The sequence below is a fragment of the Apus apus genome, chromosome 3, assembly GCF_020740795.1.
Source record: "Apus apus isolate bApuApu2 chromosome 3, bApuApu2.pri.cur, whole genome shotgun sequence".
Lineage (NCBI taxonomy): Eukaryota > Metazoa > Chordata > Aves > Apodiformes > Apodidae > Apus > Apus apus.
Window position 1 is genome coordinate 24,218,418 of NC_067284.1, and position 63,497 is coordinate 24,281,914.

A 63,497-nucleotide genomic window follows, 5' to 3' on the forward strand; every position below is an offset into this window, starting at 1 on the left:
TCTTTTATTCTTTTTAGCACACCTATAACCTATGGAGAAAACACACAACACAATAGCACACCTGCTGACTTAAAATCCATCTATGAACAGAGCATTTGCACAAGCTGTTATGTGGGAGTGATTACAATACCTGACTGTTAAAGGCATTTTTAGTAGCAGTGTTTTTGTAATCTACCTGACAATGTATAGGATGGTGAAGAAATTCACATGTTAAGGCATCTTAAGTAGGAGAAAGCAACTGGTTTCATTATGACCTTTCCCTTACACCCTGTGCTTCAGGAGGAGTTCTAAGATGCCAAATCCTACAGAAGTACAAAGGAATAAACAAGACCTACTTACAGCTACTGGGTGCAGTCAGTAGAAAAAGTCCCTCCATTTGTAAGCCATGCTTTCAAGGCCAAGTCAGACTTACAATTCATGCCAGTGAACTCATTTAGATGAATTTACTATGAAGAAGAATCTCAGTTCTAAAAGTAAACCCATTCATAGAGCAACCCCAGACTGGAGCGAGCCCCCTACCCTCTGAAAGGGCAGCTATGCACTACCAAATAGCTTTTTCACTTTGAACACAGATGGCCCATACTCAAGGTTCTGAGCTAGGCTTTTCCATGACAGGCTGAGAGCAGCAGAACAAAGTATAGCACAAGTTTTCCTCTCATCTCCAGGCCTAAATGGATTATTCTGCATGAGTTCTACAAGATGACCATAGCATTCAATTGAATACATTCTTGGTTTCCCTCCCTTCTGCCTGTTCCCAAAACACCACCTCCCTCACAAGGACTTAATGCCTTTAGATGATATCACACAATTACAGGTCTAGTTTTAATTATTATACCAAAAATATCTCAACTAGACAGAGCTCCTGAGTAATACATTATTTTTCACTAACTCACTTTCATGGCCTGCCCTGTTTACCCTGGCAGTATCTAAAAGCTGCTTTAAAAAAAGTATTAAATTTAAACATTGTCTTCTCCTACCTTCCCTTTAAAGGCTCATTCCCTAAGTCAAGTAAAAGTGGTAAAAAGCACATGGTGTCCTGAGTCAGGATTTTTCACAGTCCACTTCCAGCAGGTCAGAAGTGGAGCTCCAGGACTTCTTATAAACAGGATTCTGTTTCCAGAAGAGGAAAAACAAAAATCCAACCAAATAATGTTTTCATCAAAAGAAAAAATGTAAAAAGTCTCCCTACTTTAGTGAAACAAACACACAAAGTACCACAATATTTGTGCAAGAGACACCAAGACCTCTTTGCAATTGTAGCTATGCCTTGTGGCAATTTCCACAAGATGACTTTTAACCTTGAAAAAAATATACCCACATCTTCAGTGACTCCATAAAAAGCTCATGCAAATGTGTATAAAAACTGATAAAGATGGCTTCTATAAAAGTCCATATAAACCAATACGTCACTGGTGTGTGCTGGCATTATTTCAATTCAGTTTTCCTCATTCATAAATAAGAAAGCAGCAGTATGAAATAACTTCGATGTTTCCATTTTTATTGGAAATCATTTGCCCCTGCAATGTTTCATATTTTTTTTAACTAAGGCAAACTGAAAAGTGTTTACATTAACATCACTTTCATTAGCTAGAGCACAATATACAAACAGTCACATAAGCTTCAAAGATGCAGCCTCATTTTATCGCCGTCCAGCTCTACTCTTCAATGCTTTCAAAGTTTTCTTCATGATTGGTGCAACTTCTTCAATAAACATTAAAAAAAAAGAAACCAGTTAGGATTACATCTGTGAGTGCCTTAAAATGGTACTAGCATAATATTAAGCATTTATTTATAGACAGCAAGTTAAAGCAATTATCTTTACAGTCTTAGGAAAGTCCATTTACTTTTGATAGGCTTCTTCCCATCTTGAGTCATTGTGCTTGAGCTACAGCTTCCACTGTTGCTAGCAGGGATCAGATCTGATGATGTGTTATTTCTGTCTCTACTTCCTGGAACCCTTGTTCTTTTGAAACAAGGAAATAAGACAAATGTTAGCATTTGATATCAAATATATCAAACAACTATTTGCTCTGGCTCAATTTGGAAAAAAACTCACAATCACAAACATTTAAGACTTCTTATCTATTTAAAAATCATAGTATTATTCAGGTTAGAAGGGATCTCAGACAGCCATTTATTCAATTTCCATTCTTGCACAAATTCTCCATTGACTAGGTTTGAGGCAACTTATTTGTCTTTAGAATTAAACTATCAGAAATTGTGACAGATTAAAATGCTTAGCATAACATTCTGATTCACCATACCCTGTGCTCTAGCTTGCTTTTTGTCTTTATTATCCTCTCTGAACACAGCTGAACTACTAACTAGTTCTAACAGAAAATAAGGATAAATTTACACAAGCTCTTTTTTTCTTAAGCAGAAATGTCTAGCAAAAAGCACAATAATCAACCTAAATATTAGGTTGGAATCCTCAACCAACAGGAGAAGGACTGAGACAGAGTTAATGCCTACTGCTAAAGACAGTTAAAACAACACAACATTAAAGTGTCAGCATGATGTCACCAATCTGGGCAGCCTTGCATACCTCAGAGCCAGTCTCTGACTTCTGCTATCATATACTGCTCCATGCTGATCTGGAAACAGCAGCCTGCTAGAGATCTGCATTTCTGCCACAGGACCTTTAGCTTTTTAGCTTTTAGTTTAAGTTTCTTAAACAAAGATTTCAGCTGTACAATTTCTAGAACTTGCAAAACCAACAGGTTTTCAAAGGACATGGTCAAAGTAATTAACTTAAACTCATCGTGCCTAAGTACAATCTTGTTTCTCAACAAGACAAAGCAATGACTCTTACAGCTTCTTTCACACAACAGCAGTTCTTCCTAATTCATCATGCCTGGAAAAAACCACAAAAACACATGCAGGGCTTTGAGCTCATCATTCAGTTACTAGTCCAGAGATTGCTGAAGCAGAAAGAACATTTACACTTGAAGCACCTAAATTGGAAGGCCAGTCTATCACAACACAGATACAACTTCCAACAGGGCAATGGAAAACAAAAGACTAAATTAAAGTGCCTTAAGCTTGGTGAGGGACTCTTTATTGAAAACAGCAACACTATGGAAAGGAGCTTCCTCATTTTATCAGGTGAAGGTGCAGCTATAAAAACACCATATCTGGTGTAAAAGCTGATTTTAAGACATTCCTACATCCACGCTGTCATCCCTTCTCCACACCACCACCAACCTGAGCAGTAAATCAAGACTGCTTGACTAAGTAAAGCTCCTGAAATTCACAGAAAACTTTCCCATAGTTTTGTAGGTGTTCTTTTCCATCTCAATAAACCTGGGTCAATTCAGTTACCTAATTCACATGTGTAAAACTGAACAGTTACTCAGCACAAGTGCAGGCACTCCAACATCATAACAGAAGCAAATTAAAATCACCCTCCTGATATGTTCAGCTATACTGTTTGACTTGTGTCACATTTGCAACAGCCTAAGTTTTATTCTCCTTGTTTCCTGCTGTCACTTATCCACTCACATATTTGTCAACCTGCATAACTGTTCCTAATTCAGACTAATGAAAAATGTTCCACCTGCCACTCCCCCAAAGGGATTATTTTGAAAGAGCTAGCTGAAGAGCAGTTATGCCAACATGGGACCAGCCACAGGCAATGGAGCCAAGGGAATGCTCACCAGCAGCCACAGTAGCGTGAGTGACCACAGCTTAAGATACCTACGTGCAGACAGTATGAATACTCTCCACAGCTTTTATGGTCCAACTGCTGGCATATGGACTCACCAACTGAATCAAAAAGCTGATTTTTCTTTCAGACAAGAACAGATATTCTAACAGTAAAACCCAGCTGTCTGTCTCCACATAGTTGAGAGGGGAAGAAGAAATAGAAGCTGGTGCTATAGCTTGTTTATCTTTCCATTGCAGCCATCCTCTTGAATACAAGAGAGTTCATTAGGCTGGCAGGAACAGTAGCACAGACATCACATCTCAGCTTTGGCTCTCATGGATGCTGAACTACTCTGAACTAAGATGTCACCAAAAAAAAAAAATTGGCTTTGTGCTGTACAAAGGAAACATTTCAGGAATCCCAGTTTTCCATTTCTTCAGTGATTAGTGTTGGCTACTGCTACAGACTGACTCCAGACACTACTTTAAGCTGCCAAAGCAGAAATCCACCATCAAGACCATTAAAAGTTGCTGAGATTCACTCTGGTCAGCTATATTACTCCAGATAGCTGACTGGGATTTCATGAAAGCAGGAGAACACGTGAGGCTAGTAGGCAGATTTCTAAACACGAAACATCAACACTGAGATCTCCCCAGGATGTCAAGCAGCATTAGTGTAATCTGGAGAAAAACAAAATAATCCACTCACTTTCTAGCTGGGAGGGTGCATTCAACACTGGCACTTGGGAGAAATGTGCAAAGCATGCGTGGGCAAGGAGCATGCCAGACTTAAAAGGCAGATTAGCTGCTAGCCACTAGCTGCTTAAAAAAAAGGAAAGTAAATAGAGAGACTTATAACTTCAAAAACTGTTTTGCCAGGAAGCTTTTGTACTGACAAAGACCTCTAAACTCAAATCAAAAGCATAGTACAGAACACTTACTTGCACTTCTCTGTGGGATGAAGCTGGGTGACAGGTCCTGCTGTCCCATGGATTTCTTGCTGTCGGCGAGCGTTCCTGGGTGTTTTTGTTGCACTGGTAACGTAAGTCATTTTTACTTGCCTGCCTAATACAGAAGCAGGGAGCAGAAGATATGTGACTTTTTTGCTCTTTATGATATAAGTTCAGTTGATAACATGGTTGCATGGCAATTTCCAGGGTTAAATTGGGGAAAAAAAAAAACTTCAGAACAGCACAATCTGGTACCCAATTAGTTAGTAACTGAGCCATGCCAAATCACATATAGACTGCATACAGTATCTTTTCTTATTAACCTTGGTATTTGTAATTACATTTGTACTTTGTAGTGTTGCGTAGAATTCTCAGCCTAACCAGTGAGGCAAGATTCATCTACTGTGTGCTGCAAGTATTATGCATTAGTTTCCTGTATTAATGTGTGTATTTAATCTTTTTATCATCTTTTAATTTTAAAAGAACAGTGTTCTCTCTTGATGACTTCTCCTAGAGGTAGAGCATTAGTACTCAGGGCAAACTTATCACTAAACCCTACATATTAAGTGTCAAGAATAGCAGAAGAGACTGGGTTTTGTAAGTGGAAAAGCTAACCACAGATTTTACCTTTAGGTTTCTCAGACTGAGCTGAAAGGATATTTTTTGTGAGCACCTTCAGTTTTTCTTCTCTCTGATTAAACAGTCTCAAGTACATTTCACGCCAAGACTCATATTCTGGGAGGATCTCATTTTTAAAATCTCTCTGGCAGTGTTTCTTCCACAAGTGGTCAGACTCTTCTGTAAATGCCTAATTTGAACACAAGATATCTTAAATTAAGGATTTAAAAATAACATTTTCAGGAGCACCTGAACCATTGACAAAGCCCAATTTCCTAGCAGAAAAAAAGTGCAGAACAAATCCCACCACATATGGTGTCACAGGTATCCCCGAGATGGAGCATGGCAAAAACATAGAGAGATACTGACTTCAGTCTAGTGATGATATAGCTTCAAGTAGCAGAGGTTAATAAGCCATGCTTACAGGCTAGACTTGTGTTTCCAGCATAGGCTCAGGCTCTCAACTTCAGACCTGCAGAGAAATGGCCATTTTGCCACACACTGCGAACCTTGATGTCCAAATGCATCATGGAGCTAGAGTCTTAACAGTGTAGATAAATCTACCACACACACAGAACCCAGATACTTCCCAACTGGTATGCTTTGCAGCCTTAACAGTTTGTAACTTGAAAACAGTTGGTTCTATTATGACTTTTCCAACTGTTTTGGTGGTAAATACTGTGGTCTTTTTTTTAGAAATACAAATACATTTCTAGCCATACTGGCTTTCACATATTCATCAGTAATAATTCTCCCAAATGCTTTAAATCCCGACACTTTGAGAAATGGAGGCTTGATAATGACAGCTGAATCCAAGGTAGTAAGCATGCAAACAGAAAACCAGTGTAACCCATGAAGAATCAAAAGGGTGATTTTGTTAGGTGATTGTTAAGAGAGTCACCTATCAAAATGGGTGCAAGGAAGGCAGAAACAGATGCCTTGTGTCCTCCATGGTTCCCTGAATTTAACAAGGCAGAATTTACCGGATTACATTCCTCTATTCGAAACAATTGCTCTGGTGTGCAACGTGTTAGCACAGGTTCAAGAATTTCAAAGGGCACACCTCCTACTTCATGTAGCACTACAAAAGAGGACAACACTTTCACGATCTCGTTTATTTTACTCAGTGGGTAACACCACTCAAACAGTTTAAAAATAAAAATACAAGTTAATTTTAGCAAGCACTAACAGAACACATGTTGTGAAGTTAGGCTATGAAAATATTTATAAAACAGCATTTCCATGCTGACTGGCAGTTATATTTGAGGATGGAGAAAGAGCCTTTGAAGAGTTACTGCCCCATCTTTACCAACATGCATCACTCCCCTCTCTGCCTAAGCAAGGCAATAAACAATTTCTTGATCACTCATTCTAATTTATGCAAACAAACATCTTGGAGGGGGGGGGGGAAAAAAAAAAAAAAAAATCAGGCTTTTGGGATTCTGATTTATAGGACATTATATTTTACAGTAATAAAGGTAAGCTTTCAAAACTACATTTCAGCACAGCCATAAATCCATTTTTAAGTGCTTTTCAACCTTTTCACCATTTGTAGGGACAGGCAATATCTTTTAGTAGGCCAGTTGTCATGGAGAAAAAAATAAACCTGATACACTGCTACAAGTCTCTAAGTACTCACAATCAATATTATTTTGAAGCACACGGATGCACAGTTCATACAGTGTAAGCATCTTTGAAAGACAGACTGGTTTAGAGCCAGAGTAAACTTGCATTTTAGAGTTCAGTCTCCGTCCTGTGAATTGAACCACCTCATTAACTTGCTGGGACGCTTCTACAACAGGTGCTGGCAAAGCTGCAAACAAAGCATCAGGCAGGGTTTCCTTCACCTCCTGATATTTTCAAACACTTTAAACATTCAGCTTTGAAAGAAATAAAGCTGGTGAGACAGACATATATTCATTTTTCTTGAAATAGAAAATCACTGCATTACAGCTTGGACTCCTTACATGTACTGTGCGTTACCAAAGTCCACTCATCACCATCTAACATCAAGATGGCATGAACTTTGCAAGTGAGCTGCACCAACTCAAACCAGCCTTACATTATTTAGCTCAGGTCTACATGATCTGTGTTCACATCTAGATTGTTACCAGTCCACAGCACATTATTTATCTTTCCAAGTTATCCTAGAGAAGCCAGAAGCTGCAATAACAGTGATGTTTCAAGACCAGAGTGACATGAAACCACTGAAACCTCACAAGATCTTCTAGAGGTACCTACCTCTAAATATACTAACAAGTTCCTATGCTGAAGCTAGACCTAGTTTTTCCTGTATTTTTTAATCCAACTATTTCTTCTGACACTTTGCCTGTTATAAGGTACAGACAGGAGTAAATACAAATGGAGCTGGTAGAATTAGCACCTGATCTAAGTCTTCTCAACATCTGTGGTAACCTTCTTTATTTCTTTATTCAGCAAGCCATAAAAGGAAAGCCTTTATAACTCCCTTCAGCTTTAACATTAAATCAGATGAGAAAGTGAAGGTGAGGCATTTCCTTGCCATGGATAGATGAGTTAATATATTTTATTAGAAAAGAGGATAAAGAAATCTCTACGTAGAGCTGTAGAAACATGCACTATTTCACATTTGTCAGCCTTTCATACTACTTACCTTTAAAGTCTGCAGTATATGGGGGAGATGAGATTGAGATGCCTGTCAGAAATTTAGGCAGTGGAGTATTAAGAAGATCTTGGAGGGATGCCATCTTGGCCTGCATACAGTCAAGGAAACATTGTTTCAACATTACAAATTTGGGATTACTGAGGCTTAAAATACACTACAGGGGAAAAAAAATCCCTTAACCAAATACCAAAGTTAACTAGGATAACTAGAATTAATGCTTTTCTGCACTGAAATTCACTCACTATACTGCTTTTCAGCATACTCTTTCATAGTCTACTTTCCAAGACTACAACACAAAGGAACTTAGTGGGATATCTGCAATCAGTGCACTAATAAAGAAACGCAGCACCTGACAAAATGGCTGTGCTATACACAGAGAGCTGCTACAGTCATAAATCAGGCTGGTCAAGAATGGAAGAAAGGGACACCCTTTCAAAGGTAAGTACCTTTACTTTGTGGGCAAAAAGCAGATTAACTGATATGGATTAAAGACTATTGCCATATTGGAAATCATCCTAAGAATACAAGACAAGTAGATTGTAAATCACCAGCATGTAATAAACAATTTAATTTTTTTTGCCCCAATTATTGCAATTATTGGCAATTATAATGCAGCTGATGTGCTGGTGCCATGCAATCTGTTGCTTAAAATAAACACAGCTGAATTTCACTGAAAGTAAGCGTCCAAAGCTCCTATTCATCTGCAGTGTATATGCTATAATCACAACCTGCAGTAGTTTACCTTTTTGTTGGGAGTTTCCAACTGATCACCCTCACATTTATTTACATCTTTCTCTCCCTCTTTTGCATGAGAAGTCTTCTGTGGCAATGAGCTGTTCTTTTCACTGCACTTCTTTGGCTGTGCACCTGTAGAACAAGCCTTCCTCTTTCTTTTTTTGGTAATCTGATCATAATTAAGGTAAGATTCAAAAGACATAGTAGGGGGCTCGAATTCCTCCTCACTAGATATTTCAGCTGTTCTTTTTATGGCAAGTTTTTGTTTTGGTTTCTTTGCATGCCTAAGATTTCTCTGTTTGGAACCATCCTTACTGGGCTTTTTTTTTAGGGGTGATAACTCTTTATTGGCTACAGAGGAACAGTGCTTCTCTGAAACTTTCTTGCTGTCTCTAGAGGTTGTCTCCTTGCAGTCACTTTCTTTAGCTTGAGGGTTGGTACCCTGCGAAGCATGCTTAGAACTGCTGCTACATTCTTTATTATCACATTCTTTTTGAGACTCAGAATCTCTACTTTGGTGAGTCTTTTCACTACAAGTGCGCTTCTTATTCAACTTCTTAGAAACGGGAGTGCTATTGGAACTTCTGGAGGCCAGTACAGATGCTTTGGAATTCTCTGAAGGCTTACTCTCCTTGGGAACGGAAGATTTTGTCTCATCTTTTTCTTTTTCAATATTTTGTTTTCTTCCTCTGTGATCACTGCAACATTAAAAAAATAAATCACATCCCACGCCATATCTCATGCTAAGTTCTCGAACAATCAATCTTTTTTACCTCTGTTAGTAAAACTATAAGCATTAAAAATTACACCATGTGTTATTTTACAAAACCCAGAAGTGTGCTCTGCTCTTATTCTTCCATTATCAGTACAGAATCCCAGAGAAGCAGCTCTTTGGTTCAACATCACTAAATACTGCAACAAGAATTGACAGGAAGGTAAGTGGGAGTAGGGCGATAACCATCCATAGGAAAACATGCCTAACTACATGTTTTTAATGTGTTGGATACCACTTTTTTTTTTACACAGATTTCCCTGATTTATAATACAGACGTGGTACTTGAAGTAACTAGGAGACAGAATTTACAACATGCATTGTAGGTGATACAGACTACAACAGGCCAGCCTGTTATGCTTTTTTTTTTTTCATTTCTTCCATGAAATTTCTGCATTTGTCCTAACAATTATTTGTCATGCCAAACACCTTCCTAAGCTTTCAGCCTGTATTTTATGAAGTTAAATTACAGTATAATTAAGTGGGTTTTTTAAGTTAGTTCATACTTACCTTTTATTTTCTGGAGTAGTAAGTTTCTTCCACTGTTTTACCAGGGTTTTAGCTATCTTCCCAGCAGCGGCATGTTTCCTAAAACTGTTGACTGTTTTGCCTATGCCAGTTTCCTGTTGAAGACAGTGTAAGAAAGGTGGGCAGAATAACTCACGACTAAGATTCCAAATAAAACCTTCTCTAAAATTGCTGCAAACAGTATTAGCCTAGTAGTCCAAGAAGTCTTATGGCAGCTAAAGAAATAAATAGACTCTTTACACTGCAAATAGAACTGAAGGAAAGGTAGGTATTTATAATCAAATGAGGGGGGGAAAAAATGCAGTTTTAATTCATAAAACTAAGAGAAGTAATTTTCCTCCATTAAATGTATATATTTTAGGAATTTCAATTGGTTCAAATGCTTATGCCCACAAAATGCATACTGCAAAATTTCCTTTAGGCTTGTGCAGGTACATTTCAGCATGTTAGAGAATCCATATGATAGATCTATTGCAATCTAAAATGCATCTCAACAAGGAGTAGTATGGGATAGAGGGGTCAGAGGAACAGCATTCATATGACTCGACTCAGACTCAGTTTCAGCCACAGGAAGAAAATCAAACAAAAAACAAACCACCTTGACATTTAAAACCTGACATTTTCTGGTTTCGCCCAGGAAGTTATTTTCAAATACTTTTGTGCCTTCAAGTCTTGGTTTAGTGAGTGTTATGTTGTTTAAGCAGAACTATCTTGCAGACTTGGAATGTATATAGAACCACTGCTTTATATATATATATTTTTTTTAATCTTGTATTATCACTAAGCATCTCTGATTTATGAACTCACATTTCAGAGGCATACAAAACCTGGAATTCACCTCTTAATGCTCTAGTTAACTAGTGAAATGATACTACTAAGTTTGAGCAAAAGCTATACATGTGCCACTGACTTAGACAGGCCTTCCTTAAATTCAATTAAAGGATATTTAGCTTCTACATAATTCTATACCTACTGCTTTGATATGTCAGTGTATTGCAAATACATGCAAGAAAAATGGTGGGATTATTTCCTAAAGCTACTCATGTTCTTCAAATGCATTAAAAATATGCAGAGACCTCAGCTGTAAGACACCTCTTTCCTCTATTTGACTTGAAGGCTTCCATCAAAGCCTATCACATCATAAAACATGTAAGTTTGCTGGGATCATGTATTGTTTGAAGAAGCCCTTTGTTACTGCAATAAGAGATAATTTTGTTTTCCAATTAAAAAAATACATAAATATTGCTGTATTCCAGTGGAAATCTACCTGTGTTTAAGCCAGGCAAATGTCTTTTTGCCTGAATAGGCCAGGCAAATACCTTAATTAACATATTTTGCTCTTCAAAGAACTCTCTCACAAAAAAAACATATTTCTCTTCTTCCCAAAATACAGACATACCACTCATGATAACGAGAAGCTTCAAACACCAGTGTAAGAATTTCTTATATTAGATTTTATAGTATGCAGCTTGGATAAGGATACGAGTCTCAAGTATCCTTACTCTCTAACTTAAGATACCTGCTTTTTAAATGCATGAAACTAACCTTGAGTTGCTATTAAAAGACAGAAGATTTAGACAGCTGACCTCATGTATTATTGGTCACTTACCATTAGAACATCCAGTGATACGTCCAAATCCTGTAGTACCTTAAGCGTTTTTATAATCTGGAAGGAAATACTAGATTGATATTTGTGTTTTGGTTTTTTTAAACAAATATTCATAAATTCTATTCCGCTTTTCTCATCCTCACTCATGTTTAATCCAAAAAAATACTGAATAGTGTTAAGAAGAATACACAGTTACTCCAGGAAAGTGTAAGCACTCCTTTATTGCACATCAGGGCTGTGCTTAAAGTCTGTGCTGTGAACCAGCACAGTTCTGCCAGCCCCCCCCATTCCACTGACACCAGAAAATCCAGGAGGTATGGATTTACTACCACAGAAATTACATTAAAGATCAATAATACAGTAGTATAGGCTACACATATATCCCCACACTCCTCAGTCTGACCCTCACTTGTTACAGAGCCAATAGAAAAGCTGCATCATGCATAACAACCATGGAAAAAGCAGCAAGTCTCCCACCAGGTCTCTCAGTCAGCATGACCACTCCATCAGCCCAGGCCAAGAAAGGACAATGGAGCTGGCAGAAGCCCAGTTTGTAAAAGACAAAGTTTTGAAAACTTAACTGCAATTTGCACATTAACAAAAGGAGATCAACTTAGAATAGCTGTTTTGTTTCACTCTGACAAAGTGTACACTTGTTACAAAGCTCAACATGTCCATCAAAGCAGGAAAGAATTTTTCAAATACAAAATGCTCATCTTCCTATGAAAAGCATTTTAATAACACAGAAGTCTCATCTATAACCAGAATATAAATTTCTCTGGCAATATAATACAGTTTATTTCACAATGGATATATACAGCACCCCAGAGTCCTGCAGCTGACCACACACAAGCTATTTGCCTTATCTTTCACAAGCTTCCATTAAGCTATGTTATATAGATGATAGAATTAATGTGCAACTGAACTAACAGCATTTCATAGGGGTTTCACAAAGCCTGAAATACTTGTCAAGATTTTCAGATCATGGCCACCTCTAAATACAATGGCAGGAATCTGCAGGGATGCAAAACAGACTACCCAGAAACTTTTCAACTATAATATCAGCAACGTTAACTTAAATAACTGATTATAGTATATATTGTTTCTGAAATGGTGTTGCAGGAGGTGTAAGAGCTACTGAAATAAGTAAATAGCAAACTTGAAGAAACAGTTTACAGATTGTACTGGGGGGATATTTTTCTTTACTGTTGTTCTAAGTATCATTGTTCCTCTAATGCACTAGTAATGAAATCCCACACTTGACAATTAATTTCATTGTGTGCAGTGGGCTTTACCTACATGTCTGGCATGCAGTTCTTCCTGTAAATCGACCCTACAATAGTGTTTCTGAGACATGAAGAAGCGCAGGAGAAGCTTCACAGCCTGGGAGAACATGAGAAAAGGTGTAATGCAAAGACATACACCTAGGACCGGAGGTAACAAATCAACTCTCTCCCAAAAAGCTCAGCAAACTACAAAATTGCAGGATACCTATAAGAAAGCTTCTTGACCAGAATTTTGGAATAAGTACAAAAGCGACATGAAGCTCTGCTTACCTCCTGTTTCAGACTAAGACACTCCTTGAGCCAGCAAGTTGTGGAATATACACAATTAAGTTAAAAACAATTTTGCATCTAAGGAGAACTACCCTTTCTACTGAGAAGAACACAAGCTGAACATTTAACTTTTTCCAGATGCTTCACAGGTACAGACTACATATTCATGAGTGGAAGACTTTTTCTAAATAAACTCATTAGGGAAAAATTGCATTGCAAAGGTGCTTAAGTAGGGAAAAAAAAAAAAAAAAAAAATCACACAATTGCTGACAATATTAATCACAAGCATTAGAAACTATTATCAGTGTCAGGTTAATTTTTAATTTTAAAATATATCCCCATGCATTTAATTCATTTTACAATGAGAAAGTAACTAATTGCCAATAGCTTATACTGTGATATATGGGATGACTAGATACTCAAGCAGTGAAAACCAGTGGGAATAAATCCCATAGGGATTGATGTTTCCATCAAGGTACAAAGAGAATGGGGGGGATAGGTGTTTCTTCTTGACAGGTTTTGGACTGAGTTAATTCATAAAGCTGAGTTCATTTCAGAAGAACAGATTCAGGAAGCAGGCAATTACTATTCATCCAACTTCAAACCAACAGGCTAAAATTACAAAAGTACCTAGATGACAAGCATGTCCAAAAGCAGTCAACACATTCTAATGAAGGACAAAACTCCCTAAGTTTTCTAAGCCAAAGATCACATTGTTCATTTTGCTTTCTTGATATGTATACTGCATTTGGCAAAATAAGACAAACAAGAGCATTTCATTAAAAAGAAAATAGAAAGTATTGATCAAACACAGAGAAGCCTTTTAGGAGAAGCTATCTTGATCTCTCAAAAGCAAGGAACAGATCAGGCTGCAATGAGACTGGCAGCTACATACATAGAGGACTACCAAAGGAGAGATAACACCACTTGCCTTGTACCTGGGCCATGCAAGTAGCAGCCTCCAACCCACTGGTAGGAATTGCCCATTTCTGAGGCCTTGGCCTTTAGAACCAAAAACTTACAGACAGAACCAAGAAACAAGCAAATTCAATTTGTGGCAAACATCAATAACAGAGAAACTCTATTCGTCCTATTCACTAGAGGGTTCAGATTTCCCCAGCAAAGACTAGGAGTGGCTGTTAGCTTTTTAAAGCACAAACCCCAAGCTCCAAGATCAATCAGACTTCAGTGAAGGTCACAGAAATATATACTGTGAAGCATAAGACACAGTAAAGCCTGTCACTGGAACTAAAGCTTGTTAGAACCTCACAGAAAAACTCTATTGACTTTGAAAGAGACAGTAAATTTTATTTAAAAAATATGAAGAACAAAGCAAAACCAAAATCCACAACTGTTGGCCTAAACAAATTCTCTAGTTTTTGTGTAGTTCCATTTTCAGCTACTGAATCTAACCATCTCTTTCTGATAATAAAAGGAGCCTTCTTTCAAACTTCTTATACAACACAGAAATGTAAACACTAATCACTTTACCTTGGTTCTTTAGTTTCAGTACGTTATGCCAGTCAGAGCTGTAGCCATTCTCTGACAGTCTTATTATCTTTCCAGCTTGGCAGTGTTGTTTTTAAAAACAGTCCCCAGAACAGAACATAATATTCCTGTAATTGTCCCTCTAATACCATATAGCAGTAATAACATAACCCTGCTAAGCTACCCAAAGATAGCATTTATTCCATAAGCCACTGCATTGTACTGCAATTTCATGCTCAACTGGTAATACATCAGAGCTCCAAATCATTTTCTGAGTCAATGCTTTCCAAAATACAGTCTCCTATACTGAGTGACCTATATTCACAGCCCCTAGCTGTGACTTTCCACTGAGCCATGTTAAATGTGTGTTTCTCAAATGAATGTAGCCAAGCTCACGATCAAAGACTCTAGAATAGAGTCTCTCTTCATTTTCCACAAATGAAGTAGAATCCTGGTATTTGCAGCATTTCCCTACAATGCTTTATGTCTTCTGAAATAAGAAAGATTTGAGTAGCTTCATGTCAAGAACAGATGTATCATCACCCCCACCCCAAAAAAAACCACAATACAAACCCACAAAACCAAATTCTTCTCTGATGAGGTCTGGCTCTTATTTTTGGTGAGTGCAACTCAAATCCTCTTTATGTATTGCATCAGGTCCATAACCGTAATCTGCATCATACAGAAGCAAGTCAAATGCCTTACAGGACTTGCATATATTTATGACAGTGTCAGCTAAAAATATGTTATATGCAACATCACACAGCTGCTCAACACATTCCTCTGTGTTCAATGTCAATGAAGACCATGTTATTTACCTTTATTAAAAAACAGTACAGTACTTTTTTTCCTGTCCTGCTGAATTTCCTTAGCACATTGAGCATCATTCAATACCTAGATCATTAGGTTAATTCTCTTGTCAGTTCTCTGAAAACTCACTGGAATAGCTATCAAATCTTGCATATTAAGAAGCTTTTGACAATCAATGTTCTGCATCTTTCCCCGTTACTATCAGATTTAAAAGTATTTAGCAATTATTAAAAGTTCCAACATTATTCCCAAGTATGGAACAGCAATATTTGATGACACCAACACTTACCTACATACACATCTATAATACTAATTTATTATTCTTTCCACATATATCTAAAACTTTCCTCTTTGCCCTTAACATGATAATCACAGATTTTCTATTACAAGATTCATCTTTTATTCGCAGTGCATTTCACAACTGCCAATTTACCACTACCAGTTTCTCATTTTCCCTACCACTTCTTAGTCCCTGTTATCCATAAATATTTCAATTTCACTGGACACAGTTTTACCAGGGACAACAGAAGTGCTGCAGCACCACCATTAGTCCCATTTTATGCAGCACCTGCTAGCAGACATGTCATATAAAAACTGTGGGTCTCCCTTAAAAGGATCAAATCTGCCTAGTCTAGTCAAATCTTCCACTTGAGCTGACGTGTTTTGAAACTTACTGCTTTGGAATCACTTAAAAATTAATTACTCTAGAATGGTTTCTTTATTTCCTCTTTCAGTTCAGAACTGCTTATCAACCCCCAGTATTAAAAAAAATAATAGATCATAATATCCAATCTCTTCTGTAGCACAAGAAGAAATTTTAGGTTAACTGAACTGCAAATTCAAACACCTGAAGAAGCACCTGCCCAGATCTTTGCATTTTGGACAGATACAGCCTACTGCACTAGCACTGAGGGAGATAAAGCATTACTGGCCAAGAAAACAGGTATCTCTTATATATGCATACACACACACAATTTGAAAACACACAGTAGATGATTAATAACTAAGCTTTTAAAGTTCATCAAATACAAAATAGAATGCAGATTACATTTTACTGCCACATGGCCTCCAAATCCTTCCACAAACTTGAATCAAGTTTTAATGTCTTAGAAATTTATCATGGCAAATGCGTTCTATACTTTCAACCTGAATTCAGGCCTCAAAAACACACCCTCTTCACTCAAATGTGATTTATTACTTCGTAACACAGCAAGCCAAATTTGGTGCATGTTGCTTTCCTGCCATTTCCTTCAGAGCGCAGGCCGGGAAGGTGCCCGTGTTTATCTCCTCATCTGCCGCAGCAGCTCGAGTGTCCAGCGCAGCTTCCACAGGCTGCTCTGATCCATCTCTCCGCTGTTGCTTGCTCGCTTCGAGTACTCCTTATCTAGTCCTTGCAGCTACTGAGCAGTCCCACTATCCTACAGAGGTGGTTTAATTTCTTCCAGAGCTAAAAGCAGCTTTTTTCTTGCACCAGGAATAACACCGACACAAGGTGCAACAGCTCCCACCCCCTCTTGCTGCCTGCGATTAGAACAAAGCTGAAACACCTATTTCACCAAGAGCTCTTACGAACAGAGGAACCAGCACCTCGGCTGCTTTGTTTTGACCCTCTGGCAGGCTGACAATCCTCACACAACCAGGGCTACCTGCTGGACGCAACGACAGGCCAGCCAGCTGGGCCGCCCTTCCCCGCACCTGCCTGCAGGCGGGTCCCGCGCCTCCCACGGAAAGCGCAGCCCCTTCCCCCAGCCACAGACCCACGCGTGCCCTGACCGCTGCCCAGCCTCGCTTCAACCCCCACCCCCCTCATGGCAAGGAAGAGAAACACAGCGGAGACCCCGGCTCGGAGCCCCACGCACCGGCTCCCCGCGCTCGGGGCAGCCTCGGGGCAGCCCCGCCGCGCCCCGCCGCGCCCCGCCGCGCCCGCGCAGCCGCCGAGGCTACCTCGGCCGGGCTCTCCGCGCAGCCCAGCTGCTCCTTCAGCCGCAGCAGCCGCCGCACGGCGCCCCGGCCCGCCATGGCGCCGGAGCCGCTTGCCCGGGCCGCTGCCTGCCGCCCGCCCATTTGTAGCAGCGCCTGCCGCGCCATTGGCGGCGCCGGGCAGCCCGGCCTGGCCGGGCCCTGCCTCGGGGCTCGGCGGCCGAACCGCTCCCGTCTCCGCCGGGCTGGCAGTTTTCTCAGACCTGCCCCTCGCCGGGCCCCCCGAGCCCCGCTCACCCGGGCTGAGCGCGGCCCCCGGCCGGGCGTTCCCCGGGGTTGGTGGGCTGGTCGGTGCGGGCCGGGGCCCTGCAGGGCCCGGCTGAGTGGTGGCTCAGGCCTGGGCCCGAGCGCTGCCCTCCCAGCCCACAAGGCAGGAGCAGACAAAGCTGAAAGAAAGTAGATGTAGGTTAGCTATTAAGAAGAAATTACTTCCTGTGAAGATGGTGAGACACTGGAATAGGTTGCCCAGGGAAGCTGTGGCTGTCTCCTCCGTGGAAGCGTTGGATGGGGCCTAGAGCAGCCTGGCCTAGTGGGGGGTGTCCCTGCCCGTATCGGGGTGTTAGAACTAGATGATCCTTAAGGTCCCTTCCAACCGAAACCGTTCTATGATTCTACCTGAGCCCATGGAGATGAGTTGGGGGCAGCAGCAGCCTGCCCCAGGAAACACCATGGCACCTACACTTGGCCAGCCAGGTCGGTCCCTCCGCTGTGCCAGCCGCAGGAGAAGGCCGAAGAGGCCTCTGCCCCTGGGGTACGCCCAGGGGTAGGGGGAGCACTGTTGGCATCAGAGTCGTTTGCACTGGCTCATGCAAACTTGGTTGTTTGCCTGCAGGTAATTGTAAGGTCTTTGGCATTTTTATTGTCCGTGTGTGGCTGTAAGGCTGCTTCGTGGCGGTTAAGCACAGCAGCACACATAGGGGTGGCAAGGCCAAGCCCACGCGGATCTGACTGGTGCTCACAGGCACCCTACTGCAGTCCTAACCTGCAGGTGAAGGCAGCACTCCAGCTGAAGAGGACATGCTTTCCTTTCTATCCTGCATAGTTTACAACCTGATGGTTAATGCTTTTGTTTGTTTGTTTGTGGGGGTTTTTTGCCTTTTTTTTTTTTTTTTAGCACTTTTGGCCCCTGCAACTTTCAGTGTGACTTCTCTGTGATTTACCTAATTTCAGAAAAAACTGTAGGGCAGGGAATCGGTCTTCAGTGTTGTATGTCACCATTTGACTCAGGTTTGACAATGCTCTTGATCCCCTCTCCCTCCCACCCAGGTAGGGAAGGAGAGAGAGAAAAAGAGAGAGACTTTGTTGGATTGAAAGCTAAACTACACAGCTTTAATTAAACACTAATGATATAAGAAAATACATACAATTATATGCAAATGTGTTCAGGTATATGCAAAAGCCTCTCGCCTCCCCCCATCCCCAGCAACTCCCACAGCGTCTCCTGAGCTGTGAACAGTCCCAAAAAATCCTGGAGCTGCTGGAGAGAGCACAGAGTGATGAGGGTCAGGAGAGCTCGAGCCTGGAGGTCGTTGGTAATGGATGGACGGAGTCCTCCCCGGACACCGGCCATGGATAAAAGAGAAGGGAAGAAGAAGCAGGAAGGAAGTTGTCTTCTGTGATCTGCGACCTTCCTCTGAGCTTACATAGATACATGGAATGGAATATCTCTGGCCAATTTTGCTGTCTGTCTAACTCAGCCTCCTACGGGGGGGTCATAGATCTCCCTGTAGTGTCTGAGCTGGCAGAGTAAAGATGTGACCTCAAAGACCCAGCAGTTAGAAAAACATTCCAGCTGTTATCAGTCTCAGTTGGAACACTCTGCGCTAGTTAAAAGAAAGCTTACTGAAGGAAAAAAAAATTAATAAAAGGAAAATTGGCTTCATCCTGGCTCAAACCAGAGCAACCCCATAGCTAAAACAGGATCTCTTCCATGACACTTGCTGGGACTGAGGATGTACTTAGAAGACTCCAAGCTGAACAAGTTTCCCCCTAAAAATATACACGGGTTTACAGTATTTTCTTGGAAGTTAATGTAGGTATATTTGAAAGAGATACATAGAGCACCTTTCACTCTTTAAATAGTGTTTGGGGGAAGTGTTAAAAAGAGTGCATCCAGTCTGAATTACAGGGGAATTTTAAGTAGGCAGAAGTTTGGTATTTGCACGTTAGAGTAACTACTTTTGCAAAATAGATCTTACTATAGCTGGGCACAGCAGATAGCAAATTTATCAGTAGAGAAACCAAAATAGCTGGTAAGGCAATACAGTAGGTAGAGTGCTCAGGTTGGATATGGAAAAAACCAAATCTAGGTCAGTGTTGCAGATTGGCTCCCCAGTTCCCATGCTCCTCTTTCATTTCATAGAAATACTTAACTCATGTACACAGTGTGTGGAGACTTCAACAACCCTGCCTTAAAATTGTTTATCCATAACTTTTTACTCATCCTTTATTTTTCTAATTATTATTTTTCTAATAATATGAAATTATTTATGCAAGGTAGCATTTATGCAGAAGAAATCTTGGAAGAGATTCAGCCCACACCAGCATTATCGTTAAAGTCAACTTCTAATAGGAAAGTTGATGCTCAGATTGTCATACAGATTATGCAATTGAAGCTGGGTTTCCTATATGTTGTTTGAAAGCCTTAATTGTCCAGTTACCAGATTTTTTGGGGTGAGGAAAGTCTCCTTGCTGCACTTCTGCCCAATTATTCTGAATGATCATGATTTCATGCCAGTGAAGAACACATATAAAATCTCAGAAACTCCTAGAACACGAAAAATGTTTCTAGCCTACATCTAACTGCAGCATTTCTCATATTGCCTGTTGTAACTTTGGCAGAGGAAAGAATTCCTCTATCTGGTTTACGTGGTCCTTCAAAATTGCCATCCGGTGTTGATTGTTGCAGGATTTTGTTTGCTTGGCATTGATGGAGTACTCATGTTACGAAGAAATGGGGTTGCTACACAAAAAAAATAGAGCTCCAGAAATTGCTCTGTCACTTCATGCTTGAGAGCTGTGTTGTGCCATAGACTGCTCCAAGGCTTGCGAACTGTTGCCTCTTCCTTAGGGTCCTCTCCATGGTCCTCTCTATGCCCTACTGCTAGTGCTTGGTGAGTTTCTGAGGAAAGAGTGAAACCAGAAACAGAAGTAGGCTTTGTATGAGCTAAGGAGAAGAGCTAGGTGGGAGTTTCAGGGGGTGGATCAATGCGAGGCTTGGCTGGGCAACATCAGGCAATGAACTGGGAGTGAGTGATGGAGTACTGGGAAGGCCTGTCTCGTGGGAGGTCTGAGTGACCTGATACCTGGTACCTGACCCCACCTAGGGTCAGGTATCTTGATGAACACAGTTCTTCAAAGCCACCTTCTGTGAAACCAAGGCCTGTGCATTTGATCCTGAGCAGTAGTAGTTTGTATGTTTTTTCAGCAGCTTAAAAAAGAAAACAGGTTTCTGTCTCTTTCTTGAAAGGACTGCAGTTCCCACTGAAATTCAATATACTTTCACAATTGTCTCCAGTCTGCATAAAGAGCCTTCCTGGTGGCATTACTGGTGTGATTACTCAATACATTCAGATTAAGGCATATAAAGATATTTTTTGTAACTGTTTATAATAGTAAATGAAACATGGGCTTTGGGAGTGCATAATATTTAGTTGAGTGTATGCAAAGGGTTCAGAGCAAACAAAGCGGTCACAATGTAAATCTGAGCCTGAGTTTTGTTAACATCTTTGGTTGACCAAGGAAGGTCTCCATGAGGCCATGGCTGTGACTCTTTCATTCCACCAACAAATGAAAGCATGCTGACTTCAAAGAAAAGACTTTATATTTTCCAGAAAGAGCATAATAATGGTTGTGCATGGATTAGAAAATATGGTTATAATTGCCTTAAGCTATCTTTCTTGATACAAGAACTTTCCTTATTGCTGATTCTGACTCATGCACCTGGAGGAAATAATAACAATTATTCTTGTTTGTTGGGCTAAGAGCATATCTCTTGAAATGTTTGTGTTGTTTTTCCCTACAAATGTTAAAACATTAGTTGATGACTGGCTACTGCTGCATGGATTTACAGTATTGTGCTTACTCACACACACCTGTTGATCATGGAGCAAATTAAATATTTTTTCCCCCAAGATTTATTCATACCTGAAAGGGTACCTCTTGACAGGTTTAAGATAGTGCCAAAAATTGTACTACCTTTCTTTTAACTGAGAAGGTAATTTGTAACTGGATTGCAAGGACTTCAATCAGTATAAAAATATTTTATAATAATGAATTTCTATGCCATTGGGAAGGAAATAAGCAGAAGGACAACAGGTTATTGTCCAGATGTAAAGTAAACAATGTGAAGGATATCTGAAAATTAAAAACCATATTCAAGTTTTCTTTAAAACTTGTATCATGATTTGTAGCTAATCCTCTTACTGGTTGTTTTGTGAAGACTTTATTGTGTGTAAATTAATGGAAAATGAGAATAACTAGTTTCAAGAACAGCTTGCATGCCACGTTATAGCCAAGTGTGCTATCCCTTGTCCTCTGATCTTGAAAACCAAGTAACTAGAGGTTTGGGGTTTTTTGCCCTCATGTACAACTAAAGTTTCAGAGGTGTGTGTGTCAGTGTTCGCTCGTTGAGATGTTGAGGCTTGCCCCACAAAATGGTTATCTCTACACTGCACAGCTCAAAGCATGTTCAGCATTTTCTGGAAATTAGAAATTAGTTTTGTATTTTCTGTGGGGTTATTTCTCCATTGTAATTTGTGTGTTTTTTTCAACAGTGAATCATAGTAGGATATTGGAAGTGTATTTGTAGAGACTGAATAAGACTTTAATTTACTTTATGACGTGCTGGTAAATTTTAAAGATTTGGCATGAAAATTAGGGTAATATTTTATTTTCTGTGGATCATGATAGTGTATTCATTCTGGAGAAGTGTCTTTATGAAAACAAAAACTAACTGAAGAATAACAGAAGAAAAAATATTCTTTCTCTGAAAATCCTTTAGAACCTCTTAAAATTACAGAAATTGATAAAAGTCTGGGCATGAGCTGTTAGGGAACACTGAGTAACTCAGGTTCACTAGTGTGTATGTAAGTCTGGGAGTCTTGTTTTAGGAACAAGCCTGTTCTATCTGCAAAAATTAATTTTTACAAGTTCTTAGAACTCATGAAGCACAGTGGGGAGTATATTCTTTGTGTAAAAATCATTACAGTTTCAAAAAAAAGTTAAGGGTAATTGTCCATGTAAGGAATTTTATAATTAGTTTGAACTGGTCAATTAAAATATATTGAGATGTGTTAAGATGATGACAGATGCTGTCCTACGTATTGAATTGATGTTATACTGAGTTGTATATTTGAGGCAGCAGGAATCTAAATGTGAAAAAAAAATACATGGGAGAGTAAGGAGAAGTTCCTAAAATATGTCTTAAGGCTTTGTCCTTAATTTTTCACAGCTCTGGCCCTATTTTCATAAAGAAAGCTAATTACCTTGTTGCTTTTGGGAGGGCTTGACTTTACATCCCTGTCCTTCACTTTCATTTCACACATTTGACTGCTTCTAATTCCCTATTTTGTTTTTTCATTTTTATCTTGTAACTTTTTGTAATTCCACTAGCACAGCAGTACCTTTTTGTTCAAGATTTCCTGCATGTTATTTTAGATCACACAGTAATATAATCACAGAAGGGGTTGGGTTGGAAGGGACCAACCCAACCCCCCTGCTATGGGACATCTTTCACTAGGTCAGGTTGCTCAAAGCCCTATCCATCCTTGACCTTGAACACTTCCAGGGCTGGGGCATCGATAACTTCCCTGGGTAACTTGTTCTTGTGTCTCAACAGCCTCATTGTAAGAAATATCTTCACTATGGCCAAACTAAACCTGCCCCCCTCCCCAAGCGTCCTAGCTTTCAGCCAGCTTTGAGGTGGGGAACCCAGGGGTTTACCCTACACTTACTTGGGAAAACTCTTACCTGCTATAGATCTACCATCTTCCCTTCTCTTTCCTCTTTTGTACCTTTGCATTTGGAGGGTCTAGGCTTGTCCCTTTGCTTTGGGAAGCCAGGCAGCCTGGGGAAGCTGAGCTCCCGTGGCCGGGCAGAGGCAGGGAGCGAGGCACAGAGAGGAGGGGTCATTTTAAAGAGCACCCGAGTGCAGGCTCCGGTCTCTTTTGCTTGCTGTGACAGCAAAGCCTCACACTGGAAATCACAATCTGGGAGTTAGCAAGTGGCCCCTGATCTTTCTTTCTCTTTTTTTACTGCTTTTCCTCTCTTTTTGTCTTCTCATTTTTCCAAGGAAGAGGCATTTTCACTGACAGCTTCTTGGACAGCTCTGGGACACCATTTTTCTGAGGAGGGTAAGGAGTTTTTAACTCCTCAATTTGATAGTAGTTAGAAGTAATATTTTAAAGGAGGGGGGAAGATAGATTGTTTGAATGCATTGTTTTGGGACCCCAGGTGTCCTTTGGCATGACTTATTCTTAAGCTAAAATAAATTAGGTGAAAACAAACGGCTGTAGAAATTGTCATCATCCAGGGTTTTCAGGTTAGTAACTTGGACTTACTATAGGATTGTTTGATTTGTTTCACTAGTTTTTACAAGTCGTGTCGCTTAAGTGCTTATACACTGAACTAGCTGGTAACATTTCTGCTGATGGAAAACTATTTTTCAGATGAAAACATTGGAGAGTGGATGTTTTTGAAAAGAGTTTAAAATGTCACAGATTTAAATAAGCTCTGCAATGATGCAGTGTGGCAATAATAATTAAGTGCTGTATGCATTAAAGTTTTTAAGTTACAGTTCTCTAAAAATGTTTGGAATCACAAATATGACTGCCAAAAGAATATGTCCTTGCCAGTTATGAAGTAGTGGCTATTAATATGCAAAGCTGTAACTGTGTGGGTAACATACAAAAACATCGGAAAGTTTCATTTTGCTTTTAGTCTGTGTCAACAAATATACATGACACTTGGGATAGCATAGGGGTGTGTTGGGGTTTTTTTGCAAGGAAGTTGTGTTAAACGACCAAAATATGCTAAAACACGTGCTATACCTTTGACTGAACCTGTCTTAAAATGGCAAGCTGCTGGGAGGTTGCTATTCTGGGAGGTGACTCTTGATAGGCCTCAACAGATGCAGCTGCTGGAATGCAGCCGGAGCGGGGGAGCAGCTGACCTCGCGCTGGCACAGCGACACTGCAGGGCTCGCAGCTCTCTCAGAGGGGCTGACACTGACACTTCGGGCACACATGGTCTGCTCCCTCGCCTGTTCTGCCCATGGTCGTCACTCTGCAGCAGCAGCAAAAAAAAATATCCTGGTGCTCACAGGCAGCAACCATTCCTTTCTATAATTATATTACCATGTTGTTCCGTGCTGTGTGCTTAAGGAAGAATTGATGTGCTATGTGCTGAGATCTTTATATCAAGATATTACTGACATTTTTTACTGTTACTTAAAATAATTCAGTCATTCTTTTTATCGTTAGGTAGCATTTTTTCAGCAGTGAGTGCAAGGATCACAGAAAAAATTAGCTGTTATAGATGGCTTTAAAATCAATGGATATATTGAAGATAAATGCTGTGTTTTAATATACTTAAATGCTGGTCACAGTAATGCTGTTTTAACTGTGTTATTGAAGATCAGTCCTTTCCTTCAAGGTGTATCTACGTCTACTTACATTTATTTGAAATAGCTCCTTTGAAAATTATTTAGGGGCTAATCTTACATTGCACTTGACAAAAACTTGTCTCTTCGTTTCGGCAAGACCTGGAACTTGCCTAGAGTTCATAAGTCTAATTCAAATATCTGTTCTAACATAACTCTATGGGAGTATTTCTTAACCTTCACATATGAAGAACTTGTTTAACACATCCTGCCTGATATTTTTCTCCCAGAAAAGTCAGGAAAAATCCTAAATGTAGGATTATAAATTTCAAATTACTGATACTGAAATGCAGGCAAAGTGTGTTATGAATAGAATGTGTTTATGAATCTGACATGGGATGTAGAATATCATCAGTCTGGAAAACCAAAACTTACAAAAATCTGAAAACTATTTGAAGCAGATACTGAAATCAACATGACATCACATTGAAATTCACTTCCATCTTTCTATTTTATGTTGCTTTTCTAAAAATAATTTCCCCAACTCTTAATATTTCCTGGTCAAATTCTGCACTCGCCTGTAAGTCTGTACCAGCCCTGGAGTAAGGATGAACAAATTTTGGGGCCCATCTTTTTACTATGCTTCAGACCAAGGAATTCATATCTAAAGCCTGGCTAATTCAAATTTATATTTACAAAATTTAAATTCTGGCAAGCTCATTTAATGTTTAGGAAGAGAATTTAACTCTTTGGATGTGGTGACAATAGAAGGATGTTAACTTTTATGATCTTGTTATTCTTTTTAAAAAGTAATCTAGGACAGTATAAGAGTTCTTAGAAAGATAGATTTTCTTGTCTGCTTTGCTTTTGTGGCATTTGTATTGTTTGGCAACTGTTAGATTTGTTGCATAATCACTCTGCTATTACATTTTACAACTGCATTGTAGCTCTAAATGTTTTAATTTTATTTTTAGCAAGCTCTTGCCTGTAATATTTCATTGCAACCATGGCCCCTAAGAAGAAGAATGTGAAGAAGAACAAAGCAGATATCAATGAAATGACTATCATTGTGGAAGATGGCCCTCTCAGCAAACTAAATGGCTTGAATGGACTCTTGGATGGAGGAAATGGCTTTAGCTGCATCTCATCTGAAGTTTCTGACCCATTATATAGCCCAAATCTCTTGGAAGGTCTAAGCAAAATGAGACAAGAAAATTTTCTTTGTGACTTGACTATCAGTACCAAAACCAAATCCTTCAGTGTTCATAAGGTGGTGATGGCTTCAAGCAGTGACTACTTTCATAACATCCTAAAGAAGGATCCATCCACTCAAAGAGTGGACCTCAATGATGTGTCCCCATTGGGTCTAGCTACTGTTATCACCTATGCTTACACCGGGAAACTTACTCTCTCACTTTATACAATAGGTAGTATTATTGCCACAGCAATTTATCTACAGATTCACACCCTTGTCAAGATGTGCTGTGATTTTCTAATCCAAGAAATCAGTGTTGAGAATTGTATGTACGTTGCCAATATTGCAGAAACATATGGACTAAAAACAACCAAGGAAGCAGCACATAAATTTATTCGAGACAATTTCATTGAATTTTCAGAAACAGATCAGTTCTTAAAACTTACTTTTGATCAGATTAATGAACTTCTTGCAGATGATGACTTGCAGTTGCCTTCTGAAATTGTTGCATTCCAGATTGCAATAAAATGGCTGGAATTTGACCAAAAAAGAGTAAAGTTTGCTGCTGATCTCTTAGGTAACATCCGTTTTGGTACCATCTCAGCCCAAGACCTTGTCAACTATGTTCAAACTGTGCCAAGAATGATGCAAGATGCAGACTGCCATAAACTCCTAGTGGATGCCATGAACTATCATTTGCTTCCCTACCACCAGAATACACTGCAGTCCAGAAGAACAAGGATCCGTGGAGGTTTCAGAGTCTTAGTTACTGTTGGGGGACGCCCTGCTCTAACAGAAAAGTCTCTTAGCAGAGATATCCTATACAGAGATCCTGAAAATGGATGGAAGAAGCTGAGTGAAATGCCTTCTAAAAGTTTTAATCAGTGTGTGACAGTGATGGATGGATTTCTCTATGTGGCCGGTGGGGAAGACCAGAATGATGCCAGGAACCAAGCCAAGCATGCAGTCAGCAATTTCTGCAGGTAATTGGTCATTTAAAAGGGATGGAAACGTCAGTTCCACAGAATGCACGTAGATAGACCAAGCTGGTTTGTGACAAGCATCATGAACAGATAAGACAAGAGAAGGGGGACAGGGTTGGAGAGGAATGGATGCTATTCTATGTTAATGTTTGAATTAACAGAAATATGCAACTGAAGTTATGCAAAAACTTCAGCATAGTTACACGTGCAGAATGAGAAGTGAGGAAGGCAGAGAAAACTTACTTTAAGTGGAGGAAAGAAACAGGAACATAAATAGAAGGTTCTGGGATGTTCTAAGGTACCATTAAAATGCACCAAATCAAACAAGGTGAGACTTTAAATTTCAAGAGTTTCTAATGCCTCACAGAAAGTCCTGAAAAACACCTTTTAGGTATTATAATTGACCTTCTCTGTACCATCCACCATATTTTCAACAGCTTTTATACTGGATTTCATATCATAGAATCATAGAACTATTCAGGTTGGAAAAGACCCCTGGGATCACTTGAGTCCAACCATCATCCCTACTCTACAAAGTTCTCCTTTAGCTTCTTTATTTATTGAGATTTTAGAAACACTGTCGCTGTCTCATGAAGGCTACATTTCTACAGTGTACTCCAAATAATACCTCAGTTCTGAAATATTAGAGTTCCTATGTATTGTCATCTGAGGATTGCACTGGTGATAGCAAGATCAGAAGAGAGCATGGGCTAACATGCAATAGTCATATGGGTGGTGCTGTTTTTTAAATAGTTCAGTCTAAAAGGTGACAGCACACAATAGTTTGATGCAAAGGCTTGAGGTGAGAGCACTCAGCTTTTACCTGCTAACAGACTATGGGCATGCAATGGCAATACACAGCTGCAGTCCTGCCAATGCTTCCTTTTCTGCTCCTAGAAGGAGCATTCACGTAACTTCTCCTGAAGACATCAAGCAACATGCAAAATTAATAAATAAGGAATCATAGAATCACAGAATCATAGAGTTTTTTAGGTTAGAAAGGACCTTTAAGATCATCAAGTCCAAATGCAAACCTAACACTGCCAAATCCACCTATAAACCGTGTCCCTAAGCTCCACATCTACCCATCTCTTAAAAACCTCCAGGGACAGTGACTCCACCAGTTCTCTGGGCAGCCTGTTCCAATGCTTGACAACCCTTTCAGGGAAGATTTTTTTTCCTAATATCCAACCTAAGCCTCCCCTGGCATAGCCTGGGGCTGTTTCCTCTTGTCCTGTCACTTGTTACTTGGGAGAAGAGACCAACCTCCAACTCGCTACAACCTCCTTTCATGTAGTTGTAGCGAGCAGTAAGGTCTCCCCTCAGCCTCCTTTTCTCCAGACTAAACAACCCCAGTTCCCTCAGACACTGATCATGAAACTTGCTCTCCAGACCTTTCCCCAGCTTCACTGGCCTTTTTTGGACTTGCTCCAGCACCTCAGTGTCCTTCTTGTAGTGAGAAGCCCAAAACTGAACACAGTACTCGAGGTGTGGCCTCACCAGTGCCGAGTACAGGGGACAATCACTAGTCCTGCTGGCCACACTATTGCTAATACAAGCCAGGATGTTGTTGGCCTTCTTGGCCACTCAGGCACAATGATGACTCATATTCAGACCAGCTGTCAACCAGAACCCCCAGGTCCTTTTCCTCTGGGCAGCTTTTCAGCCAATCTTCCCCAATCCTGGAGTGTTGCCTGGGGATGTTGTGACCCAAGTGCAGGACCCAGCACTTGGCCTTGTTGAATCTCATACAATTGTCCTTGGCCCATCCATCCAGCCTGTCCAGATCCTTCTGCAGAGCCTTTCTCTAGGTCATTTTTATTGTGTAATCTACTTAGTTAGAAAATAGGTCACATAAAGAAGATTATGCTGTTGCTCTTGCAACTTTCTTTCTTTAAGCTGTGCCTCACGTTCTCACAAGGAGCTGTGTGCTCAGTGCACACCTGGGTGGTGGGGAAGAAGAAGGGGAAGCCTCGCAGTCCACCGCTGGATGGGTTCTGCTCCGTGTTCTGCCATTAACCTTGAGCACATCAATTCACATCAGTATGTCTGTAAACTTGCTTTCAGAGCTGTAGGTGACAATGCTGAATGACAGCTAACAAATAATGTTTACTTTCCCATTACCTTTTTCCTGTGTGATTCTTTGGTGCCCTCAGCATGCAACAAGAGAAATGTAGGGACCTACTAGTGTGTGTCTCTCAACTCCTTCAGGAATCATAATTTGCAATTTCTTGTTTCAAAATTGCTCATTTAAATGTCGAGGACACAGAATGTTATTTCAGGTAGGTATGTTGTTAGAAAGCAAAGTTATTATTTCCACATAATCCTTGCTCCAAATGGGTGACAGGGAAAGAACACACACCATTTAGAAAGTACTAAAAAGATGCAAGTGTATATCCCCACCTAACATTTTTTAAAATGCTCTGAGTACATTTTCTCATCTTGTCTGTGGGCTTAAATTGCAGAAAAAACTTGTATAAATTCTGTAGTTTGTTGAAAGTATCTTTTTCCAATATTCTAATGAGGTTATTTTACAAAATGAAATTACAGAAGAGTCAGATTTCCTTCACTAAAGTAAAACCAGATTTGAATGATACAAAAAATTTTTCTCCAATCAAAAACTAAATATATTTGGAAAATTAACCAGGAATGCCAGTTTCATTCCACTGACTTCTAGTGGGCTAAATAAGCGACTAAAATTGTAGCAGCTTTGTAGCTGCAGCAGCAGTGGGATGGAGGCAGAACTGTAGAATTTAGCAGAGCAGTATGTGAGACAGTTACCCTCTTTTTTTAATGCTTTCAGATACGATCCTCGTTTCAACACCTGGATCCACCTGGCAAGCATGACTCAGCGGCGCACCCACTTCAGCCTGAACGTGTTCAATGGCCTCCTTTTCGCAGTGGGTGGTCGCAACTCTGAGGGGTGCCTCTCCTCACTTGAGTGCTATGTGCCTGCAACTAATCAGTGGCAGATGAAAGCACCTCTGGAGGTGCCCAGGTGCTGCCATGCCAGTGCAGTGGTGGATGGTCGGATCCTGGTCACGGGAGGCTACATTAATAATGCTTACTCTCGCTCTGTGTGCATGTACGACCCCAGCAAAGATAGCTGGCAGGATAAGGCCAGTCTCAGCACCCCGAGGGGGTGGCACTGTGCAGTGTCCCTTCTGGAAAGGGTCTATGTCATGGGTGGGTCTCAGCTCGGGGGGCGAGCCGAAAGGGTCGACGTTCTCCCTGTGGAGTGTTACAGCCCTTACACAGGGCAATGGAGTTACGTGGCTCCTCTGCAAACTGGAGTTAGTACTGCTGGTGCCTCCACCCTTAGTGGGAAAATTTACCTAGTGGGTGGCTGGAATGAGATAGAGAAAAAATATAAGAAGTGCATTCAGTGCTATAATCCGGATCTCAATGAATGGACAGAGGAAGATGAGCTGCCTGAGGCCACGGTGGGCGTATCCTGTTGTACAATATCTATGCCCAACACCAAGACAAGGGAGTCCAGGGCCAGCTCAGTTTCTTCTGTCCCAGTCAGTATTTAAATACAGGTCTAACCAGCAGTAAGTACAAATGTTTACCAGCACAGCAATATAATTAACCCTTTAAGTAGCATTTCTGTGATTATTTGGAAAAAATAAAATAATTGGCTTTGCAACAGTTTTAACAGTGCAAATTGGCCACTTTTAATTGTTTTCATACAGGTGGTGTGAAACGGCATATTAGGCATACAATAAATTTTCCTAGGAAAAGAGAATTAAGCCATGACTGCAAAGGGAATTTCATTATTTTCCTGACTTTGCCACTGACTCACTGTTATCTGTGGCAAATAATTTGATTTATTTGTGCCTTGGTTTCCTTACCTGTGAAATAGAGGTAAAATTGCTTCAGAAGATTGTTGTGAGGCTTTTTTAATGTTGAGTTTTAAATGCTTTCAGAGTCCAAAATGAAAGTCAGATATTGCTGACTTTCTTAGCAGAGGTCAGGAATAGACCATATGATCATAAAATTGGTTGGGTTTGTTCTTTTCTAAGCATAATCTATATTGAAAAACAGGGAAAAAACAAGCAAACAAACAAAGAACAAGAAAAAAAACCAAGCAACAACAACAACAAAAACCCAAAAAAGCCCCCAAGAGTATAGCATATACCAGGTGCATACTTACCTTTTGGGGCAGTGGTATTCACAAAAAAAATTTCAAAATGTTTTCTCCTTCAGATATTAGAAAAGATCCCTGTCTTCTGCCATGAGACCCTTTCATTCTCATATCTAATGCTGTGCCATGGCTTTCAAGACCTGAATCCATGAAACACCTTAGCTCCTGTAAGCATTATGGACCAGGCCCAAGAGTTGCCTTGGTTGCCAGGTTTCTCTTCTGACCTCCATGTGTATGCCAGGAGCAGACCACCACTCCATCCTCTTTCTCACACCAGGGCAACTCTCCTGGCACCCAGGTAGAAGGCATGAAGGCCAGCCAGTATGTCTCCTCCTGTTCCCACTCTTCCTGTCTGTATAGGAATATATGTCCAGGTTATCTTCTTGTTCAAGAAGGTCCTCACCAAGGCAAGGAGATAGGAGCTGCTGCAGCAGACCCAAAATCTGGAAGCCAAGTTCATGCTAGGAGGCACCTAGGGCTAATGGTGTCTAGGAGCAGATATGCACAGAGCATCCCTCCTTTTCAGTGTTATTCTGACAAATCCCCCATTGACTGAGGAACAAAAATGGAATAAAGACTGCAGGATCTGCCTGTAAGTGTAAGGTATATGTGTGGAAAATAGTGAATCATGGGAAAACTGGATGAAATCAGAGACTTTCCTGGATAGTACCAAGGAAATACCATAATACTTTTCTTAGCAGGTGTGGGCACATCACCCAGAGTAACCTTTTCCTGGGAATACCACTATGTACCTCTCTTTGAAGCCCTTGTTACAGCCCTATTTATTTTCTGAGGAGCTTTTTGTTCGCTTTTTTTTTCCCCAAAGGTTAAACTAATTCTGTGTCTGTTGAAGTCTGTGAAGTTTTCCCAGTGAGTAAAGACTTTACTGAAGTCTGATTACCTTCCAAGAACTTTTCTTCCTAATTTTAGCGTGCAGTGAGGGAATTAAGTGTGAAGCCTGATCCTGTTCCTGCAGCCAAAGGGATATGCAGCCTATAATGTCCCCTGAGAATTTCATGCCAAAGGCCCGTTGCTGACAGCACAAAATGTCTATATCCTTCTGTTGGGGAAAGAAAGAAGCAACACAATGAACTAAAATGTTTTAATACAACCAAGAGGGTAGAAGTTCACTCACTTTCACAATTCATGGTGGCTTCACATGCAGTTTCCTCAGATTATCATTGACACCTCCAGGCTTCAGTGCCAATGAAAAGGTATACTCTTAGGAACATTTACAAGGCAACCAAATTTTTATCTCATATGCAAAAGGAGAATCCTATAGAATTGTCTGTAAGTGGAGGTGTTGTAGAGGCAATCACTTTCAGGACTCATGCTCTGCTCTTTGTAGCTTAGTTGCAGCTAAATATTGAGCAGCATCATGAGGATGACACAGTATTAGAGATGAAGTCATTCACTCTGTCAGTTGGGATTAGACTCTATGGTACTTGGTCTGGTTTTCCAGTTCTAATTTACAGTTGGTGTCTGCATCCTGAGAATACAATTTTAGATCCCAAATTCTATCGTTCAGTGCTGTGTGTTAGTAGAATATACTGCATTACAATGACTTTTGGTCAGAGTAGTGCTGTCATATAGTTTTGATTAATTTAATTAGCATACAGTTATTCTTTATCCCATTTAATTCAAATCAATAATAATTTGAATCTACAGTCACAGAACAAAACATGGAATTCTGTAACAGAGTTAGATCGCTTTGTTTTGAAAAAGAAAATGCTGTTCTTGCCCATTCCAGTCACCAAAAGCTTCTCATGGATGAAAGCAAAATTTCCCTTTTCCCAAGCTCATAACCATGTGTTCCATATAAAAGTAATTTAGGAAACTCTTTAAAAAATCCGTCTGTTCCAATATTTTTTTGCAAAAGTTTAAAACTATTGGATGAAGTTTCTTATCCACCCACAATGACGATATCCATACATATATCCAATTATAGCTGTATACATACTCAAATTATTTAGTGTTGCCAATGTGCCCATAAAATGGTATTTAGGAACTGAAGAAACAATCCTTTTGGCCTCAGATAGATATTGGATGAAATTGTGTCATATGCAAGTGTTTATTTTTCCCTTTAGGAACTGAGTTTCAAAATGTTATGAGTAGTCAGATGTTGCTGCACGCTTTCCTCTTTTGTTAGCTAACACTTGATAGATGCCAAAACCATCTTCTGTTTTCGAGTAGAAAGGTATTTGTGAATGGTGGGCTAAGTGCAATGAAACTGCTCCCTTACTACTTAAAGGGTTAAAAACTTTGGGGGCCAAATCCTTTTCATCCTACTCACAGAAAAGTTCCATTGACTTTGCTGGGACTACTGAGTAAGATGTACTGGATTTTGAACTCTTGGACAAATTCTGGCAGAACCATAGATACAGATGCCTGCCGAAATGGTCATATGCAGAAGGAAGACTGCTCCTCAGCCCCTCCCTGCCCTTGGCCACAACAAATCTGTAAAGATGTGTCCTAGAACAGGAGCCAAATAACACTGGCCATGTGTTTCTGCTGTAGCACAAATTAGGTATGTACTTCAGGCCAAAAAGCTTAGGTAGGTTAACAAATGGTATTGTTATCAGTGTAGCACTTCAGGGTGGCTATATTATTTATATTATTTACTCTAAACGTCTGTTTAGGCTTCAACTGCACATTGAGCCGGGATTTGGCCCTTAATATGTGACAATATCAGCTGGACTTAGTATTATCTTGATCATACAAGGGTACTGAGCTATTTGTGACATTTGTATGTACAATCTTGTTTTGTGAGAACTGTGAAAAATGGTTTGTATGTTGTATTTTATTTTATGGTGTTCTTTCATTGTCCAGTATGGTATTTTCAATCTCCAGATGTTTAATAACAACATATCAGTTGAACTTATGAACTTACCTTATTGAAATAATGTATATCCCAAAAAGAAATTTTAAACTGCAGTTTAGGAAGTACTGTATATGGTAGTATTCATTAGAGCAGAGGGCTTCCAACTGTATGAGATGCAGGTCTTCTTTAATGCTATACTAAAAGAAAAAAATCATATATGCTGTTATCTTCAAAATTCCTATGCCTGTGAATTTTATAGTGGACAGCATCTGTGCTTCCAAGGAATGCAAATCTGAAAATAATCTTTGTTCAGTCTGTGAGGGAAACAGTTTGACAGTGTTTTGTTTTCTTGTTTATTCATACTTGTGTAAGTGCATGGGACAGTGTGTAACAAGGTTGTGAGGGGGGAACTTACTGTTGGAAAGTTATGCTGACAGGAAGATTTTGTGCTTAGTTCTTAGTCAAGATGAGACCATGATCATTTAACGTCTTCCTGAAGTTAACCTTCAAGATCATCTGTGCATCAGTCAAGAGTCCCGTACGCTTAAGTGCCAACTTCTAGCTGGTCAAGAGGGAAGCAGAAAAAGTCAGCATCAGCCAAAGCAATCAGGTGTTGAGAAGTGTTTGGGTGTTGAGATGTTAAAAAGGTAGTCCTTGCATGAAAAAGTACATGACAAAGGAAATGAATGAATAAAACTGTGCTTTATATTATCCTGAAACCTAGATTACTTGATCTTACAGTTTTAATTCTTTCCAAACCCGTGCTGAGTTTAGAAGGAGTATTTCACTGGTAACAGCTGGGTTTGGGAATTCTAGCTGCAAACCCAGCAGTCAAACAAATAGTTGTATGAGCATGTGTAGCTTCTTGAATTCAGTGTGACTTCTCCTATATGCAGTTACTATTCTCATGTGCAAAGGTTTGGAAAATTAAAAGACAAGAACTAAATTCACAGGTAGACAAGTACCAGTGTCCAATGAAAGCCAACATGGAGGTTTTAGGCTGCTCCTCAGTATCACTGTTCAACTACCCACTTGCCATACAGGCACATGAAATTTTTTAGATACTAGATTTCCTGTTCAGGATTATTTCCTTTGGGATGGCTGCTCAATGAAATCCTCTGTATGCTCTAAGGGGCTTTTGTGCAAAACCCAGAATAGGAGATACAAGAAACTCCAGAGAGTGGAAATGGGAAGATGGAGCCCCATAGGATAGTCAGTGGACTAAGATTTTGTTCCCATTTCTCAAGAATGTTTGAGAAACACATGCGAGAAGGAAGCACCTGCTTCAACCCACACTTTCCATAAGCAGCCTTTCTTTATGTTACCTGAGTCAGCCCAGCCTTCTTTCTTATGAAAAGCAAGACTCAATTTTCAATTGCCTGTGTCTTGAATTCTCAGCTGAATTGCATTTTCAATCCACTTTAACCCAGTTTACCCAAGCTGGGAAATGTTTTTCAAATTCTGAATCTATCTGCTCAGTGAAGGCAGTTGAAGCCAGTAGTCCCACTATAGTCTTTAACCTTTTTGCAATTAAAGTTCTCCTTTTGTTAAAGACTCACATTGTGTAAGTGATCAAAAACACTGTGATGCACAGATTAATACCTTGACTCCTCCATGCAAGAGGAGGATCTCTTGTCCCTTTTATTTTCTTCTTTTTGTCCGTAACTGAATGATTCACAGGGCACCAAAGAAGATGCACAGATACAAACAGTACATAAAAGCTCATCTGTGAATCTAATTTTAAAAATCTAATTGCTGTTAGCCAAAATAAAGAAAAGGACACATTCTGCAATGCCTGCTGGAAAAAAAATAGGTGAAACATTAGTTGCTGGTGCTCATTTGCAAGTGTGGCACTGCTCAGAGCTCTGTTCCCAGAAATTCCTGAAAGGATAAAGGAAAATACATGCAATTCTTTATAGCTTGTATGAGAGATTCAGTTAATACCAGATGAGTTTTGCCATGCAAAAGACTAGCATGAGTTCATTGTTATCTCAATGAAAATTAAATTTTCAATAAAAATATAGGCAATTAGTAAACTTATGAGGAATACATAGTCAATTTACATTGGTAAGAACGGGAACATACACATTTAAATACACTGGATGTTACACTAGTTGCTGCCTTGGCAGCTTTTTTATCAACAAGAAAAGTTCAAAATATGAGTTATTTGTGTGAAGCGTTTCCCTGGCTTTTAAGTGTTAGATGTGTTGCGTATACAGATAGGTTTTCTAATATACACTTTAAGGATGGACTGTGATAACACAAGGGAACATATTTCAACATAAAAAAATCTGTAAGTGTAATGTGAGAGTGTTACTACATAAAAATTATTTTTTTTAGTACAGCAGTTGTAGTTAAGAGGAATAACAGCATGTTGGTATTTTTCATTGTATGCTTTAAATAAAACTGTCGACACACAGCACAAACATATTATTCTTATTCTAAAATCGGTTGGAAACTGCAATATTCTCTTTCTGTTGGACACCTGGTTCCAGTTGAAATATGCTTTGTTTTCTGAGCCCTGTGCTGATCCTTGCTTTCGTATCAGTGAACTGGAATGTCTGTTACATGTGGGCTGTCAAATCACCTTCTCAATAAGCTGCACAGTGTGACACTGGAGCCACTTTTATCTTTTTCATTTCATTACAAGGGCAACAACTTGCTTTTTAACAATTGATTCTACAGTCACTTGTAATCAAAATGTCTAACAAGAAATGATGATAGATCAGGTCTGATTAGCAACTGAACGTTTTAATTTCACTTGTATGAGTAACAGGAAATAAAAAACATCTAAATTTCAAGGGAAAAAAAGTCCAAATTCTGAAGAGCAGTTAAGTCATGCCACAGATAAGAGGGTTTGAGGTGCCAAGAAGTGTTCCCTGTGTTTTGATACCAAGGGCTTGGTTCAAAGTTTGATTTGGCATTAGGCAGATGTCACGACCTGAAGGGTTACGTGGCCTGCGGCTGTGCAGACATCATGACTATGGGTTCCTACTATTCCATAATGCACAAGGACACAGAGGCTTTGTCCTCTAAACTTCTCTGCTTTATTACAAATTACCATAAATACCAAAAATCACCACTGGCAAATATACCTATGGTTAATAAAGCTAATAAGAAGATTAATAAGGTGATTATGAATTAATATATATCAAGGTATTACAAATTACTATCAGCAATTAGTAATAGAGTATCAATGGATAGTATGGTGTCAATCAATAATAGCATCAAACAGTATGGTAGTACAACCAAAGACAGCACAACCAAGTAGGTATATACTGTTACAGATTACTGCAGCTTACCATCAGGGAAGGAAACTGACCAACAATAACATAACTGGAGATACAGTTACGATAGATTACTTATATGAATATATATAAAATTTACATGAAGGGAATTAGACAGATTTCAGAATGAGCCAAAACATCTCAAAAGGGAGGAACAAAACAGCTCTGGGGGTGGAACACCCAACCATCCTCAGAAGAAGGGAGGATGGACCCAAGCAGTAAGACAGCAAGGTCTCCCTACAAAGCAGATCCCCAGCACGGAGTCTGGAGTCAGATGGCCATCCCTGCTAAGAGTTGGTCCAAGAGCTCATAGAAAATTAACGTGGGATTTGAACAGAAAGTTCTCAGACAGGCTCCATGTTGAACAAAAATTAAGTCCTTTTAATAACGGGGAGGCATAAGAGGGTGTAGGACACTCTACGTGGAGAAGCCAGGAGATGGTGTTAATTTCTGTTTTTCACCTGTAAAAGCCAGTAGATTATGCTGGTTCCTGTTCTTTCAGACCAATTTATTTTCTAGGCTGTTTGGCACCTGCTTGGGAGGTAAGTTGCTGTTACAGTCCCTTGTTTCGTGCTTATTAGTGGTTTCAGGATGTCTCTGGTTTTCAGATACTTTGCACTTTTCAAGGGCGTTTCTCATTCCCGGGCCTAGTCCCCAGGCTCACAGTCCCAGGCTGGCAGCCCTTCCACTGTCAGTATTTCCCAGCAGACAACTTATTCTGTTCAGTAATTTTCCCTTTCTATGCAGGCTGCCTTTATGGCTTTTCACAGCCAGATAAGCCAAGTAGCAGAGGTGGAAAGAATAATGTTAAGTAATGTTAAAGAATAAAAATAAAATAAAAATAAAAATAAAAGAATAATGTATATAATTACCAGGAGCTAAAGCAGAGCAGATAAAAATTCAGGGGTGACTTTGAGGAAGCAAAAGGGATGATGTTCCTTCAAAATTCAGGGAAGATTTTGAGGAGTCAAGCCCTGAATCTGTGTGGCAAAAACTGCTAAAAATACATAAACTAGAATTAGATTATGATATAAAAGCAAAAACATTTTAAGGAAGTCTTGACAAATACCTTGTTTGCCAGCGACACTAAATCAAAAAACACGGATTAAAATAAAAATTAGCTGGCTCCTTTATTTCTTATAATATTTGCCTGTTACTTAAGGGTCTGAGAAAACTTGGTTTTCTGTATTGCAAATAATTTTAGAGCTTTTTATGTCATCATTTTCCTTAAAAAACAGTTAAATAATATGAGTGAAATATTCACTTAGTGAAAGCTGTTTTTTCCCTAAATTATCCATAACTTAGCTGTAGGTCTTGCACGGATTTATGGTGTCCATTACACCAACTGAAGCTCAGTATGTAGAGGCCTGTAAATTGGTATGTTTCTTCTTTTTTGCAAATGTTTTTTGGGTAAATGTTAGCCAAGCGTATGGTGATATATTCTTTATGCATTTGAAGGACGACATGTATTCCTTAAGTAGAATCCCCACATAGCAACATGAGAATAGTCTTTAAGATCAGTAGGATAAGAATTTTGCTGAAGTTAATTAGAAACAGCCGGATCGAACAGACTGGTTTTATTTCGTGTTTTTTTATGCATGAGATTATTCTGAGCCAAATAGTGAATTTGTTGAAGTTATTTCTCTAAACAAAGAGAAAAATTCAGAATAAAACCCTTGAGGTAACAGAGCACTGGAATAGGCTGCCCAGAGTGGTTATGGAATCTCCTTCTCTAGAGACATCTGGACGTGTTCCTGTGTGACCTCCTGTAGGGATCCTGCTCGAGCAGGGGGGCTGGACTCGATCTCCAGAGGTCCCTTCCAACCCCAGTCACTCTATGACTCTAGGTCTGTAATTCGTGTTCTTGTCACTGAAACCGACCACAGAAAAAAAATCATGGCTTCTCATTCTATGTCCTGTCCTGTCACCTCCTTACTACAGCATGACGGGTTATGCCGGGAACATCTCTGATAAGGGAGCACTCCAAATAGCCGCTCAGATAACCGTGAATGGCGCGTTCCCTGGAAGGCAACGAAGCTTTTCTCAGCCTCAGCGAATGGCAGCTGGGGGCTAAAATGTCTTGCCTTTGGCTGAGGAAAGAGTGCTCACCCGGTAAATTAGATTCACACTTGAATCCGGCGCAGGATCTTTTTAAGGGCTTTGCTGTGCTGAGCTGCTTCGGGAAGGAGACGCTGGAGGGCGGCAGCAGGACGGAGCTGGATTCCCGGGCGGGCAGCTCGAGGGGACGATGTCCTGGCCAAGCAGCCGGCGCTGCGGGGTCCCTCTCGGCGCGGACACGGTGCCACAATCCTGCCCTGGCGGCCGGAGAAGCCCGTCCCAGTAGAAAACTGACGGCAGTACGAGGGGAAGGCAGAGGGAAAGCCATAAGTCACTTACCAGCAACGCTGCTGGCAAAGGGGACTGGGGAGCAGGAGGGGGAGAATGTCAAAGGCAATCATCACACCAAATAAGAAAGCATATCTCAACAGTGGTAGGCTCCTTTTCCCTTGCCTCATGTCCACCTGCTGTCCACATAAGCTTTGGGACAGAAGACTATAACTCTGGAGAATCCCGACAGGCTGGTGCGACGTTCTGAATGCAAGGTGCGATTCCATGAGGATGAGCTGAAAAATTCCAATTTGTTAAAATCAAAGTGCACAACGGCACATGGGGCTTAACAACGTTTTCATCAGGAAGAAGCTTCTCAGGTCTAGGATGAATCTCTGGTCACCACGAGAGAGCATCATCCCTGCAGCCACAGTGAAAAGGATGCTCAGCCTTGACTGGGGAGGACACTTGTCTTTCGTCTTTTTGGCTCACATCAGGAACTTTGTTTGCTTATTCCAGAAATGTGATCTCACCAACAACCTGTTTGAAAGTTTCTCTTTTTCATTTTCCTCTGTCAGAATTGTTCCAGTTTGAATAAGTAATTTAATATTTGGCATCCTTGGAGGGAGGGTGAATAGATTTGGTTTCTGCCTCCCAAACCAGTGCCCAAAATGTTGATATCTCAGCTCAGGACAAGTTGCTGTGAGAACATATTCTGCTCTTGTCCCAGTGCAGCATAAACACACTTTTGAAATTACCAAAGTTGAGCAGATGGGAAAGTTCTTTCCCATGTTGCTGGAAGAATGGTGCAGCCAACAGATTCCTGGCCCAGCTGCTGCTCTGAAGCTGTTAGGCTGGTCACTTGCATACACTTGAGAGTTCAGCCAGTGAATTATAGCTTGCTATAATAAGAATGTTCTGCTTTCCATTAGATCACACTTGCTGGAACAATAGCAAATGCACTGAAACAGCCAACATCAGTGACATTTCAGGGTCTCTTTGCTTCATAGCTAGTGTCAAATTAGTTCTGGCAAAAGGACACATTGGTCACATTGTCAGAAGTAACAGATCAGATCAGCTTTTCTGAAGGAGAAACAGACATGTCAGGTCAGGTGAACAGCAAAGCACTTAGACTCCAAAGGAATCTTAGGAAAAGGTGAAAAAAAAATAAAGTGGAGATCATAAATCATGTCTAAAAGCTCAATGCAGAGCTTTCTTGTGTTGTTATGTGAGTAATAAATAACACCCAAAGCTTTTAGCAGCAACTTGAATACTTCTTTATCAAAACTCCCTTTGAAACAAAAGATGTGCTTTTCTCTGGACTGAAATTGTTGCAGAGAGTCACAGAAAAGGGACTGGTTCAGCCAGCAGAAGCAGTGCACGAAGATACGTCAGTTTGGGTCACGCTACCAGAAGTTGCATCTGCTCATATGAGAAATAAGTGTTCAAAGAATTCCCATATGATCATATCTCTTTGGAGGGGCAGACCACTTTAAAAAGGCCAGATTAGTCATGCAAGTCATGGTACTGAGTAGTCACAGGCTAGCTCTTGACTAGCCAAAGTATTTTCGTATCTGCCCCTGCTCCTTTGAAACACCGAGGGCAACTCAGGGTCAGGAAGGAAAAGTTTAAGCATCTCTGCATGCAGCAGATGTTAAATTTCCTGTTGTAGGCAATACAGGCAAAGGTACAAAATCAGCCAATACAGGCATAGAAAGTGATTTACTCAGTTACCTACAAGGTCCAGCTTTAGGAGGAGCTGCATTACCCCTTAGGCTTTACTGACTGTATTGGCTAGAGACAAGATTCACACATAAATGGTCAACACCATCTGAGCACTGGGAGGGTGTCCTGTCTGGCATCCAGCCATCCCAAAAGCACATGGCTTTCCCCAGTGTGGTGAGTGCCAGCCACATGTCTCAGAATTCTGAAATATTTCAAATGGCATCAACCATTTAGGCAACTGAACTGAGCCCCTGGTCTCCCCTGAGCCACTGATCTCCAACAGTGAGCATATTTTTATATACACCTACATGTAAACACATTAATTAAGGGCCCCCCACATTGAACTGAATTCCACTCTAGAGATTACCTAACTTTCTCTGCACTTGAAGATTTCATTGGCTTGACATTTTGTTTTTGAGGATGTTGTGTCTTTTAATTGTAGAAGCTTGCATGTGTTTTTTTCACTCATCTGAAAGACCATTAAGTGATAGTTCATGTTCTTAAGCCTTAACAGGCTGGTGCAGAGCAAATACACATGCATGCACATAGCTTAGCATTTAGAGACTGCTTTGGAACTTTCCTAACTCTGGCTTACTTGTGTTTTCCAAGAAAGTCCCTGGAAGGTAGACCTATTGCCATCCTCCAGAGTACAGAGACAAAAAAATAGTTGGGTAGTTATGGGTGAAGTAGGAATAAAAGTATGTGAGAGCACTAGAGAAAGCAGTAAAGTGAGAACTAAAGAAATGGTCAGTATTAATAACCAAGAACATGAATGGAAGCAGTCAGACAGGAAAACACTGAGGAATGAGTTCTTCATTTACATCATGACCAGAAGGTCTGTGCTCCCTGAGCAAAAGGATGGCAACAAAGATGTCACATATGCCATGATTTTTTCTGCTGTCCCAGCAGGAAGATGAAGATACCCAAAAAGAGAAATCATGGACAACAGACAGCAACTTTGCTGGAAATTTACAGAGAATGAAGCTTTGGGGGATGAAATGAGGATCTGGCATTCACTGTTCATTATTGAGTATAGGACTATGAACCAAATTCTGGACAGCATCAGCTTGGCAGTGATTGTTCCAGTTGATTTGTTTTGAAGCTTTTTTTCCCAGCCTGCATTACTTGCTTTGTTTTCCCTGGAACGAAACACAAACAAAACCTGCCAGCCATTCAAACTGCTCGGCTGATGAATCACTGACCCACTCCTGGGCTTTGAGCAAGTAACTTGCTCACTCACTATCTCAGTTGTGCCTTCTGAAAAGCAGGGTGATGAGTTACGCTCTGCTGATAATGAAAAAATGAACATGAATTGAATTGTTCCCAGAAAGTAAATTACTAAATAAATATGTATTAACAAGTGATCCTAAGATGAGAACGTGCCTGTGTATTTTCACTAAGGACAGTCTTGAATAATGCCTTGCCTTATGAAACGCTGAAAGTCACCATGACAAAGCACAAACTGTTACCATGGTTATTAAGGCGATGGTGACTGGTTTTGTCCTATAATATCGCAGGGATTAGCAGAAGATCTGGCCCTTTCTGGGTTTTTGTTTCATCCTGTCGCTGTTGCCTGTGGCTGCCCCTCCTGCAGGTCCGGCTTGATCCAGCTTCTCCATCTCTTTCTATAAACAACCAAGTGTCTGAGCTTAACCAGGCAACTCATTAGTGGGGAGTGTATTTTAGAGACATAGTCATAACAACTCCTAGACCCTTCATTTTAGAAAGAATACCACAAACATTCACATCTGCAGGACAGAACCAGTATGGCAATGTATTCTTATTTGTTTACTTGCATTACTGTAAATTCTACAGAGTCAGGTTTGTTGACTAAGACTTTTACTGTGCACAACAAAGAAAAGCTCTGACCCAAAGAACTTGGACTGGGAGCCATCAGGCGGAAAGCAAAAGGAAACAGGGACCATTGACCCTAGTCAGCATTCTCAGCAAAGCAACTGCTCAGCTGTTATCAGGACTTCAGCAGGCTTGAGGACTTTCAGAGAAAAGAATGAGATGGTTTTGAAGTGTTTATAGCAACTTTTTCAAAGAGAGAGTGGCTATGGGAAAAAACACCAAAAATGCTTGTTTGAAAATTGCCAAGTTGGAAATGGCAATTTGCATCACAAACTGACCAGAGATAGGGCTTGACCTCTAAATGCTGAAGGAGTTATTGCAGAAGTTGTTGTTTAATCTGAGCAATCATAGTACGCAGAGTTGTAGTGAGTCATGGGAATAAGCAATTAATTCTGTATGCAGTAAATCTGGTGAAGGCTTGTTTATTTTTAACTTATTTGTCTTATTTTCTTACCCACCCAACACAACTGACAGCTCTCCTGACCCTAAATCTCAGTATGATTTTCTCCTCAACTCAGCAGTACACTCATCTTCTTCTCATGTCCTCTAAATACTAGCTAGGTGAAGGGCAGGGTGACCTTCCTCCACTTCCCAACAAGAGGTATGTACTTGCTGGCAGCCTGATACCCACGGGGACTGGCCCCAGCCACTGCTGGTGAGCACACACTTCAGCTTTGTCTCATTTAATTTCCTTTCTTATCTAGAGCAGGTCCTCAGAAGTCATACAGAAAACCACTATTCTGCTGTTCCTCGTCTCAGTTGATCATCCTAACTAAGCTGTAAAGAGAGAAAGGCACTCTTGTCCATGAGTCATCCCAAAATAGACATCTAAATCAGGTCAATTGAATCATGATTAAAAGCGCCAACTGGTCTCCCCTAACTGTAAAGACAACCTAAGGTGACTATCTTAGATTATGACATTGATACTGTAGAAGTCTAAACTTAGGTGAAATGAATCCTACCCTAATGCCTTTGAGCTGTGTGTCACACTACTGCACGACGTTGAAGTTTGGCAGTTGGTTTAAAAGAGTTTTTTAGGGTGGGACAGTTGGAAGGACGTTGTGGTAATTGAAGCCATCCTTCATCTGGATGCTGGGCTTAAAAATCAAAAAGTATTGAGGAAAAATGAGAAAATAAAAATATATTTGTGCGTGTTTCCATAGAGAAAGATGCTACATTCGTTTAATAAATTATTTGTTGTACCACGCAGTCGGTTCTAGATACCATGGCAGTACATCCAGTTTAAATATTTAAGATCTGATCTCTCACCTAATAAAATGCCTAAAGCTGCACCCAGTAGTTCCTGCATAAATTTCACACCTGCTCATTAAAGTAGCAAATATAAAGAAAGAAAAATAGCAAATCTTAAATTGAGATGAATTTTTAATTTGAAAAAACAAATTCAGAAAATTACATTTATCCCTTTAATAGCTTAAAAAAGTCAAGCTTCTACACAGCAGGTGTTTAAGTCTTCAAGGCATTCTCAGCCACTTTTTGAGCTCTCTCCAACAGCTTAACAGCCCCTGTATGCAGATGAGTGGTTAGAGCTAGGCACTCCAGTGCTGGTGTCATCACCATCTTCCCAGCAGTTAAAACAGCCGCATGTTGTTTGGCAGCAAGTACCAACAACTTGACCTACTCTACAGAAGTGAAGTTACTTCACTTACCTTTTTGTCTTTTGCAGGAATTAACATATTTATCCAGTCATAGATAAGGAAAGAAAGTGATGGAAGAAAGGAGACAAAAGAGAACTCATGCAAGATCTATGAGTTCCAACAAGATGAGAAAACATACGAGAATACAGAAAAAAACAGCCATTGACTTGTCATGGATTTGAAACTTTCTCTTGCATGTCCTGTTTTGAGGACAGCCCAAGATTCCACATGCCTCTGTTTCTCTAAGCCTGAAATTAGCCTGCAAAATCCCCACTAAGGGCTACCATGCAGATGTAGAAGCGCTCCACAACTCTGAACTGGTTTCTCAACACTTGCACACACACAAAAGTCTATTTTGTGCAATTTGTTTATGAAAAGGTACCCTGAAACACACAGTTGTACAATAAATGCTCACCACTTACCTCATGAGTAAAATCCCAAGACAGCTGTAGTGAGGGCACCTCCCAGCACCTCCTACATGCCACTTCTCCTACTTAGCCCAGGTTGCCATGTGCTGCAGTTTTGGTGACCACATGGCACTCACCTGTGTGCTGTCCCTACAAGGGGGAAGCGAGGATCAGAAAGATTTCACCAAGACTCACAAACTCCTGGTGGAGTTGGGAGGTAGCAGCCACCCCCAGGCTTGGCCATCTCACATAACCTCCCCCTGTGAGGAGGCACAAGCCCCCAGAGGCAGCAGAAGAGACCACTTTGCATCCTCCTTCCCAGTTCCCTGCAGAGGCAGGTCTCACCACCCCCTCCAGCTCTGCGCCTGTGGGCAGATGTGTCTGTCTAGCTGGATGGAAAGCCACATCACAATCCTGAGGCAGATTACAGCTTGTGTTTTTGTTCCCATTGGCTGAGAATTCAGCTGGATCAATTCCTGAGTCGTTCAGACCAGGCCTGTGCTAACTCAAGGGAGAGGAAAGAATGAGCAAGTGAGGGAGCACCAATTCTGGCTAACATCAGCTTAAAAATAGAATTTCTACCCCTGAACCAACTTCTCAGCCCTAGCAGAGCAATCTTTTTCAGCCTTTTCTGCATGAATGTAGGAGGCACATGACTGTTTCTGTAACTGGGCTGCACAAGTCACACAGTTCACAAACAGCAGCGGTTGTTCTGAACTGGAGTGCATGCTGAAAATGCCAGGAGAGGAGACTCTGAAAGTATTTGCTTCAGAAAAGCCACCAGGTTCTTGAAAAGCCAACCAAAGCAGTCAGCTGCCCACATTGAATAGGTCTCCTCCAGGCAACCCCTGGGGCACATGAGCTGCTCTGCAGTGGAAGAGTCAGGCAGAGTGTGAGCTGAAGAGGGCCCCTCAGGATCCCAGCACAGACCTGCTGAGGCTTCTCGCAAAGCTCGGGGTCTCACACTTTCCGCTCTTCCAGCTCTGCTGCAGAAAGCCTGAGCTGCCAGCTCACGGGCAGCCAGGGCTGCACGGCTGTGTCCTGCCCACCACCCCACCCCAGCAGCCAAGCGACCTGCCATATTCCCAGGGGGACCCCTTTGGTTTGAAGCATTGGTCAAAACTGACATGTGAAATGAAACATTGCCAGAGCATCTGCAGTTCCCCATTAAATATCAATCTTTCAGCAGATTCCCCCAGCTGCATCCCACTGAGGCCCAGCCCAGTGGCCAGGTTTTCTGTTCATGAAGGGATTAAGGGGAGAGGGAAACCTTCAGTCACTCTCCAGTGCCAGAGGGCCACACTGCCAAAGGAGCATCTTCTAAAACCCAGTGATCTGGCCCACAGAAATTCAGTTCAAGTTGTTGAATCCACTGACAGTTTAAGATTAAGGATTTCAAGAAGTTTAAATAGGAAAAAAAAAAAAAAAAAGAATAGAAAGAAATAATGCATTCCTTATACTGTGTAACAAAGACATTCGGTTTAATAAAATTAAGACTTTCTCCTGTGTCTTCGGTACTGTTTCTTATTAGCCTGGTGAAGGAGTGTCAGCTTTCTTCTGCTAATAGCATAGGAGAGTTGTGCAATGATGGTCTGTCCCAGCACCACGTGGCTCTAGGTGTTTCATGCTCAGTATATAGTGCAAATACAAAGTTATCAGTTTGCTAACAAGTTTGCTTATGTAAAACAGGGGCAAAAGAGGATGACTGGACAGAAACTATAGGGAAGGACACATGGCACATGAGACAAACCATAGCCTGGGACCAGGGACATTCAGCAAATCTGTAATCATAGAATCATAGACTCATAGAATGGTTTGGGTTAGAAGGGACCTTAAAGATCATCTAGTTCCAAACTCCCTGCATGGGAAAGGACATTTCCCAATAGACCAGGTTGCTCAGTGTCCCATCCAGTCTGGCCTCAAGCACTTCCAATGATGGGGCTTCCACAACTTCCCTGGGCAACCTGTTCCAGTGTCTCAGCACCCACACACTAAATAATTATTTCCTAATGTCTAGCCTAAATCTACCCTTTTCCAGCTTAAAACCATTAACCCTTCTCCTATCTCTACACACCCTAGTAAGAAGTCCCTCCCCAGCTTTCCTGTAGGCCCTTTTCAGGTACTGGAATGTTGCTATAAGGTCTCCCTGGAGCCTTCTCTTCTCCAGGCTGAACAGCCCCAACTCTCTCAGCCTGTCTTCATAGCAGAGATGCTCTAGCCCTCAGATCATCTTTGTGGCCCTCCTCTGAACTCGCTCCAACAGCTCCATGTCCTTCCTGTGTTGAGGGCTCCAGAACTGGACACACTACTCCAGGTGAAGTCTCAGGCGCACAGAGTAGAAGGGGAGAATCACCTTCCTTGTCCTGCTGGCCATGCTTCTTTTGATGCAGCCTAGGACAAGGTTGGCTTTCTGGGCTGCAAGTGCACATTGATAGCTCATGTTGAGCTTCTCATCCACCATCACCCCCAAGTCCTTCTCCTCAGGGCTCTTCTCATTCTCTGCCTGACCTGTATTTGTGCTGAGGATTGCTCTGACCCAGGTGCAGGACCTTGCACTTGGCCTTATTGAACTTCATGAGGTTGGCATGGGCCTACCTTATGTTACAAACAAATTACATTTTCAAATTTCAATTAAATTAACCTGATTGTTTCTTTTTTCTTGAAGAGGACTGTTATTACGTGGATAAAAGTATATAGAGCTTTTTGCTCCATTATTTTTAATTATGCTTCAAGTTGGTAGTGACTAAGCAACTTGATAAATTCTCATTGGCCCCTCTCCAAAACAAATTAATTGGGCTGTGTCCAACCATGGCACACCTAAAAGGCACCTTCACATGTGCTGCTCTTTGACGTGGGCAGAAGAGACCCACACAAGCCTCTCTCCCCTCAAGAGGCCTCCCAGGCCAGCATGGCCCTGTGCTGGTGAACTCATGGGAAATGATGATGCTACACTGTGACCTCCCCACAAATACTTTGAAGGTTGCTGCCTCCTCTGGCTGAACACCCCCTTCTCCCCACATGCAGAAATGCACTTTGAAAAGAAAGTCACCCAAGTTTGATTCCTGAAACTATTTTTTCTCCTGAAACTATTGTGCAAGCTGCGTTCCCTGGAAGTTCCAAAATTCTGTTTACATCTGCATTTTTCACTAGAAGCTTTTGGAAATAATTTACAGTGCAGAGGATTAAAATAAACTAACTCACTAGGCAGAAAAGAAAATACTGGTTGTCACAATTGTCCCTTTTTCTCTCTTATATGTTTCCTACCACTCTTTTTAGGAAAGTGGCAAATTTGATGTATCAATCCAAATGAAGAATTAATGTAGTTTAGGAAGAGCAGGTGCCATCGGGAAAACAAGCAGCTTAAAAATACTTAAGGCTAAAGGTATTCATTTATTCGTGTTCCAGAAGGCTGCCCTTTGGACTCTCCTGAAGATAATACATTAACATTAGGATGAAATGTTAGCATGCTACTCAAACTTTTCACCTGAAATTGAATTAGAAACGACAGATGCTGAGCCGCTGAACTTTTATATTAGTCCAGAGAAGTAATATGACCTTGCTCAATGATGAACACAAGCCGAAGTTTTACAAAGATAAGAAATTAATTAATTTCCTCTCAAAATATCTTTCTGGCTTAATTTGGTGTCATGTCAGCAAAGAAGAAAAATGAACTTATAAAAAGATCTACTCACTCATTTTCTTAAAAAATAGTTGATCGTTTTAGATTATTCCAAATCAAATCAGTGGGTCTCTGCCTACCAAGGGACTGAAGACAACATTTTCATAGCACTGCTGCAACACATTGATGCAGCTTAGCATGATAAACATGTCATTTAATTGTATATAACCATAGTATGGCCAAACAACAACTTCAAAGAAATGCATCCACAAATTCTAATTGTTTTCAACTCCAAGTGGTCCGAGTTGGAAGCAGAAAACTGAGATTTTAGGGGAGAACAAGAACAGCTATTTTATTTGGAAGGATTTAGTCATGTTGTCAGAAGTAACAAGGCAACGTGGTCAGTATTTGGTAAAAGGCAGCAGCTTCTGGGACTGCTATGAAATAGTGGTGTTAAACTTTCAGAAGCAAAGATCCTACTGGTGGGTCAGTAACTAAAGCACTGCTTGATCCAGGAGAGCTCCTCTTGTTTGGTCAGTACTTGCTGGAAAACAACTAAGTATTTCTGTAGATTTTTGGCAATTTACTATTACTGTTGGTACCACTCCCATAAATATCAATGTTCTATTTCAAAGTTGTAGTTTCTACTTGTAGATTTCTTAGCATTTCAAAAAGATGAGAATATTTAAAATAGACTAACTACATCTTCAGTGCAGTCAAGCAAATGTTGACCCATCAGCTATCACAGTTTCTGTCTTCTGATTCCCCTCTCACAGGTTTAATTCTCTTTTGGATTCTGCTGCTGATCAGCTATGTGGGACTTGGAGAATCCAGTGTGCAAGTGGGACAAGTTAACAAATGCAGAACTCTGAGATGCAGAAACTTGCTTCCTTCACAATTAAAAGTGTAATATGCTATTGAATAGCAGCTTTTATCTTTCTATTAAATTAGAAAATAGGGAAAAGGAAGTGATATGCCTTAAGGAAAAAGGATATTTCCACGATAAAATAAGGACAGAAACCAATTACTTCTGACTGAGTTCTGTCTAGTGTTTTCTGACTCGTACTGTAAACAGAGCTGGCAATGGCATTTGCAGGAAAGAATGTCCAGCAGTTCACATCTGAAGATCCTCATTTGACTTTACAAAACGTTCATACAGCTGAAAAGTTTTCATCCTTGGTATTTCTAAGAGCACCAATGAAAAACAGAAAAATAGAAAATATTGACAAAAATGGTTGTCTTTGCAAAGAATAAGACAAAGCTTGAAATAAGCCTTCTTATTTCTGTTATTGGTTGGAAGATGACCAGGTGGTAATCTCTGTGCCATGTCTCCTAGGTTAACAAAACTATAGTTGTTCCTTTGGGAAGCTCTTCAGTAGCTATGAAATTGGAGGAGAATTTCCCATTTGGAGAGGTGGGGGTTGTGCTGTATGAGGAACTGCTCAAGTTCCAAGCACCTAACAAATGTAGGTTGTAAATGCTCAGGTGACCCTGCTAGCCCACTCTTGGGAAATGGTTTCTGAACTCAGCAGGGTCTGAAGGATGTGCCATCCCCAAGCAGCACAGCTGCAGCTGCTCCAGCTGGGCCAGCCTGATGCTCTTGTGAAGGCCCCAAGGCCAGGCTCAGCAGCAGGAGCAAACAGATTGGCACAAGATAAAGGTATCACAAAGAAATAATGAAACAATAGCTGGGCAGCTCTGTGTTCATCTCAACTTCTTCTGCATCAGGGAATAAAGATGTTTCATCAGCATGTAACTTGTGAAAGGCAGTGGGAACATGTGTCTTAGTGTCTGAATGAGACTGAGTCCCTGGGGAGGACAGCCTATGTCTTAGTGCACAAGTTCAAATGGCAGAGGTCAACATTATGAATTGAAAATGTTTGAATTGCTGGTGAATGCATAAGCATCAGCATGCATGGTATATACACAGGAGGTCTGCATTTTCACCTTTACTTTTGTAAACCTGGAAGATTATTCACAGAAGAGCAAACATGGGCCTGCATTGAAAAAAAATTATCAATGCAAAGTCATGAAATGCCAGAATTAAGCTTGCCTTTAATGTGACACCTTGTTGTGTATATATTATGATAAACCTTTTTAATTACACTGATGCATTATGTTATTTTTAAGAGATCCCTGCTTCGTTTAGCACACAGGAACAGCAGAGATTTCTTCATGAGAATCTAGGCAAGATTTTTATTAGTGCTGTCTTTCTGCACTCTGTTTTATTTACTGAACTCATTCCCAGTACAGCTCTGAGTAGAAAATTAAAAATGTAATATTTTATGTCATTATTCTGAAAATTCAATTCAGCTGCAGCTGAGCACTAAGATTAAGTAGCCCAAGATAGGAAACTAAAAAATTATGACTAAAAAAGCTATGAATCCAGGTCTTACCTCTCCCAGGTTGTGTGACACAGCCATGTCCAGCTGCATTCACTGCGGCACTGGTCTTACTCTCCTTTCAAGTTCCCCACCTAACCCTAAGAGTCTTTCACATTCTGCTGCAGAGAACGTTAGGGGAGCAGCATGTCCCAGCTCAACCCCAGAAAATGTGCATTTTTCCTCTCACTGAGCATAGTTAGGCCAATTTCCTCAGGCTGCCACTTTTCTGACTGACTGACTATAGGATATGCTTGCACAGTACAGAAAAATACCTAAAGGTGTCATAAGGAAATGTGAAGATGAAAACCTGAAATTCCCTCTGATCTGTCCCAGAACTAACTACCATATCCAAGCCTACATACACGTGCACAAAAGAATGGACTCATCTCTTGGAAGGATCCTGAAGGTGGACAGACTGACCAAAACTCAGAGGATATAGCAAAGCATCCATTCCTCCTGTTTCCCTGGAGACATGAGGGCTGCATTTGTGGCACCAGGAGCTGAGAGCTACCTGGGAGGCAATGGCAGCTGCTGTGTGGAAGCCTCCGTCTTCTGACTGCCAAGAGATCCAATACACTATGGCAAAGTAAAAACCAACACAAATACCCAGTTTCTTAAGAAGAGGCTTAAGTGGAAACCCATAAAGCATTCACTGAAACAGGTTGCCCAGGGAAATTGTGGATACCTCATCTCTGGAAGTGTTCGAGGCCAGGTTTGATGGGGCATTGAACAACCTGGTCTAGTGGGAGGTGTCCCTGCCCATGCAGGGGGGTTGGAACTGCATGATCTTTAATGTCCCTTTCAACCCAAAACATTCTATGATTCCATGATTTAAAGTTTTCAGAGGATAATCTGTTCAGGAAAACCAGCAAGAATGTTCTCACTGTAGGTCAACTCTTTCATCCATGAGTTCTTAGCATACCAACTCTAGGGGATCTTCAAGAGGGGTGAAGGTTTTAATATGTAGATGCCCTCTTGAATACTCTAGGATATCCCACCCAGCCTCTACCCACCAATTAAGAGCGCAGAGGGGACTAATAGGTCCTATACTGTACCTGCAGCACTGTTTGGACGTCTTGGCTACCCTTGGTAGCTCATGTCCAGGCATCTGCCTTGCTCCCCACAAAACATTTCACTGAGGTTGTCAGTGTTTTGGCAGGTACAGCCCATTCATGCCACACACCCGCTGCTCCCACATACCTCCCAGCTGCACCTGCCTGTCTAAAGCCGGGCGCCAAAGGCAACAGTGAGTCACTGTGGTGTTCACCAAAGATGCTGTTATGTGAGGAACAGGGTTGTTCTAGATGTGTTTTGTTTTTCATGCGGCTGAAGCTGTGCTTCCCACAGAGCTTAAAAAGTGGAAAAGAAAGGTTTAGGTGACATTTCCAGGGAGGCTAGTTTGGGAGGTGCCTTTTCTTTTAAACTAACCTCAGCAGAAGAATGAGGAAACACTCATTCAGATAGAATTAATGATGAATCCACACATCAGATAACTGACCCTGTTTTGAAATAATATTGTATTTTATTTTTTTAGATTGAAAAACAGGACTGTTCAAAACTTAAAAGAGTAAAACTGTTCCAACTGCAGCCAATGGAAATACTGTCTTTGGCTTCAACAGAAACATAAAATGTCAGAGTTCATCTGCAAAAACTTTGCACACTGGAATGATTACTAGTTGCTGACAATCATTAGCTTTCCTCCTTTTCCTCCAATTCAATCATATTAAATCCTGGACAGGCAGTACATTTCATTATGGTTTATTTATTTGCTGTCTAGCTTCATAGTTTCTCTACAGATTTTTAAGAAGATGAAAAGCTGGTCTGTTTCCAGAATCTGTGATAGGACTAATCCCAGCTAAACAAACAAACAGAAAATGGAGAAAGAAATCCTATTTAGGTCTGATGGAGAAGGCAAGAGTGATTGCTCGTTTCTCTTGGAGGGAGCTAAGAGATGAGTTCACAAAATATGCAGATTTTATTGACCATCTCCCCTAAGAGCAAAGCCTTGTAACTGCTGTCTCTCTGGCTAATCTGTCAAATTATACCCCCAGTTGTATTCACATGTACTCATTCTGTGAAAGACAAATCCATGATGGCAAAGAAAAATAACACATTTATGCACAATGGCACTGAAAGTGGACTGTGTGTGAGTGGAACCTGGCCTGTTATTCAGGGGGAGTGGCACATTACCACAAAACAGACTTACCAACTTGCCACCACTTTAAAGAAATTGCTTCTTTATCCTCCTCTTCCTTTTCCTAGACCCACACTCAGTCACACAATCCTACCCCACACTTTGCATTAGCACCGGTGCTCTTCAGTATGTTCACAGTTTGAGTCAACTCCATATGCCATCACAAAATGTGTGACCTTTTCTCCTAGTTTAATATTCTTCCTGATTCCAGTAAATTGAATTAGCTTAGTGCAAGGTCAGAAAACACAAGCCACAGCATGTGAGGGCAGGAGGGCCAAGGCAGAAGGAGAGAAGGGAGGACACAGAACCTCTTCCTTTATGTAGAAATGAGCTATTAGACCATCTCAAGCCCAAACGTGTAACTTCATCCATGGCAGCTTTGCTGCAGACACTTTAATTCTTTGTTTTGTGCCCTGTAGACTTGCCTTAACAGCCATCTGCAGCCTGTCAGTAATTATATAGCCTGGCTCAGAGCATTGAGCAATAATGTGGTATATGGTGAACATAAAGAACTCCAAGAGAAAACTATCTTGGAGACCAGATATTAAATGTGTTTAGAGGCCTAAAATGTAGAGCATTATCTACTGAGGTGTTTCCAAAGCACTTAGCTACCCCTTGAGAGCTGTGCATGTCTTTCTATTTGTAGCATCTTTGTCTTCAACAACTTGGCCCTCTCCTCCACACAACTTCCTCAGTCATTTAGGAATATGTCCTTCTCTCTACAATATAGTCTGAGAAAAAAGTGTGGTAACAACACCAAAGACCCTGCAGCCCATGGTCCATGGCTACTTCTTCCACAAGTGGTGTTTATGCAGTCCCTTGGAACAGTGGTGAGACAGCAGCCAGCAGAGCTGTTCCCTCATGCAATATGGTTTCTCACAGGCAGAAAGCAGAGCTACTGAGCTCATATTCTCCAGGATCTGAAGCTCTGTCTAGGAATATAAGCTATCAAAGAAAGATACGAGTGGGACATAAAATTATTTGAATACCTGAACTACTCAACAGAAGGCCAATGTGTCCTTTTTTGATATAGCTGGTCTACTTTCAAATTGGCATTTCAGCTTAAATTAGTATTCACTGAGCATGTTTTGCTCTTGTGACGCCTGTAACATGCTTAGGCTTATTAATAAATTTAATCTTCTGTTACATATAGTAATAAACAGGTTTCTACTTGGGACTTTCAACAAGTATTTACTTATTTAGTTAGAGCCTCTTCCTTGGTGGAGTGCCACAAAATTATACAGCTCTTATGAAAAGGAGTGTTAGAGCAGACTGGCAGAACTGGAGTCATGAGAAATCTGAGACTAACAAAGGTTTCTTGTGGGATGATCCATATGACAAAAAAACAGGCTTACACTAAAAGGGAGGTTATATGGTACTATAATTCCTGTGTCAAAGCCCAAGAAGAAGAAAAGTAGCATTAGACTGAATTATTTTGAGCATGGAGTCTTTTGGCTGGATCTGCTGCTCTTCCTTCTAGCTCTACTGCTACGTGACTAGAACAGCCTTCGCTGAGCCAGCCCTGCAGCCCTTTCTGCCCTTGGCACTGTGCATGGATCCGCGTGGGGCACAAGCCCTGCCAGCAACCCTGCCTTGGTGCTGCTACTCCACAACCCCAGTTCTGGAAAGAACCAGCTGGCAGCAGCTAATCCCACACGCAAAACCTGGGGATCCTGGTGTCAGCGCCACGGAGCGTGGGAGCGCTGCAGGTCTGGCAGCCAGATGGCTGCTTTTTTACACAACTGTGCAAAGTGCAATTCATGTGATAAAACATTACAGTACATTACAGGTTATCTGGGGCAAAGGTTGCGTTTCCCCTAGTCTTATCATGGTGCCTGATACATTCTTTGGCAGAAATCGGGATTTGGACAAAGATTAAAGAAGATATGGATGTGAACAACTGGGTTACCACATGGAAGCTGTATTACTGTTACTGGCAGTATTAGCAAGGGTTAGAAATGTGAGGCATATAATCATTTACAGGCATCGGAGAGAAACCAAGCACTTATTTTCTATAAACCTCAAGTACTAGAAAAATGGAGCTGGGAGGGGATAAGTAATGTGAAGCATGGGTCTGGTTCCAACTCTCCACCTGCTCAGCCTTAGCTATTTCCTCATACTTTAAGTAAAAACCTTCTCGAATGCCATCTCAAAGGTACACATATATTACAGAGCCTGAGCTGAAACAGGGAATATAAACCACTGAAACATAAACCTTGTGCAAAGCAACCCCCCATGCAAGGGGTTTGGAACTAGATGATCTTTAAGGTCACTTCCAACCCAAACTATTCTATGATTCTATGGTTCTATGATTATTTTATGAGCATAGCTTTAGTATCAGCTGTTGAATGGCCAGGAGAATATGGCTTGTCAACCCTCCAGAGGGAGCAAGTCTGAAAAGGGGTGAGGACACAGCACATACTTTATCTATGCACTCCTCCAGACTTCTGCATGGGGAGATCAGTAGGTCACCAGCCCTCTCTGAGCCCCACATCAGGGGTTTGCCAGGGATTATACAGCTCAAACCAACAGGTCTCTCAATAGTCTTGACCTTTTCAACAGTCGTCTTTGACCCGGAACTTTTCCCCACACTTCCCAATGACTGGAGCTTCTGTCTTAAACTCCTTTCTGATTTACAGCTCACCAAGGATGCAGTTTCATGAGCACTTAAAGGCTGGCATGGAGCAGGGATGCCACTAACCAGTTCCTAGCTCCTGTTAGCTATGCAGATGCAAGCAGACGGGATGGGACAAGAAAGTTTGCCTGCTGAAACACTGCCCAATTCACTGCCTGGGGGGGCCCTACTCAAAGAGGGTCACAGTGGTGGGGGCACAGCACGGAGGGGAGCTGTGTGCTCTGCCTCCGAGCACTCTGCATCCCACAGGCTGCCTCTCCTCATGGGCAGGCTCGTCACCCTCCCCTGCCACTGTCCACGGGGCTCTGTCACTACTCTTTCTGACACAGTAATTTTGTGGCAGACTTTAAGGTAAACTGAGGCTCTCACTCTAAGACAATGGGATCAATCCCTGGAGCTGGGGGCCTACAGTTAAGGTAAGCAATAATTATTCTAGGTACTTAAACTAAGCATCCTGAAGCCCACTCAAAGCTGGTCGACATCTCTGCTCCTCAGCTTGTCTACCTGTACACTAGACCACCTGCCAGTTCCTCAGAGGTGCTGTAAATAATAACATATTAAAAGGTGCTATAACTCTTAAGTACTAGGCAAACTTTTAAACTGGTATCATTTAGTCCACTTAAAAGAAATTTCACAAAAATAATTTTCAAGATATTGTTTGACTTCTCTTTGAAATGGAGTCTTTAAAACATTTCTAACTTCCCTCTGGAAGAAAGACTTAGAAAGGTACTTGTCTGGTGGAAAGTCCTTGGAGTAAAGAATGGTGGTAACAGTCACCTATGAAGAATATGTTATTACAAATACTGAGTTTCTTTCTCAATGTTCTTCTTTTTCCAGGTTTCTTCTTACTGTTTTGATTTTGCACTTATCTCTGTCTAAAAACTTCTGGAAAAGCACAAACAATTTCATCAAAGAGAGAAGGAGAATGCATTTTCAATATTTTTCAACTTTTCAGTAGGACTTTTTACTCCATATAAAGTAGATTATATACAATATGAGATAGATGAGATGAAAATATTTTCTAATTAAAGATTTGGAGATAAACTTGCAACTGAGGAAGGTGTAATTGATCTCTGGAGACTATTCAGTGTGTGATTACTGCAGACTATTTTCTCTTCTTCTGCTACTAAATGTATCCTCAGGGTTTTTTTCACTATATTCCTGTACAAAACACTTTGGTGTAATATTAGGTCTGAAAATAGATTAGTCTCCAGTAGCTATCAAACCAGGACACAAAAGCCAGAGGAACTAAGGTATGGCACACAATAGAAGCTTGTGATTGCTTTTCAATAGTTTTATAATGGCCATTGCTAAGCAGTACTATTATATAAAAGCCTGTACGTTGTTATTTTTTTTGCCACATGAAAAGTGGGTTAGTCTTTAAAGAAAATAATATCCTAGTTATTAGAAAAGTACCAAAAGGTATTTGCTGACTGTCCCAGGCTTTCTAAGTAGGTGCAGTTCTTGAGATTAAAGCTACTGTCAGGGACTTAGTACTTTGGAAAAAAATTAATAGAAGAAAATTCACATGGAATCTTTCTGTGACCACCCCTGCTTCAAATTGACAAAAAGATTAACTGTTCGAGTCCGATCATTTTTTGAGACTCTGGACTTAGGGGCTTGGAAAGCTTTCACTATAGTTTTTTTAAAACTCTTATCAAATCCTACTCTGCTAACTCATTTTCTTCTTCCTGAAGGTTAGGTTGTTTCCTGCTGCTCTTTTGTCTACGGTGTGAACACCAGTACGTATGGCCATTTAAAATGCAAGGGGGTTTTTCCCATTTGTTTGTTACATGACCAAAAGCCTACAGAATGAGTCATCTTGTAAATATTGACTGCTCCTACCAGGAATCAATCCACCATAACTTACTCCACAGTAACAATATTGAATTATGAGAGACAGAACTGCATCACACAAAAAGCTTGTGGCTCTAGGCTGCTGCTGGGCAGGGGAACATAACTCCAAAAGGGGACCATGGGGCCCAGGCCACTCACCCTGGCCCATCCCGAGGCAGGAGCATAGCAGGATGTCACAGCCACTTTGTCCCTCAGTGGCTTGGGGTGTACCTGGCACAGCAGCTCATTGCCTTTCCTTTTATTTCCCTGTCTGGAAAACAACTGGGGCTGAACACTGCTGGAAAGAAGATAAACTGTGAAATAATTTGGAAGTTCTTACTTTCTTTGGAAGTACTTTGGATCTTGTGGGCATCACCAGAGAAGCCTCCTTAGGAGATATTAGGACATGGTGACAGATAAACTGGTAGGAGAGGGCATCTCCAAGAGAACAGGCAGTGGCAGGAGAAAAGGTGAACAGTATGCAAAAGGCATCAGTCACCATGCTAGACTACTCTGAGAGGAAGCAGCTCAGCATTTGCACACAAAAGTAACTCACTCACTACAACCTCTGCTATTACCACCAGCAACATTCATGACTTAATTAGACATGCCAGAGCCAATTAGGGCACCATGATCAGCTATTGTGCACGGTCATCGCCAAAGAGTATTAGGGCTACTAAGAAACTAGAAACCCAAGTTCTTTGCAAAAGGAAAATGCTGATACAGACGAAAGTGATGAAAAAAAAGTGGTGATTTTCACTTTTGACAGAAATGCATTTGACTTTATAGACTGCAATGCACAACTCATCCTTACTGAAGTAAGTAAAAAAATCCAGCCCTCAAAACCAATTTTATTAATTAAAAATCCTACCAAAAAAAACCTAGAAATGCACCACTCAGACTCATGACAGAACTTAATTCTACTACAGTCATTTTCACACATCAGGTGACAGCAAAAAACCAAAAGGTTTTAAAGCAATACTGAGAAGTCACAAGCATGTATTTCAAACGCTACTTGAGAAGTTAGCTTGGAGAGGAATCAGCATTATAAGTTTGACTGAAATAAGTCTCTATTGGTCGTCTTCCTCACTGCAAAGCAGGAAGACCTTAACTGAATATCCTTCAGAAGATCCTTCACTTGAATCTTTCCAGTGTCATGACTCTCCCCTCAAACAGATTATTTAATCCAAGTTGCTAGTCAGCAAGTCTTCTTGCATGAAGAAATAATTGCCTGAGCAAAGATCTCTCCAGCACCTCAAGAAATGCCTGGAGGCCTCTTCACTCAAAAGGAAGCAATTACTACATCAGCTGCTTACCTGAGTCAATTATACTGCACACAGGTGCATATCATAAATTATAGACCTGGAAGCATAAAAATTTGATCAAAAATAAAACTTTTTTTTTTTCTGCCAAACATACCATTCCAAAACTTTGCAAGTGGATTGTTCCATCTGAGGTCTCTTCCTTTTATTGAGAGGATAACGCAATATTCAGCAATGTCAGCTTGACATTCACCTTGAACAATGTTGCTTTTAAAATGTTTGTAGATGATTTATGAAGAAAAACAAACCTTTCTTTCTTCGCTGTAATAACAGTCTCTTCACAAGACATCTGCCTTTTACTTATTACTTCTAACAACAGCCAGTAAAAGAAAGGATTCTGTAGGAGTGGTCTCACCCATGAGTCTACACATCTTTCATCTCTCCCAGGAGGTATATTCGCTAAGTGCCAAGCTCCTCTATTTATGTTTAGTTCAGGTGATTTGAATAGCTTTGCAGATACACAAAAGAAGTGAGTTATGCTCTGAGGAGAAAGGCAGGAACATGTAAACCTTAAGGGCAGCTCCTCACTGTTGCAGATGCCATGTCATGTCTTCAACTTAAAAGTACATGGGCCCTTTCCATCAACTATTCCAACTGTATTTTCTGATTCCCTACTGATGTTAATCTAAATTCTAACAGCAGATGGCTGTGATTTTCAAGGCAAAGATCAGTAAGATCTCCTAGAATTTTGTAACATCTTTGTTTCTTAAAATATTTTCATCTCCTAGCTGGGTGCTGTTATGCTACATTGACACTATTGTAAACAAATAGGTGAATCTCAACTGGAAACAATTTTTCCATCTCTGTAAAAAATCAATGTTTCCTTTTTACAGCTTGATGCAGACAATTTGTGTTCCTTTTCATATAAGGCAAGGCTTCCCCATTAAGTTTCTGTTCTAAAACAGAGCAAGAGAACAAAAAAGAAAAGCTGGTATTTGGTTAACTAGATATGCAATTTAATTAGATCAATTATTTTATTTGCTTCAACTGAACATAAAGTTAAAAAAAAAAATAAAATAAACCAAACAGATTGAAAATGTACTAGTCACACTCCCTGGTCACATTTCCCAAATAAACGCTTGTTTGTTTTATGAACAGTGGGTACTGCTTCAGGAATAAGGAACAGTCCCTACCTGGGAGTGAAAAGGAGCTACTCAAGAGATAAGGAAATAATAAAGTGGCCTAGTTATAAAACAGATCTTGTTGGAGCTAAAGGCCAGCAGTGTCCTGATTTGTATCAACACGTGTGGCCAGGAGGACTAGGGCAGCGATTGTCCCTCTGTACTCAGCACTGGTGAGGCCACACCTCACGTACTGTGTTCAGTTTTGGGCACCACAGTATAAGGACATTGAGGTGCTGCAGCATGTCTAAGACGGGCAATGAAGCCAGTGAAGAGCACAAGTCTTATGAAGAGCAGCTGAGGGAGCTGGGGCTGTTTAGCCTGGAGAAAAGGAGGCTGAGGGGAAACCCTATCACCCTCTACAACTACCTGAAAGGAGGTTGCAGCGAGGTAGGTGTTGGTCTCAGTTTTACTTGTGCAGAAGCAAAATAACTTGGACTTCTATTATAGACAATGTACTGGCTCTACAGTTGATAAGACTAAGCACATAGGACTGAAAATAGAGCAGATAATGGCACCAAAATAACACAAAAAATGAGCTGAATTTAAATGTGAAGTAAGACAGGCACTGAAAATGTGCTCTTGAATTTCAGATGAAATAACACTAGCGGTCAGCTGAAGAGTACAGACTACATGACAGCAGCCTGCATTCTAATAAAGTTGATGTTAGTTTGGAAATTGTTTGTATGTTGCTGGAAATGTTTACAGTCAGTTATACACAGCAGCACACTGAAACCAGCTGGGATCCCACGGACATCTCACAGCAACAGCGTGCTCTCACTATCAGCCAAGTGAACTGAGAGCATGGATCCTAAACAACCCAGACAGGTTTGCCCAGATTAATAAGACAACAGCGTTAGGTTTGCGCTGATATAACAACATTTGCTCCAAAACCAGGCTTGACTGACCCAAGAGAAGGAAAGGGGCTAACACAGCTGGCAGAAATGCCATTAGGTGCTACTTGGCCACATCTGTCACTGCTGAGGCTCCTCAGGTGCTCTAGCTTGAACTTAAGGTTGTGGAAAATGCAAGACTGGGTGGCAGCGCCAACGTTGAATCTTGATCTTCTGGTGCAACTGGCCTCAAAATGCAGGGTGGTGCATAAAGTCTTTGTTCTCTCATATCTGAAATAAAGTACAACTTGACTTTCATGTGAGGGATACACCTTACCAGACTCATGTTGCCCAGCATGAGATTTTTTGACATCCTGATTTTTCAAAAGTGAAAAAAGACTGAGATATTTTTAAATAAATAATTGCTTCTTCTCCCTCAAACTACCCCAATGGGCCTCCTCCAGATCTACAACACAACCAACACCAGGATTGCTTTCAATTGGATCAGCCATTACAATTTCAGCCAAAACCAAGAGTTTAAAAAAAGTCATGAGCCTCTAAAAACAGCACGTTATAAATTAAATGTTTGTAATTTTAATGGTCACTGCTTGTTCTTGTTCTGTGAATGCTGCCCTGTGTGTACAAACTTCGGTCGTTAATTTAATAACCAAGATATAAAACATTTTACTTTTGAGTGGTTTTACTTTAATATTTTATATTTTCCACTAATGCATTTTAGATTTATTACTCTAATGTGTTGGGAGCTTGTCCTATCCTTGAGGTACCTCATATCCTGGAAGACAGACAATTAGGCAGTTCTTGTCAGTACAGTCATGTAGTTAATGAAATACCTAAATAATACAGCTCATCCATTAGTGGGCTATACCACAGATTAAATATTCTACTGATTCTTCCCCGTTTGCTATGGCAATCCTACTGCCTACCAGCTGCGCTGGCTTCTGAGGCTTATGAAGAAGAGCTCTGTGAATGTAATGAAAACCAGGGCCCTGGCAGCATGATTTCAGCTTCTCAAAGTCAAGAGCCTTTCTCTTCAAGTTAATGTTCAGTTCCTTTTTTTTGGCTCCTAATTTAGAAAATACTTGCAGATGCACTGTTAGGCCTCCCCTCCATTTAGTATTAAATGTAACATGTACACCATCGAAGCACCCTTGCCTCCTTTTTCCTGAGATGAGCGCTGTTCCAGTTTCCTCCAGGACAACTCCCAGGTTAACTGGCTCATCTTTTGAGGGCTGTCTGTGCAGCTGGGTATCTTCTGTCTGATGGTGATCAAACGCAGAGTACACGACAAGGCCTACATAGTAATTCCCTGGTATTGTTCTTCCAGCCTCCAACCAATAATAATTAAGGCCAGGTTGGACGAGGTTTTGTGCAACCTGGTCTAGCGGGTAGGGTTCCCTGCTCATGGCAGGGGGGTTGGGATTTGATCTTTCAGGTCTCTTCCAACCTTAATGATTCTATGCTTCTACGATTCTATGATCTTTAACATCTTCCTTAGTTGGGCCATTTCTTGAGGCAGCAGGACATGGGCTCTGGAGCCCGAGCAGGCACGTCTTGAGATGTCTCTAGAGTCCCACTCCACCCACTCCAAGCACCTACAGGCACCTACTTTTTTGCAGATGCGTGCTCTGATCTATAACACATAGATTAACAGCTTTCAGTTCCCCGACCACGGCTTAGGACTTTTCACCCACGGCCTTTATGTAGGCACTTGCAGTCACCCCAGCGTCCCTTTCCACCAGGAGCACCCGCCCGGGCCCAGCCCGGGGCCTCGGGGCCCCGCAGAACGCTGTCCCCGCCACCGCAGCAGGAAAGGGCGCGTCCTCGCCCGTCTTCAGGGCGCACTCCCCCAAACTAACGCCCGGCAGCGCCTCAGTCCCGCAGCGCCCCAGCCCCAGCCCCGCAGCGCCTCAGCCCGCCCCGCAGCGCCCCAGCTCCAGCCCCGCAGCGCCCCAGCCCCAGCCTCGCAGCGCCCCAGCCCCGCAGCGCCCCAGCCCCGCAGCGCCCCAGCCCCAGCCCCGCAGCGCCTCAGCCCGCCCCGCAGCGCCCCAGCTCCAGCCCCGCAGCGCCCCAGCCCCAGCCCCGCAGCGCCCCAGCCCCGCAGCGCCCCAGCCCCGCAGCGCTTCAGCCCGCCCCGCAGCGCCCCAGCCCCGCAGCGCCCCAGCCCCGCAGCGCCTCAGCCCGCCCCGCAGCGCCCC

The 63,497-nt window shown here is 41.1% G+C and overlaps 2 protein-coding genes across 3 annotated transcripts; one reads left to right on the forward strand and one right to left on the reverse strand.

Moving 5' to 3' along the window:
• Positions 1-1,521: 1,521 nt before the first annotated feature.
• On the reverse strand, positions 1,522-17,374 carry LOC127383219 (elongin-A-like). Its single transcript, XM_051615788.1, has 11 exons — positions 17,300-17,374; positions 11,502-11,558; positions 9,875-9,987; positions 8,600-9,290; positions 7,846-7,945; positions 6,853-7,026; positions 6,197-6,294; positions 5,223-5,403; positions 4,587-4,710; positions 1,845-1,963; positions 1,522-1,701 (listed from the first exon to the last, which is right to left on the reverse strand). Exons 1-11 carry the CDS (start codon positions 17,372-17,374, stop codon positions 1,640-1,642), a joined length of 1,794 nt encoding a protein of 597 aa, XP_051471748.1. The 3' UTR covers positions 1,522-1,639.
• A 6,097-nt stretch (positions 17,375-23,471) lies between these two features.
• KLHL31 (kelch like family member 31) lies at positions 23,472-36,507 on the forward strand. Of its 2 annotated transcripts, none has more exons than XM_051614925.1 (3): positions 23,472-23,688; positions 25,910-27,113; positions 29,917-36,507. In XM_051614925.1, the coding sequence occupies exons 2-3, from the start codon at positions 25,942-25,944 to the stop codon at positions 30,647-30,649; spliced, it is 1,905 nt and encodes a 634-aa protein (XP_051470885.1). In that variant the 5' UTR covers positions 23,472-23,688; positions 25,910-25,941; the 3' UTR covers positions 30,650-36,507. The 2 variants fall into 2 exon arrangements, with proteins under 2 accessions (XP_051470885.1, XP_051470886.1); XM_051614926.1 differs by lacking the exon at positions 23,472-23,688 and adding an exon at positions 23,717-23,876.
• The last annotated feature ends 26,990 nt before the right edge of the window (positions 36,508-63,497 follow it).

Bases quoted from the DNA above. Each gene is read 5' to 3' on its own strand.
- LOC127383219 (XM_051615788.1), bottom strand. From the start codon at position 17,374: ATGGCGGGCCGGGGCGCCGTGCGGCGGCTGCTGCGGCTGAAGGAGCAG. The intron at 7,027-7,845 runs GTAAGTAGTATG...CTTTGTTTGCAG, and splicing joins ATATACTGCAGACTTTAAAG to CTTTGCCAGCACCTGTTGTA. The intron at 4,711-5,222 runs GTAAAATCTGTG...CTTCTGTATTAG, and splicing joins TCAGTCTGAGAAACCTAAAG to GCAGGCAAGTAAAAATGACT.
- KLHL31 (XM_051614925.1), top strand. From the start codon at position 25,942: ATGGCCCCTAAGAAGAAGAATGTGAAGAAGAACAAAGCAGATATCAAT. The intron at 27,114-29,916 runs GTAATTGGTCAT...TAATGCTTTCAG, and splicing joins GCAGTCAGCAATTTCTGCAG to ATACGATCCTCGTTTCAACA.